A 58,488-nucleotide genomic window follows, 5' to 3' on the forward strand; every position below is an offset into this window, starting at 1 on the left:
CAGTTTTTGCTTGATGATATTATAGAACATAACCATAACCCTTGGTTTCCTGAAGAAGGTACATTAGATCTTCAATGTTGAGAAAGAGTGAGTCAAAACTTGAAATAGCTCAGCAGCAGGAGACATTTTAATTCAGCAATTAGCTGATGAAAATGACAATGCTGATTGTTAGAAATGCCTTACACCTCTGGGAAAAAATAGTACCATCACAAAAGTGATTCAAGCATGTCAGAATGTGGGGTCAGGCACTTTTCAAGCAAATTTACTCGCTGCCGCTGTAACAGTGCGGGATAAAGGGTGTTATAATTGTGGGAAAACAGGACATTTTAAAAAGAATGTTGGCAACCAAGAAGGACACACAGTGGCGGTCCGGGGAAAGGTGTGAGCATCCCGCCTCCCGAATCGATCATTGCACATTCAACCTGTTTTTTTAAAAATATATTTTATTGATTTTTTACAGAGAGGAAGGGAGAGGGAGAGAGAGTTAGAAACATCAATGGGAGCCCTGTTGAGAAACCAAGATGGCGGCATAAGCTAAACACCTAACTGTTGCCTACCACAACAATTTTGAAACTACAACTGGAAAACAGAGCGCACACCATCCAGAACCACCGGAAAGCTGGCAGAGTGGAAAACCTACAACTAGAGAAAAAAAGAGAGGGGGACGCTGAGCCTCAGGAGCTGTGGAGGTGCGGAGATCCGTGAGCGCGGAAAGGGCGGGCGGCTGAATACGCAGCAGGCTTGCTCCAGCGCACAGAGAGGGAGGGCAGCAGATGCTGCGTGGCTAGCTTTCTCGTTTGGGAGAAAAACAAAACCTCCCGACTGCACTGAAATCCAGCTGCGGTCGGGGTAAACTGGTCTGTTTGGCAGCAGGCGAGGCTCGAAAGCTGCCTTCTCTCAGAGGCGCGCAGCCATTGATTAGGGCATGGAGAAACCGGCCCTCTTAGGGCGGCGTGGATAGAAACCAAGTTTGTCCGCGCCATTCTGAGACTCTGCCCCATCCAAGCTGAGCACAGCCCTCCCAGTGACTGGATTTCTCCTTCGGGAGAAAAACAAAACCTCAGTCTGCACTGAAATCCAGCCCCAGCTGGGGAGAAACTCGTCTGTTAGGCAGCGGGAGAGGCTCGAAAGCTGCCTTCTCTCAGAGGCGTGCAGCCATTAATTCGGGCACGGAGAAACCGACGGACTTAGGGCGGCGCGGACGGAAACCAAGTTTGTCTGGGCCATTCTGAGACTCCGCCCCATCCAAGCTGAGCACAGCCCTCCCAGTGACTAGATTTCTCGTTCAGGAGAAAAACAAAACCTCCGGTCTGCACTGAAATCCAGCCCCAGCTGGGGAGAAACTGGTCTGTTAGGCAGCGGGAGAGGCTCGAAAGCTGCCTTCTCTCAGAGGCGCGCAGCCATTAATTCGGGCACGGAGAAACCGCCCCTCTTAGGGCGGAGCAGATGGGAAACAAAAGCTTGTCTGCGCCACCCTGAGACTCCGCCCCATCCAAGCTGAGCACAGAAGCTCTCCCAGCGGAGACACTGCTGATCCTCACAGCCAGCTGGCTTGGAGATCAATTCCCGCCAGTGATACCAACAATCCCAACCACTCTGAACTCCAGTTTCTGGGGACACGCGGGGGACCCAGACGCCTACGGGACTCTCGGCCATCGGTCGGAGAGTGAGAGTGACTTTTCTGTCGGTGTGGACGACACCAGATTTCAACCACTCTCATAAGGGACACATTCAAAAGGCAGACTCAGTGAGCACCAAAGCCCTACTGTGTCTCCAGCACAGCAATTCTTCCCTTATAGACACAGCAGGTCCTCACAACCAATTGGACCGGAGGTCAATTCCTCCCAGTGTACCAACAGCAATCAGGGCTTTTAACTACACCAAGACTTTCCACTCAGCCCACAAAGGGGAGTACCAAGAGCGACCACCTAGGGTGATTGGGGAAGCTGAGCTACCGGCCCCTGTAGGTCACCGACCACACAAAGCCACTCCATCAACACAGGAGGCAGCCAAAATGTGGAGACATCGAAGTATGTCACAAATAGGAGAGATAGATGAAAGCAAACTAATGGACGACACAGTGTTCAGAACCATATTTATAAGGTTACTCAAGAATCTTGTAAAAACCGCTAAGAAACTTGAAGAGACCTTCAAGGACCTTAATGAGAATACCAAAAAAATGGAAAAGGACCAGTCAGAAATTATGCATACACTGTCTGAAATAAAGAATATACAGAGTAGACCACCGCACCCAAAGAGTCAAACCAAAGATCTGGAATATGAGGAAGAAAAAAACACCCAACCAGAGAGGCGGAAAGAAAGAAGAATCCAAAAGTGTGAGGATAGCATAAGGAGCCTCCGAGATGGCTTTAAGCGTACCAATATCCGAATTTTTGGGGTGCCAGAAGACAGAGAGCAAGATACTGAAAACCTATTTGAAGAAATAATGACAGAAAATTTCCCCCACCTGGTGAAAGAAATAGACATACAAGTTCAGGAAGCGCACAGAATCCCAAACAAGAGGAATCCAAAGAGGACCACACCAAGACACATCATAATTAAAATGCCAAGGGCAAAAGACAAAGAGAGAATCTTACAAGCAGCAAGAGAAAAACAGTTAGTTACCTACAAGGGAGCACCCATACGACTGTCAGCTGATTTCTCAACAGAAACTATGCAGGCCAGACGGGAATGGCAAGAAATATTCAAAGTGATGAATAGCAAGAACCTACAACCAAGACTACTCTACCCAGCAAAGTTATCATTCAGAATTGAAGGGCAAATAAAGAGCTTCACAGATAAGAAAAAGCTAAAGGAGTTCATCACCACCAAACCAGTATTATATGAAATGCTGAAAGGTATTCTTTAAAAAGAGGAAAAAGAAGAAAAAAGTAAAGATAAAAATTATGAACAACAAATATCTATCAACAAGTGATTCTAAAAATCAAGTGAATTCAAAATCTGAGGAACAGAAAAAACTGGTGAACATAATAGAATCAGAGGCATAGAATGGGAGTGGATTGATAATTCTCAGGGGGAAAGGGGTGTCTGTGTGGGGGTTATGGGAAGAGACTGGACAAAAATCATACACCTATGGATAAGGACAACGGGGGGGAGGGAACCGGGTGATGGGGAGATATGGGGGGGGGGAGGAGAAACAATTGTAATAATCTGAACAATAAAGATTTATTAATAAAAATAAATAAAATAAAAAATAGCCCTGTTGCCCGGCCAGCATGGGGCATGCACGAGGTAGCCAATAAAAAAAATATATATATATAGAAACATCGATGGGAGAGAAACATCTATCAGCTGCCTCCTGCACACCTCCCACGGGGGATTGCCCGCATCCAAGGTACAGGCCCTTGACCGGAATCGAACCTGAGACCCTTCATTCCGCATGCCAAGCTCTACCCACTGAGCCAAACCAGTCAGAGCTCAAACTGTTTAAAAAGGAAATTATTGGGTATTTACTATTGATTATTATTTTTCTTTGTTTATTGTTAGTTTATGAAGCATCATTTTATTTTTTAAAATATATTTTTATTTATTTCAGAGAGGAATGGAGAGGGAGAGAGAGATAGAAACATCAATGATAAGAGAATCATTGATAGTGTGGGGGGGGTAATGGTAAGATATGTACACATATAATACCTCAATAAAAAAAATGAGAAAAAAAAAAGAGAATCATTGATAGGCTGCCTCCTGCATGCCCCCCAACGGAGATCGAGCCCATAACCCGGGCATGTGCCCTTCACCAGAATCGTACCTGGGACCTTGCAGTCCACAGGACAATGCTCTGTCCTCTGAGTGAAACAGGCCAGGGCTCAACCTGTTTAAAAAGGAAATTATAGGGTGCTTACCTATTGATTATTATTTTTCTTTGTTGTTTATTGTTAGTTTATGAAGCATGATTTTAATTTAATAAAAAATAAATGATAGACGGCCAGGCCATTGCTGAGTTTCCCCAGAACAAACAGTATGCGGGAATGGGGGGAGAAAGAATATGAGCGGTACACGTGGCCAATAATACAGGTTATAGAAAATTCCCTAGACAAAGGGAAATAATTTTAAAAATTACTAGGTCTTTTGGCGATCCTGTAAAATAGGCGCCCACTCTCAAGAGTGTTATTAACTCTCGTTTTTGCCACATTTTTATGTTGCGGTCCGTCATTTAAAATTTAGAGAAATGAAACATTTCCCAGAATTTAGGGATGCATCTGGGATGTCTGTAACCATGAATAGAAAAGCAAGCTTAAGAAAATGCACACGCTCCGCCCAAATTTGGGTGACTTTTTGAGCCCCAATCTTTTCACGGATGCTACAGAAGAAATCAGGCTGTTTTTTCTTTAACCTCGCAGATAAAAAAAAGCTAAAGGAGTTCATCACCACCAAACCAGTATTATATGAAATGCTGAAAGGTATTCTTTAAGAAGAGGAAGAAGAAAAAAGTAAAGATAAAAATTATGAACAACAAATACATATCTATCAACAAGTGAACCTAAAAATCAAGTGAATTAAAAATATGAGGAACAGAATAAACTGGTGAATATAATAGATCAAGGGCAAAGAAAGGAAGTGGATTGATAATTGTCAGGGGGAAAGTGGTGTGGGGGGTACAGGAAGAGACTGGACTAAAATTGTACACCTATGGATGAGGACAGTAGCGGGGAGGTAAGGGCAGAGGGTGGGGTGGGAACCGGGTGGAGGGGAGCTATGGGGCGCGGGGAAGGAGAAACAATTGTAATAATCTGAACAATAAAGATTTATTAAATTAAAAAAGAATAGTTTATTAATTTTTAGAGAGAAGGGAGAGGGAGAGAAATAATGATGGAAGATTGCCATATAGGCCAGCCGCCGCCTGCACACCCACTTCTGTGGATCTATCCCACAAACCAGACACATATCCCCACAAGCAATGAAATCCACAACCTTTCCTATATGAGATGATGCCCAAGCACTGAGCCATACTGGCCCTGGTGGTATATGCCATTTAGATCACAATTTGCTAATCTCAGTAAATTGAAACTTTAATCTACTCAAAAACCCAGACTATGCACTGAATTTTTGACAAAGGTAAATAACACTTATATACATACAAGGAATTATACAGAAATGTTTGTACCAGCTTTGTTAGAAATAACCAAATATTTATTAATATGGACATATTGACGGTGATATATCAATGGTAAGAATAACTATGAGAGCCAAAACCGGTTTGGAGAGCTCTAACTGGTTTGGCTCAGTGGATACAGAGATGGTCTGAGGACTGAAGAGGCCCAGGTTCAATTCTGGTCAAGGGCATGTACCTTGCTTGTGCAAGAGGCAGCTGATCGATGTTTCTAACTCTCTAGACCTCTCCCTTCCTCTCTGTAAAATCATTAAAATATATATTAAAAAAATATCAGAAAAAAAGATGAGCTACTAATGAAACTTTAATAAATCTCCAAGTATTTATGAAACATAAATTAAAACAGAAAAATACTACGAAAAGTAAGATTCTCTATGAAAATGGAATGTCAATCTATGGAAACTAGGAAAGCTGTGAAGAACAGGGACAGATTAAAAGAGGTCATGATGCCGAAACCGCTTTGGCTCAGTGGATAGAGCGTCGGCCTGCAGACTGAAAGGTCCCAGGTTCAATTCCGGTCAAGGGCACATCCCCATTAGGGGATGTGCAGGAGGCAGCTTATCGATGTTTCTAACTCTATCCCTCTCTCTTCCTCTCTGTAAAAAATCAATAAAATATATTTTTTAAAAAAGAGGTCATGAAGCAATTACAGAGACAGATATGGTCAGCATTATTATGACTGTAATGATGGTTTCACTTTCATGCACATGTCAAGATTTATGAAACACTATAGTTAACACATGTAATTTACTAAATATAGCTGTTAACAACGGTTCAAGATAAAACAAATGTATGTTCACCTATTCTGGAAAATAGGTTTGGCAACTCTATACTCAATCCCCATACTTACGCCTTCTGGGTGAGAGTCTCATCTCAGTGAGAGAAAATGTGACAAACAATGAAGAACTTTCGACCAAACACACAAGAGCCACATCCCTGGACTACAGACAGCCTTTGTCTCCATCTTTGTTTTGCTGCCAGCACACCAATGGCTCTGATGGGAACATCTGAGAAGCTACAGGAGCCACAAAACATCCTGATTATAATTAATTACTGTTCCACAGTAGATAAACATCCCTAGAGTCCCTCAGATATTGTGTACACACAGCTCCTATAGTCTTTTCCTCAAAATAATTCCTGGATGCATAGTTAGATGAGGCCCATTACATCTAATGGGATGCAGTCTGGTCCAACAATGCCGGAGGTACTAATCCAGCATCTAGATGGGTTCAGGAATCTGGAGAAGGCGCTGTGTGTAAATTATTAAAGATTACAGAGACAAAAAATAATTTTGGAAGACATTTGAGGGCCAGAGGAGCTTGGCCAAAGAAATCAAGTTCTCTCTTGCCTCAGGACCCCTTGCTTTTTATTAACACAGACTGTCCTAAGGCAAAGGAGATATACATCAAAGGCCAGGGTTTGGTATACAGAATCCATTGTCAGATTGGGGGAATTGCATTTGGCTGTTCAGGTGTTTGGCCAGTAGGAGGCAATAACATGTAGACTGAAATGCCCTCAGTTGTCTGGCAGCAAGCAATCATTTTATGCATCCTTTTCAGGTTTTGGGAAATGCCCTCAGCCATTTCCAGATGACTCAGCCCTGCTGACCTGCTGGAATTGACTTCCGACAAAATTAGGTCAGTGTTTCTGCATTGAAATGGTTTCCCCTCACTGCTCTGTCCTCAAACCAGTGACCATCACCAGTGAAATTATAGGTATTAGGGCTCATGGCCCACTGAAAGACCTGGGCAAGAGATTCCCTTCACATGTATTGGCATCCCTTGCAAACAAGAAAAAAGTCATGCTCCCAGATATGATTTTTTTATTAATTTTTTCATTTTTTATTATTATTTAAAGTATTACATATAGATTACATATAGTATTACATATATGTCCTTTTTTCCCCCCATTGACCTTCCCCCAGTGTCCCCTAACCCCTGTCACATGCCCTCATCCCCCACCCCACCCAGTGTCTTGTGTTCATTTGTTGTGCCTATATGCATGCATACAAGTCCTTTGGTTGATCTCTTTAACGCCCTCCCCAACACTCCCCTGCCTTCCCGCTGTAACTTGACAGTCTGTTCGGCTCTTTACACTCCCAGACATAATTGAGGTTGTCACAGATACCCCCTCTTTTGAGTCTCAAAGCATCCATCTTCACATGAGAACTAGAGAGTCCACAGTGCTTCCTAAAAAAGTATGGGCAGCAATGTAAATTTGGCAAAAACTGCTGAGCTCATTTCTGCACCATAGTCTACCCCCAAGGGTAAAAATGTGTGAGACCACATACAAGTTTTTTGCATTACTATGCTTGGAGAGCCCAGATTTCTTTATAAACTAACCCACACAGTAAAGCGAACACCCAAGATTAAAGAAGTCTCAGGAAAAAAACATTATTTTGTAAAGAAAGAAACCTGAGTCTGGCAGTTCTCCCATTGATGACTTAGGCACTCTATAAACTCATCATTAGCATCTTGGGATAGCATGTCCCCTGAAAATGGCAGTTTCTCTGCAACATTATGTTTACTGGGGCCAACACTAAGCAGTCCTATGTGGCAACTCATGAGAGGGAAACAAGTAAGAACTAAGGGCTCTGGTACTCCTAATTTTCTTCAACAAATCAGACAACAGATAGCTTCCCTGGGTACATGAGGATGGTGATTGATGCCATATGTAGAGACCTTATAGGTGGTTCAGGTGAAATACCTTCAGCAACAGAAATATGCAGTGACATAGATCTGGCAGGACATCTCTGTAAGTTAGAAAGTGCAACATAGATACATAGTGTTCCAATATAAAAACAACACAACAGCAAAAACACTTAAGACATCTTTACATAACATAACTGATTAAATGACATAGAATTCAGAAAAATGAGGATTCACAAATATTCTTGTACTATTGTTAAGTCCTAACTTAGAAACTACATTACCTACACATCTAAGATATTTCTCACATTTAGACTCTTAGGTGGAGAGTGAATTTAGAAATATGCCTGAGAGATACCTCACATTAATTGCACTCATAATGGCTTTTTACAGTGTGAACTCTGATGATAATGGAGACTACTGCTACTTGTAAAAGATTTTCTACAGTCACTGCATTGATAAGGCCTTTCTCCTGTATGAATTCTCTGATGACAATGAAGTTCAGAACTCTGGGTAAAAGATTTTCCACATTCACTGCATTTATAAGGCTTTACTCCTGTATGAATTCTCTTGTGATAATAAAGCGCAGAACTTTGGGCAAAAGATTTCCCACATTCACTGCATTGATAAGGCTTTTCTCCTGTATGAACTCTCTGATGTTGATGAAGTTGGGTCTTAGTGGTGAAAGCTTTTCCACATTCACTGCATTGATAAGGCTTTTCTCCAGTGTGAACTCTTTGATGATATTGGAGACCAGTGCTACTTTTAAAAGGTTTCCCACATTCACTGCATTTATAAGGCTTTTCTCCTGTGTGAAGTCTCTGATGATAACGAAGGACAGTGCTCTGTGTAAAAGATTTTCCACATTCACTGCAGTGATAAGGCCTTTCTCCAGTGTGCACTCTCTGATGACGATAAAGATGACTGCTAGTGATGAAAGCTTTCCCACATTCACTACATTTGTAAGGCTTTTCTCCAGTGTAAACTCTCTGATGATATTGGAGTCCACTGCTACGTGTAAAAGATTTTCCACATTCAAAGCATTTATAAGGCTTTTCTCCAGTGTGAACTCTCTGATGACAATGACAAATACTATTACTGGTCAAAGATTTCCCACACTCATTGTACTCATAAGGCCTTTCTCCTGTGTGAACACTCTGCTCATAGTGGAGGCCACTGCCACTGGTAAAAGTTTTTCCGCATTCACTGCATGCAAAAGGCCTTTCTCCAGTGTGCCAAGCTTGGTGATTACCTAGGCTGTTACTACTGCTAAAAGCTTTCCCATATTCACTGCACTGAGAAGGCCTTTCTCCAGTGTGACCTCTCTGTTCATAATGAAAGCTAGAATATTTGGTAAAATGTTTTCCACATTCAGAGCTCACAAAACACTGACTTTCAACATGGACACCCTTCCGCTGAATAAACATGTGAGTACAACTAATGTCTTCCTTATATTCTTTTCTGGTGTAATAATTTTGACTCCTTTGAAACATCATTCCACACGTCGGAATACCATTTGGAATGTTTCTGGTGAGAGTAGCCTTTCGGTGGAGATGTCCTGACCCGGTAAAGACATCCTGCCCAACCTCCCCGCATGTGAAATGATTCTGGGACACTTTGAAATCGCAGCTGTTTGCAAGTGAGATTCTTTCCACACCTATATTGAAAGTCTCTCTCACATGCTGTTGGTGAAATTTTACACAGCAGTAAAACCGTTTTGCACATGCACCACATCTCAACAGTATCTGTCCGTGTTGTGTTCCCTGAAGCTCAGTCAAGTGGAAAATGTTTCTCAAGACCAGCCCACAACTCTCACAGGGGTGGCTCTTCTGGGAAGACAAGACTAACTTGGGATTCCTTGCCTGTGACACTCTTACTGAAACCTTCTGTTCATTGGGGACCTCAACAGTCTCTGCTCCACAGCAACAACCTGAACAAAAGGAAAATCTGGTGAAGTACATGTTGATGTTAAACACAGAAATAAACCCAGGCCCATAGGTTTAGGTAATCTTTGCCAAAACCACAAGAAATGTTGAGAAAAAACAGTTTCTTCAATGAGGGTTATTGAAAAAACAGGTATTCACATGGAAAACAAAACCACCGATAAACATTTACTCAGATCTACTCAGACTGCATGAAAGAATTAAACGTCCATGTTAACACTTTAAAGTTCTTGAAGATGACCCAGGGAAACTGCTTGGAGACTTGTTTTGGACATGATTTCTGGGATGTGGCACCAACCACTGGGCAAAAAAAGAGAAAATCAACAGTCAGGGCTAAAACAAATCGAAGTGCTTTTTTCCAACACAAAAGCAATAACAAAATGAAATGAAAAGGAAATCAACTGGAGGATGGGAGACCATACTTGCAAATCATATGAATATATTGAAAATATGTTCATTCGGATCAGATCAACCAAATAAAGCAAATATTGTGATACAGAGAGAAAGTCATGTTATGTTAATACGATAATAAAGGCCATGAAGAAGACAATACTGTTGCTGAAAACATTCTACATCAGCGGTCAGCAAACTCATTAGTCAACAGAGCCAAATATCAACAGTACAAGGATTGAAATTTCTTTTGAGAGCCAAAATTTTTAAACATAAACTATACAGATAGGTACATTGTTATTAACTTAATTAGGGTACTCCTAAGCTGGCCTTTGCTAAAAACTCAAGGGGCCAATGAGCAGCATGTGGCTCGCAAGACGCAGTTTGCCAACCACTGTTCTGCATCAATTCATTAAAAACACTTCATAGGTAAACCACGGTAGCATTTGAGCCTGATGGAAAAATAGCCACACTAGACTTCCTGAATGCAGAGTTGCCAAAAACATGGAGTCTTCTGTATATATAAAAGAATAAGTGACCGACGGTAAGTACATCCGACCAACTGGCCCATACATAGGACGTGCATTGGCAATTTAAAAATAAACCTTGATGCCCTGGCTGGTTTGGCTCAGTGGATAGAGCATCAGCCTGAGGATGGATAGGTCCTGCCATCAATTCCAGTCAAGGGCACGTACCTCAGTTGCAGCCTTGATCAGCCCTAGTTGGGGCACATGCAGGAGGCAACCAATTGATGTGTCTCTCTTACCATTGATATTTCTCTTTCTCTCTCTTCCCCTCCCTTTCTCTCTGAAACCAATAAAAAATATTTTAAAAAATAAACGTTGACTTTCACAATGCAAATACATATAAAGTGCTTGCTGGTGCCAATCGCACACATGTGATTCAATCTGTCATTGTGGATCATGAATTTGGTTGTTTTTGTTGACATTCTGAAGCTGAAAGAAAGCAGTGTCAATGACAGAATGTACCCTGTTAATAAATGACAAGGACAAACTCCAGACAGAGTAGGAATATTCCTACCTAAACTCCTTTTCAGACATCATCAGTTATACTTTGCTTTCTCTCAAGTTCCAAGAGCCTCTGATATTAAAGTTGTAAATATTTTATCACCAAGGAAATTAGTCAAGCACTCTGTAAAGTGTTTTTACTCTTAATGTGGTATACAGAGAGATATTAGAATAAGTTTAATCAATTATCAGTCATTGTTTTCATCAATGTCATATTTATATCATGTTTTTGTATGTCTTTGTTGTTAAATCATGTTGTAATCTTTTATTTATTGATCAATTTATATATTCTTTTCATATACATTTTACTAATTTTCTTTCCTCTCTGACACTTCAATTATAGAGAAGGGGCAAATAGTGATATTAAAATATTTCTTCTACTTAATTTCCTTTCAATGTGCAGGAATCCAAGCACAGGGCCACTACTTTGTAAATAAAACAAGAATTCAATATTTGGAAAACATGATTAAACATATGCAAAAAGAGATGTATTTTACTATATAACTAGAAAAATATTCAAAACACACAATAGCAAATAAATATGGTTAGAAAATTGGAAGAAAGCCCTGGCTGGTTTGGCTCAGGGGTTGAGCATCCATCCATGAACCCAGTAGGTCATGGTTAGGTTCATGGTCAGGGTACATGCCCGGGTTGAGGGCTGGATCCCCAGCAGGAGGCATGCAGGAGATCCCCAATGGATAATTCTCTCTCATCACTGATCTCTCTCTCTCTCTCTCTCTATCTTCCACTTTTTCTCTGAAAAAAATTTAAAGATATTTACAAATAAAATAGGATTAAGGATGTAGACACTACTTAAAAAAAAACAGACAAGCCGAAACCGGTTTGGCTCAGTGGATAGAGCATCGGTCTGCGGACTGAAGGGTCCCAAGTTCGATTCCAGTCAAGGGCATGTACATTGATGTGGGCACATCCCTGGTAGTGGGTGTGCAGGAGGCAGCTGGTTGATGTTTCTCTCTCATCGATGTTTCTAGCTCTCTATCCTTCTCCCTTCCTCTCTGTAAAAAAATCAATAAAATATATTTTTAAAAAAATACAGACAAATGACCAACAGGAATAAAGAATATGCTTTTACTCACCACTCAACTGGAATCCATTAGGCTCCCTGCCACACAACCAACCACAAACCCTCCCTACCAGTTCGGTGCAGCAGGTGTTGTGATTAAAAGATAGAAGGGAGCAGTGCAATCAAACCCACCCTGCCAAACACAGCAAAAACCCATAAAACTGGAAAAATCAAGTAATGTGTACAGTCCACAGGTGAGGACAGAGCACCCCTAGAAATGAGGGGCATAATAAATGCAATGCCAACTCCCAGGAACCAGACAGAGTGAGGGTCTTACCCAGGGAAGAGATAAGTTCAAAGTTCTCCAGCATCACATTCAGGTACAGCTGTCTCTGACCCTCATCAAGGAGGCTCCATTCCTCCCTGGAGAAGTACAGGGCAATGTCCTCAAAGGTCACGCCAACCTGTCAGAATGGAGACAATTGAAACCATAGCTGAAATTTTGGGAACTAGCAATCCTGCTCCTTACACATCTTCCTCACCCTCAACCGCCTCCAGGGCTCCCCAGTTTAGTGTGGACACCAGGCCCTAATGCCAGTGCTGGCTGCTCTCTTACCACAGACCCATTAGTCACTGTGATTGCCCTCAGCGCAACACAGGGGTTGGGAAGAGGGACAGCAGAGAAACACCATCTAAGCTCTGGGCCATGCCTGCAGGGCCCCAGCCTTCCTGCCAAGCAAGACCACTGCAGTTTCCCAGATCATGCCTCCAAGACAAAGCCAAGGGTTTATGCTTCAACCTATAGTCCTCATAGCAGCCCTGGCTGGTTTGTCTCAGTGGACAGAGTTTTGGACTGTGGACTGAAGGGTCCCGGGTTGGATTCTAATCAAGGACACATGCCCGGGCTGCAGACTCCATACCCAGTACCGGCTTCCAGAGGCAGCCTATAGATGATTCTCTCTCATCAATGATGTTTCTCTCTCTCTACCCTTCTCCCTTTCTTTCTGAAATCAACTAAAAAAAATTTTTTTTTAATATTTTTTTATTGATTTTTAACAGAGGAAGGGAGAAGGGATAGAGAGCTAGAAACATCGATGAGAGAGAAACATCGACCAGCTGCCTCCTGCACACCCCCCACCGGGGATGTGCCCACAACCAATGTACATGCCCTTGACCGGAATCGAACCTGGGACCCTTCAGTCCGCAGACCGACGCTCTATCCACTGAGCCAAACCGGTCCCGGCTAAAAAAAAATTTTTTTTAAGTCCCAATACTAGTTTTCCAGTACCATCCGCTCACACTTCCTCCAGATGTGCACACCACTGTGTAATGTCTGACCTCATCACAACTTCAGACCCCCGGTTCACTGCCTCAAGCTGACACCTTCCTGCTCCACAGCAGAGAACCTCTGAGGACTCACCCATGACCTTGGCATATGGCATCCAGAGAGTGCTTGAGAGGTTTCAGAAGGATCTGGCACAACCCGATGCCGGGTGGACCCCACAGCCTGGGGAGAGCAGGGCATGCGGCTCTGAAATCCTCCCTGCCCGTCGCTGACCTTGGATTCAATACTCACCACCCACATCCGCAGGGGAATTTCAGATACAGGTCACCCCTGTCCACTCTGCCCTGCACTTCCTGTGTCCTCAGATCTCACAACACTCCTCTCTCCCCTCCACCTTCCTCGGGGTCCTTGACGGGGACCTGAGCTGCAGGACGTCACGGGCGCCCTGACCCCAGGCTGCTGGGTGGAGTGTGAGGAGGCGGGGAGGGCCGGTGTGGCGGGGAGGGGGACGCGAACTCACCTCAGCTGAGCCCCTGAGCAAGGCCATTGCCATTGCACGCTGTGCGCGGGTCTAGGCCGGAGAGGCCGGCGCGGCCGGTAAGAAGCAGGGGCGGTGGGAGGGGCAGGAAAGGGTCTCTGTTCCGTCACGGACGTGGGGAACCCGGTGGCCTCAGCGAATTTCACTCCCACGTGCGAGCTGAGCGGGCAAGGACTCGGCCTTCTCCCTCCGAGCACCTGCCTCTGCCGCCGCCCGCTAAAGGCCTTCCACCCGGTGCTGGAGTAAATTCTGGGTGAAGACCAATAGCCGCCCAGAGTGCACCGGAAGTCCCGCCCCTGCACGCGGGTGACGCAAGAGAAAGGCCTTTTCTGACATTTCATTGGCTAAGCTGGCGGTATTCCTCACAAGGCCTTCTGGGTAATGTGGGTTCCAGAGTCCAAGATGGTGATGGAAGGTTTCTCCATATCACTCCAAGGAAAACAGCGACATCTGCTGGTAGGGGCACTGGGACCGGACCTTCCTCATGAAAGAGACATCTTCAAATGGATAAAAAAAAGAGCTATTTTCCTGGTAAAGGGACTGGAGTCCTTTTTATGAAAACACATTATCTGTGAGACCAATGCAGCTCGTCATAATATATAGGTAGCATTTGGGGCATATATTTGAAATAAAGAACTAACATGTATAATATAAACTTTAAATCGAATTCTGTTGTTTAATTTTTACTTGAACATCAATAAAGATAAATACGCCTTTGAAACAGTGGGAGACTTCAATTCTGGCAAAGTAACTGGCATTTTTTTTGCTTTTTTAAAAAATATATTTTATTGTTTTTTACAGAGAGGGATAGAGAGTTAGAAACATCGATGAAAGAGAAACATTGATCAACTGCCTCCTGCACATGCCCCACTGGGGACTTGTCAGCAACCAAGGTACATGCCCTTGACCAGAATTGAACCTGGGACCCCTCAGTCCGCAGGTCGACGCTCTATCCACTGAGCCAAACCGGTTAGGGTGTAACTGGTGTTTTTGTTAATGTTCAGATGCCACTGTAATTATCATAATGAAAGATAATTTGTCCTTTATGGACATATTAAAGATGTCAGCAGTGTTGATGTTTCCGGCATTCTCAATGAGATAAGATTATACAAATATTCACAAATTATACTTAGAGTAAATGAAATACATATTCACTTGTTTAATTTCTTTAAGGTATTACATATGTGTCTTTATTCCCCCATTACGCCCATGAAATACATATTCATACTGAAAGATGACCTATGTATATATAGCTCCAAAACGTTAAAACCACATGAAGTATTTTAAATAACAAGTAATGATGGGTATGCATATGTGCAATGAATCTTTAAAATTCATAATTCTGTAAGAACCTTATACTACTTAAAATTTAGGACCAAGTCGGCCTGGTGTGGCTTACTGTACAAGCGTCAACCTATGAAAGAGGAGATCAGGGTTTGAATTCTGTTTTGGGTAGAGAAGCCTGAGGTGTGGGTTTGATCCCCAGTGGGGTGTGTGCAGGAGGCCACTGATCAATGATTCTGTCTCATCATAGATGTTTCTATCACTCTCTCCCACTCTGAAATCAATAAAAATCTACTTTTTAAAATTCAGAGCAAAAACACACAGTGAAGTATACACCCAATTGGAACATGTCATAAAGCATTAAAACTAAGCAATGTAGCAGAGGAGTTGAAAAACATCTAAAACTGGCTAGGGCTGGAAATAATTTCTATATGAAACCAACCTCCAGGACACTGAAACTGGCAGAATGATCGCAGGAGTGGTCTGACACTCCCGGCAAAGTTCTGACACCGGGCCCTCCCTGGTCTGGCTCAGTGTATAGAGCATCTGCCTGGGGACTGAAGGATCCTGGGTCTGATTTGATCCAAGGGCACATGCCTGAATTTTGGGCTGCATTCCCAGTAGGGGGAGTGCAGGACACAGCCCATGCATGATTCTTTCTCATCATTCATGTGTATATCTCTCACGTCCTGTCTGAAATCAATTAAAAACAAATAATACATTAAAAATTTAAAAATCACTGGAAATAATACCCTCAGGTGAGGATTTACAGAAGAACAATAACAAAACTTCTGACTTGGGAACCCTGTACAGCACTCTCTTGTCCATAAAACATCTTCATGATAAAATCAAATCTCCTTCTCATCTCCTTTCAATGTGGGCTTTTAATATTCTTACATCCAATGCTAGTCATTCCTGAGTGCTGCTCATCTCATATCTCCACAGCCCCATCACCCAATGATTCACTATCACAGATTATTTTCTTTTTCAATGAATTGCTCCTCCTTCCATAAAGCCTTTGAACAAGGCTTGTTGGGAACACATGTCTGTATGCACTGCTGTGTAACACGGGCCAGTTCAGCCTCAGGAGCAGATGGGATCCTCAGTAAATGATGGCTGAAGCCATTAAACATCATGCTGTGGCTTTGCTTCCACAATTCTACCTTTTTCTGCTCACACCTTATTATATTTTCTCAGCTCACTATTTTTCCTCAAGTTGTCATGAATGAGGAGGCCTCACATTTGTAGGAAAAAGATTTCATGGTAGCCCATGTTTCAGCGTAGCCATATCTAAAGTTAATTCTCTCACTTCATGGGAATCAGTGTCTTTAATTTACCACCTATTGAGACCTACCTGTTGTCAGCTCCATAGAGCTGTTTGTCTTCTAGGTATATAAATGCTGTTCATTGTATAACTCTAATATGCCTTTCTATAGTTTGCTCTAGCAATATTCTCTTCCATTAATAATGTTCATTCCACATGCAGACACTGGAACTGCATTAACAGGTGAAATAATTATTTCCAAGCAATGTTGTGAGACCCTAGGATCCGAAATCTTTATCTCAGGTGCAGATGCCCACTTTCCAAACCTTGAATGGTGCCAGCAGGGTAGGCATCTATACAACAAATAGTTCGGCTCAAAGGATGGAGCCTTGGCCTGTGGACTGAGGGGTTAAGGCTTTCATTCTGGGCAAGGGCCTGTACCTTGTTGGGGGCTCAGTACCCAGCCAGGTCAGGGCATGTGTTAGAGGCCAGCAAATCATTTGTCTCTCACACACAGATGTTTCTCCCTCTCTCTGTGTGTCTCTCCACCTCCCTTTCACCCTGTAAAAATCAATGGAAAAATCACTGAGGTTGAGGTTTAATGAAAAAATAAAGAAAGAAAATTTATTATGTAAACTTATTTTCCAGATACATGTCATATTCTTGGGAAAAATATACAATATCCCAGAAAATACAATAAATGTCATGTAAAGTATGTAGGGGAGCCAGAACAAAAATGCAAGAGCGTGATCTGATAAATTCTGGTGAACAACAAAACATGGTTTCACACCATCTATTTGCTTTAGAAGTGTCTAATATATCAACTTCCTGTTTCATCTGGACCGGTCTGTAGGATCAGATGTTTTAACAAAGATACAGACAGCAAATGCACATCTGTGATAAAATTCACTTTAATTTCCTAGAAAAAACATACAATAGAAAAAGCAAGGAAGGAAGCGCGACAAAAAGAAAAAGTAAGTAAATTGACAAACTGAAGGGTTTGTGTAAGTAGCCGAGGATCTGTAAAGAATTAGAGTTGAGGAAATAAAAATAGAAGGGATGTAAAGAATGGATTATAATAGAAAGATATGGGAGCAGGAACACTTGACAGTAATTGTAAAAGTTATAAGAATGTTTGTGAAAGTGATAAAAGTGTTATGAAGATAAATCTTAAAAGAAAATTATAAGTATACTGAAGAATAAATTTTATAGAGCACCTGAATTAATCTAAAAAGTAATCATATTATTTTAAATCTTAGAACACATATACTTATGTGAATAAAGGGCTAAATTTCTGATATGTGAAGAGTAATCAATCATTCATCCATCACAAGGAGTCTGCTGTTCGGCCCTGGCGTTATTTGTAAAGTAAACTTGGAAAATATTCCTCATTTCTGTATTCGAGGATGTTCCCACCAGTTCAATATCAGTTTAGACTTCCCAGGTTATTATGAGAATTAAAAGAGAAAATGCTCAAAAAGTGATCTCTGGCCCAAACCGGTTTGGCTCAGTGGATGGAGCATAGGCCTGGGGACAGGGAGGTCCCAGGTTCGGTTCTGGTCAAGGGCTTGTGCATTGGTTGCTGTCGCATCCCCGGTGCGGGGTGTGCAGGAAGCCGCTCATTGATGTTTCTCTCTCATCGATGTTTCTAACTCTATCTCCCTCCCTTCCTTTCTGTAAACAATCAATAAAATACATTTTAAAGAAAAAAAAAAAGTGATCTCTGGAACCCGGGCCCAGGCAAGTACCAAGTTTGTAACTTTTATTGATCCTCACAGTCCTAGCTAAGTCCCATTATCAGCGTCATGTCACATTTAGCCAACTGAGGTGCAGGGAGCTGTAGTAAGTCTCCTGGAGACTCCAGGTTGGAGGCCCATCACTGAGACCTTAGTGCCCACAGCACTGCCTCCCTGCAGGTGGGTCAGCGGGTTCAGAAAGGCCCCAGTTCTTTCTCAAAAGCCCTTAAAAACAAAGGTGCTGGTTGGCACTGGGGAAGTGAGGGGTTCTTGTCCTGAGAATGTTTCTTAAGGTTGCTCTTCTGCAGGTGGTGGAGAATGTTAGTAGTGCAGGTTAAAATTAAAAGTGTTCACTGCATTATGCATAGCATTTAAAAACTAAATAATTTCTAGTTGGTGTGGCTCAGTGGTTAAGCATTGGTGCATGCACAAAGATGTCCCCCATTTGATTTCTCATCAGGGTACATGCCTGGGTTGCGGGGTCCATTCCCAACAGCAGAGTGCAAGAGGTAGCCCATCAATGATTCTCTCTCATTATTGATGATTCTATCTCTCCCTCTCCTTGCCTCTCTGAAATTAATAAAATATATTTTTAAAATCTCTAAAAATGTATTTTTAAAGGTAAAAATTATTAAAACATGTTATACCAATACAAATATTTCCTAAATCAAAAAGGAACAAAATGAGTGAAACTCTAACATCCATATTTGTTATTCCATTGTCTTTTTGCTCAACAAATTTGCCAAAACTCATAAAACAATAGGCAGAACATATGATCAGATTTTTTTAAAAATATATTTTATTGATGTTTTACAGAGAGGAAACGAGAGGGATAGAGAGTTAGAAACATCAATCAGCTGCCTCCTGCACACCTCCTACTGGGGATGTGCCCACAACCAAGGTACATGCCCTTGACCGGAATTGAACCTGGGACCTTTCAGTCCGCAGGCCAACACTCTATCCACTGAGCCAAACCAGTTAGGGATGATAACATGTTTTAACAAAGATGCAGACACAATGAATATACATCTGAGAAAAGACTCACCATACATTTCTAGAAAAAGTACAACCAACCGGTGAGGTAGCATGACAAACTTACAAAATAAAATGTTTAAATAAAGAATGAATGACCAAACAAAATATTCCCTAGGATGTGAAGAATGTGAATCCCTCACACACTACTGGAAAAATGCAAAAAAAGTACAATCAGTTAAGGTTTATTTTATTTATTTTTTAAAACAATCTTAATACTTATTAGCATACCATAGAGCTCGGCTACTTGTTGAGTCCCTTAATTCTTAGTGAGACATGCTCATAGACACTGATGTTTTTCATTTTTAAACTTATTTCCTTATTCATTTCAGAGAGGGAGAGGGAGAGTCAATCATTGATGGCACCTCCTGCACGCCCACTACTGGGGATCAGCCCCTAAACCAGACATGTGCCCTTGGCCGGAATTGAATCTGGGGCCCTTTAGTTTGCAGACTGATGCTCAATCGACTGATGCAAACTGGCTAGGGCAAGGTTTATTTTTCATTTTCAAAGAACAGTTTATTTTTAGAGAGAGAATGGAGAGGGAAACATTGATGGAAGAGTGCCATATCCGCCAGCCGCCTCCTGCACACCCACTTCTGTGGCTCTAGCCCACAACTCAGCCCATATCCCCCCACCAGCAATCAAATCCACAACCCTGTGCTACATGAGATGATGGCCAAGCACTGAGCCACACCGGCCATGGTGGTATATTCCATTTAGATCACAAATTGCTAATCTCAGTAAATTTAAACTTTCACCTACCCAAAAACTCAGATTATGCACTGAATTTTTCACAAAGATAAATATCACTTATATACATACAAGGAATTATACAGAAATGTTTGTACACAATTTATTAGAAATAACCAAATATTTATGAAAATGGACAAATTGAAGGTGATATATCAATGATAAGAATATCTATCAGAAAAAAAGATGAATTACCAGTGTAACTTTAATACATCTCCAAGTATTTATGAAACATAAATTAAAGCAGAAAAAAACTTAGAAAAATCAAGTTCTCTATGAAAATGGAATGTAAATCCGTTGTTACTAGGAAAGCTGTGAAGAACAGGGACAGATTACAAGAGGTCAAGTAGCAATTACACAGAGACAGATATGGTCAGCATTATGACTATAATGATGGTTTCAGTTTCATGCACATGTCAAGATTTATGAAACACTATACTTAATACATGCAATTTACTCATTATAGCTCTTAAAAATGATTCAGGATAAAACAAATGTATATTGAGCAATTCTGGAAGAACAGGTTTGACAATATTATATTCAATCCACACACTTATGCCTTCTGGGTGACAGTCTCATCTCAGTGACAGAAAATGTGACAAACAATGAAGAACTTTCACCCAAACCCAAAAAAGCCACATCCCTGGACTACAGACAGCCTTTGTCTCCATCTTTGTTTTGCTGCCAGCACACCAATGGCTCTGATGGTAACTTCTGAGAAGCTACAGGAGCCACAAAAGATCTTGATTATAATCAATGACAATGACTGCCTCACAGAAGATAAACATGCCTAGAGACCCTCAGACCTGTGTACACACAGCTCTTGTAGTCTTTTCCTCAAAATAATTCCTGGATGCATATTTAGATGAGGACCCTTCCATCTAATGGGCTGCAGTATCGTCCAACCAAAATTGGGTCAGTGTTACTACAGTGAAAGGGTTTCCCCTCACTGCTATGGTGCTCAAATCACAGACCATTACCCGTGAAATTGTAGGCATGAGGGCACATGGCCCTCTGCAACACCTGGACAAGAGATTCCCTTCAAATATATTGGCATCTTTTGCAAACGAGAAATTCATGCTCCCAGCCCTTATCGATTTGACTCAGTGGGTAGAGCGTTGGCCTGCGGACTGAAGGGTCCCAGGTTCGATTCCGGTCAAGGGCATGTACCTGGGTTGCGGGCACATCCCCAATAGGTGGTGTGCAAAAGGCAGCTGACTGATATTTCTCTCTCATCAATGTTTCTAACTCTCTATTCCTCTCTGTAAAAAAAAAAATCAATAAAATATTTTTTAAAAAAATTAAAAAAAAGAAATTCATGCTCCCAGACATAATTGACGTTGTCAAAGCTACTCCCTCTTGGGAGTGATTGCTGTGTCTCAAAGCATCCAGAAAACACAAGAGGATTAGAGAGTTCACAGTGCTTCCAAGGAAAATATGGGCACAGTGTAAATTTGCCAAAACTGCTGAGCTAATTTGTGTACCATACTGTTTTCCCATGGGCAAAAATGTTTGAGACCCCACAAAATTTTTCACCTCATCATGCTTGGAGAGTCCAGACCTTCCTATAAACTAACCCACACAGTAAATAGAACCCCCAAGATGAAAGAAGTCTTAGGGAAAAGCCTTCATTATTTTACAAACCAAAGAGACATGAGACCGGCTCTCTTCCACTGATGACGGAGGCACTCAATAAATTCATCACCAGCATTCAGGCAAAGCATGTCCCTGAAAATGGCAGTCCCTCTGCAACATTATGTTTGCTGGCACCAACGGTAATCAGTCCTAAGGGAAAACTCATGACAGGGAAACAAGTAAGAATCAAGGGCTCAGGTATTCCTAATTTTCTTCAACAAATGACACAACAGAGTTAGCTTCCCTGGGCACATGAGGATGGTGATTGATGCCATCAGTAGGGACCTTATAGGTGCTTCTGGTGAAATACCTTCAGCAACAGAAATATGCAGTGACATAGATCTGGCAAGACGTCTCTGTATGTCAGAAAGTGCAACATAATTACATAGTGTTCCAACATAAAAACAAACACAACAGCAAAAACACTTATGGGAACTTTACATAATATAAGTGATTAAATGTATGCAATACAATTCAGAAAAATGATTCACAAATTTTTTAAAATATATTTTTTTAAAAATATTTAAAAAAATAATTAAAAAAATATTTTATTGATTTTTTACAGAGAGGAAGGGAGAGGGATAGAGAGCTAGAAACATCGATCAGCTGCCTCCTGCACACCCCCTCCTGGGGATGTGCCTGCAACCAAGGTACATGCCCTTGACCGGAATCGAACCCCAGACCCTTCAGTCCGCAGGCCGACACTCTATCCACTGAGCCAAACCGGTTTCAGCTTTCTAAATATATTTTTATTGACTTTTTACAGAGAGGAAGGGAGAGGGATAGAGAGTTAGAAACATTGATGAGAGAGAAACATTGATTAGCTGCCTCCTGCACACCCGCCACTGGGGATGTGCCCACACCAAGACACATGCCCTTGACCAGAATTGAACCTGGGATCCCTCAGTCCGAAGGCTGACGCTCTATCCACTGAGCCAAACCGGTCTTGGTCACAAATTTTCTTTTATTATTAAGTACTAACTAAGAAACTACATTTCCTACACATCTAAGGAATTTCTCACATTTGGAATCCTAGGTGCAGAGTGAATTTAGAAACTTGGCTGAGAGATACCTCACATTAATTGCACTCATAATGGCTTTCTCCAGAGTGAACTCTCTGATGATATTGGAGACCACTGACACTTCTAAAAGATTCTCCACATTCATTGCATTTATAAGGCTTTTCTCCGGTATGAACACTCTGATGGCGACGAAGGTCATTGCTAACAAGAAAAGATTTCCCACATTCACTGCCTTGATAAGGCTTTTCTCTAGTGTTAACTCTCTGATGATATTGGAGACCACTGCTATATGTAAAAGATTTCCCACATTCACTGCATTTATAAGGCTTCTCTCCTGTATGACGTCTTTGATGACAACGAAGGTTAGTACTCTGGGTAAAAGATTTCCCACATTCACTGCATTGATAAGGCTTTTCTCCTGTGTGAACTCTCTGATGTTGATGAAGGATGCTCTTAGAGGTAAAAGATTTTCCACATTCACTGCACTGATAAGGCTTTTCTCCAGTGTGAACTCTCTGATGATATAGGAGACCATTGCTATATGTAAAAGATTTTCCACATTCACTGCAATTATAAGGCTTTTCTCCTGTATGAATTGTCTGATGATGATGAAGGGCAGTGCCATGGGTAAAAGATTTCCCACATTCATTGCATTTATAAGGCTTTTCTCCTGTATGAACTCTCCGATGATGATGATGAAGTATTCTCTTAGTGGTAAAAGATTTCTCACATTCACTGCATTGATAAGGCTTTTCTCCAGTGTGAACTCTCTGGTGATATTGGAGACCATTGCTACTTTTGAAAGATTTCCCACATTCACCGCATTTATAAGGCTTTTCTCCAGTGTGAACTCTCTGATGATATTGGAGAGCATTGCTACTTGTAAAAGATTTTCTACATTCACCGCATTTATAAGGCTTTTCTCCAGTGTGAACTCTCTGATGACATTGGAGACCTTTGCTTCGTTTAAAAGATTTCCCACATTCACTGCATTTATAAGGCTTTTCTCCTGTATGAACTCTCTGATGACAGTGAAGATCACTGATCCTGGTAAAATATTCTCCACATTCACTGCAGTGATAAGGCCTTTCTCCAGTGTGCACTCTCTGATGACGACAAAGTTCAATGCTACTGGTGTAAGCTTTCCCACATTCACTGCATTGATAAGGCTTTTCTCTAGTATGACCTATCTGTTGATAATGAAAGCTAGATAATTTGGTAAAATATTTTCCAAATTCAGAGGACACAAAACATTGACTTCCAAGCTGGACTCCTTTTTCATGAATAAACATGTGGGTGAAAGTAATGTCTTTCTTACATTCTTTTCTACTGTAATAATTGTTTCTCCTTTGTAACGTCATCGCACAAGTCGAAATTGCAGTGGGACTGTCCCTGGTGAGAGTAGCCATTAGGTGCAGATGTCCTGACCCAGTAAGGACATCCTGCCCAACCTCCCCGCATGAGAAATGATTCTGAGACACATTGAAATTGCAGCTGTTTGCATGTGAATTCCTTTCCACACCTCTCATCAAAGTATTCTCTCTCACATGCTGCTGGTGAAAATCTGCACTGAAATAAAATCCTTTTGCGCATGCCCCACATCTCAAGAGTATCTGTCTGTGTTGTGTTCCCTGCCCCTCCATCACGTGGAAAATGTTTTCCAAGACCAGCTCACAAGTCTCACAGGGATGGCTCTTCTGGGACGACAAGGCTACCGTGGGATTCCTTGCCTGTGACACTCTTACAGAAACCTTCTGTTTAGTGGGGGCCTCCACACTCTCTTCTCCACAGCAGCAACCTGAACAAAAATAAACGTAGGTGAAGTGGATGTTGACCTGATAAAAAGAGAATGTGTTCACCACAAATGTTTATCTATCATGACGGGACATGATTCCACACAATGATTTTCAAGACAAGTAAGTCAGACTCTCAGGAAATGGCTATTCTATATAACATGGCCCAAAAGATCACTGGATGATGAAAATGTCACCAAGGGAGGACAGAAGCATAGGCTGGGACAAAAAGAAGAGAGGCAGGGTCTACTAGTTACTACTCCACAAATGGCTTCCTTTTAGGACCTTTCATGCTGGTGATGTGATTCTGTGTAGAATAATTCCAATGTTTTCAAACTCATCAACTATCAATCATATTAGAACACGTGATGCTCAGCGTCAATATAACACGTGTGCACTCTAAGGCTCTGCAGGCATGGCACAACATTGGAGTGCAGTAAAGCGAGATGTGTGAAAGAGGTAGAGGTGCGAAATTTATAGAAGTTAAGGTTATCCATGGTCTGGGAATCCGAGTAAAATGATCACTATTAAAACTGAGTCGTATGCAAATTGTTAACACGAAGCAAGAAGAAGTAGAATTGGGCAATGATAACACAATGTTGTTGAAAAAAATGGGTTCCTAGTTATGAATGAAACAAAGCCCAGGCGACAAAACCACCCCACAGCCCTTCATCAAGACAAGACTGCCTCTGGGTCTATCCTGTCATTGATAAAGTCATGTTTCTTCTGTGATGCAGATAGGATTCTGCCTCTTAAATCCCAGTTGAGCCACTGCATGGGATAAATTATGCCAATCTTAAAAAAACACACCAAAAAGATGGATGGTAACACTGTGGTAGAACAACAAAGCACAAATGAGATTACGGACAAAAGACCTATGAGAGTGACATCAGCAAGATGGCAGAATCAGAGATAATCTTCCCCCATCCTAGAGTAAGTAGATGGCTATCCATGAAAAAAACATCCCACAGGAAATGGGAATAAGAGTACCATGAAGATAAGAAGTAATACAGAATACCAAAAAAGGTCAACTACCTAGAAAGGATGACAGGAAACTGGGTGAGCAAACACATTTGAAGATACCTAAGGTCAAAAACAAGAGTTAATAATAACTAACTAACTAACTAACTAACTAAAAAAGTAAATAAATAAAGCACCCTGATTTGGCTCAGTGGATAGAGCTTCGGGCTGCGGACTCAAGGGTTCCAGGTTCAATTCCAGGGCATGTACCTTGGTTGCAGGCACATCCCCAGTAGGGATTGTGCAGAAGGCAGCTGATTTATGTTTCTCTCTCATCAATGATTCTAAGTCTCTCTTCCTCTCCAAAAAAAAAATAAATAGAATATATTTTAAAAAATAAATTAAATAAGCAAGGGTCAGCCCTAGGTGGTTTGCTCAGTGGTTAGAGTGTCAGCCTGCGGACTGAAAGGTCCTAGGTTCCATTTCAGTCAAGGGCACATGCCCAGTTTTTTGTGGATTCTGTCCCCAGTAGGGGCATGCAGGAGGCAGCTCATTAGTGATACTCTCTCATCATTAATGTCTCTCTCTCTGTCTCTCTCTCTGTCTCTCTCTCTACCCCTTCCTCCCATAAATCAATAAAAATGTATTTTAAAAAATGGTCAGAGCTAGCTGGTTTGGCTCAGTAGATAGAGAATCGGCTTGTTAACTGAAGGGTCCAAGGTACGATTCTGGTCAGTGAGACACAGACCGAGTTGCGGGATCGGTCCCTGCTAGGAGGCAGCCAATCAATTATTCTCTCTCATCATTGATGTTTCTATCTCTCTCTCCCTCTTCCTTGCTCTCTGAAATCAATAAAAATATATTTTAAGTAAAAAATAAAATAAAAATAAAGGGTCAGCATTGCCACTATCAGCCACTGTGCTTCTGTTCTCATTGATCGTAGTGGCCTGTTCTCAAAAAAAACGAAGATTTTTGTATTTAAAAATCACACAATGCCCTGGCAAGTGTGGCTCAGTTGGTTAGAGCATCATCCTGTATATCTAAGGGTCAAGGGTTCAATTCCTGGTTAGGGCACATATCACAATGTGAGTTCCATATATGGTTTGCGTGTGTGCAGATGGCAGCAGATTGATGTTTCTCCCTCATCTCTCTCTCTCGTCCCTCGCCCCCAGCCCCTGATTTCCCTTCCTCTCTATGTAAAAGGAATAATAAATAAAAACCTAAGAATGTCAGGGTAGCCCTGACCGCCTTGGCTCACTGAATAGAGCGTCGGCCTGCGGACTGAAAGGTCATAGGCTCGATTCAGATCAAGGGCATGTGCCTTGCTTGTGGGCACATCCCCAGTAGGGGGTGTGAAGGAGGCGGCTGATTGATGTCTCTCTCTCATCGATGTTTCTAACTCTCTATCCCTCTCTCTTCCTCTCTGTAAAAAATCAATAGAATATATATTTTTAAAAAATCAATAAAATATATTTTTAAAAAAAGAATGTCAGGGTAGCCAAAAACAAAAGAGATCTCAAAAAACTCTAGAGGCAAAGTAAATAACAAGACACCTTACCAAAGCTTATGTATAACATTCAGAAAATGTAATTCTAAGGGGAAATTTTATAGACATAAATGCCTACATTGTCACAAAAGATCACAAAGAACCGAACATGGCACCTCAGGAAACTGGAAACACAACAGGAAAGTAAACCTAAAGGTTTCAAAGGACAGAAACCATCAATATTAGAACAAACATAAATAAAAAGGGGATAAGACAAAAGAAAGAAATACCTAAGAGGTATATTTAAAAAAAGATATAAAATTGTGCAAGCCTTCAGCTAAACTAAAGCAAAAATAAACAAACAAAAACCAAACCTCAAGTAAGTTAAAAAAGAAATGAAAGATAAGACATGACACCTGTCACTAGGAACCACAATGCATCATAAGAGATGTTGATGTTACCAGATGACATGACCCTCCATAGAGAAATTTGTCAAGATCCCACTATGAGCTCCGCTCCTGAAATTAATAAACAAATTCAGAGCCCTGTCCAGGTGGCTCACTTGTTGAGCGTGTGGTTCCGATGCACCAAGGTTATGGGTTTAATCCCCCAACAGTGTACATGTAGGGGACAGCCAACAAATGCACAGATGGGTAGAACAGCACATCAATGCTTCACTCTCTTTCTTTCTCTGTCTCACTTCCTATCTCCAAAATCAATAAAGAAAAGCTGCCTGGTATGTCTCACTGACTGAGCATTGACTCATGTACTAGGAGGTCACAATGGGATTCTTTGTTAGGACACCTGCACTGGTTGCGAGCTCAATCACCAGTGAGGGTCGTGCAGGAGGCAGCTGATGAGTGATTCTCTCTCATCATTGATGTTTTTATCTCTCTCTCCTCTTCCTCTAGGAAATAAAAAATACATATATTTAAATAAATAAATAATTTACAGAATAAATAAATATCCTTAGCCACTGTGCTTCACTGATGAGAGTGCAGGCTTGTGCATTGGAGGGGTACGGTTCTATTCTCAGTCAAGGGTAGGTACTTGGTTACAGGTCTGATCCCCACTCTCAGTAGAGGCACATATGGGAGGCAGCCAATCAATGTTTCTCTCTCTCTCTGTCTCCCACTCTCTCTCTAAAAGAACAATCAAAAAAAAAAAAAAAAGAACAATCAATGGAAAACATATCCTCATTATTCGGGTGAAGATTAAAGAAGAATAAAGAATTAAATTCAGAAAAGTTACAAGATGCAAAATAAACATACAAACAGTTCCATTTCTACACACTAATAATACATTCTTTGATGGAAAAATGAAAAATGTAATCAAATTTACAATAGCATCCAAAAAAATAAATACCGCAGGAATAAATTCAACCAAAATGTGAAACATCAGTACAGTGAATAAGTACTATAAGACAGTGATGAAAGGAATGGAAGAAAACACAAATCAATTGAAAGATAACCTGTGTTCATGCATCTGAAAATGAAATATGGTGGAGATAGCTATAATACACAAGGCAAACTACAGATTAAATGCAATCCGAATAACTCCAATGGCATTTTACAAAGAAATGAATAGAAAATCTGGAAATGGAACCAAAAGACTTCCATTAACAGAAGCAATCTTGAGCGAAAACAAAGCTGGTGGCATCAAACTTCCTGACTTCAATTTATTACAAAGAGAAAGCAAGCAAACAGTGTGTTGCTGGAGAAACACAGATACATATATAAAGAGAACAGAACAGAAAAACAGAAATAAACCCAGGCACATACTTTTAACCCAGGCATATACTTTTAAGTAATCTTTGACAAAGGTGAAAGTCACAGAAGAGAGGAAAGAAGGTTTATTCAAGAATTGACATTCACATGTCAAACAACGAACCTGGACACCACTGATAAAATGTAACTCAACCGCCCTAACTGGTTTGGCTCAGTGGATGGAGCATTGGCCTGCGGACTCAAGGGTCCCAGGTTCGATTCCGGTGAAGGGCATGTACCTTGGTTGCGGGCACACAACCGATGGGGAGTGTGCAGGAGGCAGCTGATCGATGTTTCTAACTCTCTATCCCTCTCCCTTCCTCACTGTAAAAAATCAATAAAAATATATTTAAGCCGAAACCGGTTTGGCTCAGTGGATAGAGCGTTGGCCTGCAGAATGAAAGGTCCCAGGTTCGATTCTGGACAAGGGCACGTACCTTGGTTGCGGGCACATCCCCTGTGGGAGGTGTGCAGGAGGCAGCTGATGGATATTTCTCTCTCATTGATGTTTCTAACTCTCTATCTCTTCCCCTTCCTCTCTGAAAAAAAACAATGAAATATATTTTTAAGATATATATATATATATATATATATATATATATTAAAATAAAATAAAATAAAATAAAATGTAACTCGGCCGAAACCGGTTTGGCTCAGTGGATAGAGCATCGGCCTGCGGACTCAAGGGTCCCAGGTTCGATTCCGGACAAGGGCATGTACCTTGGTTGCGGGCACATCCCCAGTAGGTGGTGTGCAGGAGGCAGCTGATCAATGTTTCTCTCTCATCGATGTTTCTAACTCTCTATCCCTCTCTCTTCCTCTCTGTAAAAAATCAATAAAATATATATTATAAATAAATAAATAAATAAATAAATAAATAAATAAAAAATGTAACTCAACCGCTCTGACTAGTTTGGCTCAGTGGATATAGTGTCACCCTGTGGACTGAGGGGTCCCTTGGTCAAATCCGCTCAAGGGCATAAGACTTGGTTGCGGGTACATCCCCAGTGGGAGGTGTGCAGGACGCAGCTAATAGAAATTTCTTTTTCATCAATGTCTCTAACTATCTCTCTCCTTTCCTCTTTGTAAAAAAAATCAATAAAATATTTTTTTTAAATGTAACTCAACCTGGAGGACAGAAATAAATATGACTGCTAAAACTTAAAACTCCTCAGGACAACTGAGAGAAAAAGTTGTGGAGATTTGTTTAGAACAGGAGTTTCTGAATGTGACACCAACCACCACACAAAACAGAAAAAATACACAGTCCACACTGCAACAAATAAAGAAAAATAGTGTCTTCACAGCACAAGAGCAATAAGCAAAATGAAATGAAAGGCAATCTAGAGAACAGAAGAAAATACTTGCAAACCATATGAAGGAGTCCCTTGGAGATATTGTGGATTTGGTTATGGTCACCACAATAAAGCGAATATTGTGCTATAGACAGAAATTCACACAAATAGTTGCAGTTCCCTGGCAATAATGAAGGTATGTTAATACTATACTGCAGATAATAACAATGCAATGACTCTGCCTCAAAAGCAGAGTCTATATAACTTCATTCACAATATTTACTTGCTAAGCATAGTAACAAGCATCTGAGCTTGCTAGAAACATGGTGGCACTAGACCTGCTGAAGGCTGGGTTGCCAAAACATGGACTTTGTAGAAAAGTGGGTGTGGGGGAGTAATATCTACAAAGCACTATTAAATACATGCAAAAATATGTGTTCCTGTAGGTCGTAAGCAATTAATATATAAAATATACAAGGTATTCAAAAGACTATTTAACCAAAAATACATATAGTTAATAAACTATAGAGAATTTTTTTCAAAAATATATACACATGACCAATAGGAATATAGAAAATGCTTTCATCACTGATCAAGGTGGAATCCCTCAGGCTTCCTGCAACACTACCAACCACAAGTCCTTCCCTGTGAACGTAGCACAGCGGGGAGAACTGGGACTTCAGGAATAGAAGGGAGCAGCGGAAACAGACCCACCCTCCCCAGGACAGCAACTACCCAGGAAACTGGAAAATCAAGCAGAACCACAGTCTACATGGGAGGACACAGCACTCCCTGGGGGATGGGGCCTGGGAAATCCCAAAGCCAAGTCCAGGTCACTGGTGACAGTGAGGGTCTTACCCAGCGAGGATACAAGCTCAAAGTTCTCCAGCATCACATTCAGGTACAGCTGTCTCTGACCCTCATCAAGGAGGCTCCATTCCTCCCTGGAGAAGTACAGGGCAATGTCCTCAAAGGTCACGCCAACCTGTTAGAATGGAGACAACTGAAAACAGAGCTGTCTCTCTGAGAACCCCCACTCCTACTCCTTACACACCTGCCCCCCCTCAACCTCCTCCAGGGCACCCGGTTAGTGTGGACACCAGGCCCTAATGCCAGTGCAGGCTGCTCTCTCAACACAGTCCCATTACTCACTGGGATTGCCCTCAGCAGAGCAGCTGGGTTGGGTGGGAAGGATTGGTGGAGGGGAGGGGAGAGGGCAATGCCATTTAAGGTCTGGGCGATGCCTGCAGGGCCCTAGCCTTCCTGCCAAGCAATTCCACTGCAGTCCCCTAGATCATGCCTCCAAGACACAGCCAAGCCTGGGTTTATGCTTCTCTTTTTATGTCCCCACACCAGGTCCCGGGGACCATCAGCTCACACTTCCTCCAGATGTGCACACCACTGGGTAACCTTTAACCTCTTCCCATCTTCAGTCCCAGGTTCACTCCCTCATCTCTGCCCCCTTCCTGCTCCAATGCCACTGGATCTCGCTGGACTCACCCATGAACTTGGCACTTGGCATGTAGAGAAGCTTGTCTTCCAGCCGGGTCCAGGACCACCCCCGGGCCCAGATGGACCCCACAGCCGGGAAAGCCCCAATGAGGCTGTGACGTCCTCCCTGCAGCCTCTGATCTGTCCGCCAATCCTCATAGCCCACACCCTCAGGGAACCTCAGATGCCAGTCAGCCCTGTCCTCTCCGCCCTGCACTGGCTGTGCCTCAGAAGCCACAACGCTCATCTCTCCCCTCCGCCTTCCTCACGGTCCTCCACGGGGACTGAGCTGCAGGACGGGACAGGCACCCCTCAGGCTGTGGTGTCTGTGAAGGAGGAGGTGAGGGGCTGGGGGACATGAACTCACCTCAGCGAAGCTTCTCAGCGCGGGCGCCGCCATTGCACTCTGTGGGCCGAGCGGGGCGGGAGCGGCGGGAGTAGAAGCCGCTGCAGGAATGGCGGTGCCTGTCCCGGCTCTGGCGTGGGTCCCGGCGGTGACTCCAAGTTTCAATCCCAAGTGTGAGCGGGGAACACCACTCTCCAGCCTTCTCCACCAGGCCGTGCAACTAGAAAATCCTGATTGCCACATCAGAAGGCAAAACACCGCGAGGACTATGGGTCCCGCCCTACAGAAGCGGCCACACGTAAACGCCTTCTCTGAGCCCCCATTGGCTCAGCCTGGTGGCATTCCATGCCTAGCATTCTGGGTAATGTAGTTTCTCCGCTCGAAGGCCAGGATCCTGCATTTCCCTGTTGACTCCAGGACTGGATTACAGGCAAATAGCACAAGAACACACCAAGTATACTCAGGGTCCTCTAGCGCCTTCAGGGGAGGTGATGTCTGGGGCAAGTTTGTTTCTCCTGCACCTGCGTGGCTGGTTTTGTATATCTTTCTTCAGGACCTGCTCTTTCTGAAGGGCAGGCATTGTTTCTGCATTCCAGACTTTTAGCATGAGTCTCCTTCAGGCCAATTGTAGCTTGAAGAGGTTGCTCAAGTCTCTAACTCAATGTAACCTGCCTCCATTGAATTCATTATGCAAAGTTAATGAGATGCAAATTAAAGCAACAATTGGGTATCACCCTGTTATGCCCAGAGTTCAGGGTCCCCAATAATCAACCACCAGGGAGCCTTTTCTCCGATGCAAAAGCAAAGAGTCTTTATTCAAACCCGGGTTTGGCTCCCAGCCTCCTCCTGACGCAGCAGTGGGGCCAGAGAGAGAACCCCGGGAGAGCGGTAGTTTATAAAGGGTTGGTCATTTGGGTGGGCTTAGGGAAGTGACGTGGGTTACAGAGATTGCCTAATTTGGACTGAGTCTACTTCTCTACATTCCTATTGGCAGGTATATGCAACTGTTACATTCTCGCGGTTTTCTAAGAAAAAGGAGTCATATACATAGTTACACAGGATGGAGGGTACAGTACATTTTGTGCTGTCCTGCTCTGCCCTTTCATTCCCCCCTTGTCTTGGGACACCCAGCTCAATCATGAGACGGTTTGCATTTCTATTTTGTCTCTTATTTCTAGCTAAGGCCTCTAGTACTACATTCCTCAACAGTACTGTGTACAGTGAATTCCAGTTCTTCTCCTGCAGGTGTCGAGTTTCCTCCTGGCCTTCGTGGAGCCCAGGCTAGGGATCTCACGGGTGGTTGCCAGGATCCAGGCTGTTTCCTGGTGCAGGAGCTGGGAGTGGTGTAGCCAGGTCTGGACGCCATCTACTTTAATAGCTGTGGGTGTGCTCAGGATAACAGTGTAGTGTCCCTTTTAGGTTGGGGTGAGTCCTTGGGCAGTGAACTTCTTTACCCACACCGAGTCCCTGGGCTGGAAGGGATGTACAGGGTCCGCAGTGGGCACTGGCAGAGTATCACGAACAAGCTTATGGGTGGCTCTCTGGGTATACTGCAGAGCCTGTAAGGACTTGAGTAAGGGAATGGTTATGAATTCCAGCTTTCAGTTTTTCCCTGACCCTGGAAAGGAAGCGGCGGGGGGAGGTCTATCATATATGATCTCTAAAAGGGGGAAACCCCTACCGGTAGGGGTTACACCTGGCCCATAAGAGGGTGAAGGGCAGGAGGTTGGTCCAGTTTTCACCGGTTTCTAGGATAAATTTAGTTAAATTCTTTTTTTGAGTCTTGCTCATGCCTGTCCTAAGGCTTGAGCTATATTTTGAGATATCTTGGCTACAAAGGCGGGGCTGTTATCTGATCCTATGACTACTGGCAGCCTGAATCTAGGTATAATCTCCTAGCAACTATAGAGGTAGTTTCTGTCCTAGTGGGGTATGCTTTTAATTATTTTATCTAAGAGTACCTGCCTCGCAGAAGTTCAGAAGTCTTGGTGACGCCAAGTGGGTAGCCTGGTGTAACTGGGTAACTAACGTCCGACCTAGAGCCTCTGGAACCAACAGTCTGTCACCTGGTAGGGTACACCAACCATCTGGTCCTTTGATGGCTTGCTTCTGTTCTGCCAATTCCTCCTCTTGTTTGGTGTAAGAAGGGGTCTGTGTAGGTCCAGGTCCGGCAGGGTTACTAAAACTTGTAAAGGCCCCACTGGTTTTTGGGCGGCTTCCTTGGCAGTTTGGTCTGCGGCTCCATTTCCTCTGGCTTCAATTGTCTCTCCTTTCTGATGTCCTTTGCAGTGCACTATTGCAACTGCCCTTGGGAGCCAGATGACCTTTAATAAGGCTAAAATTTCTTCCTTATTTTTAATGTCCTTTCCGGCTGAAGTTGGTAACCCTCTTTCCCGGTGGATGGCACTGTGTCCCTATCGGAAGGCCTGGATTAAGACCAAAAGCTCGACTTTTTGTGCTGTGGTTCCCCTATTTAGGGACTTCGCCCAAATGGTGCGGTCCAGGGTGACTACCGCTGCTCTGCATATCGGATGCCATCCTGAACACAACTGCTCCCAACCGTGAACAGTACCTTGTCTGGTGATGATAGCGGGACATCTGTCAGGTCTGGGCGAGCCATTTGTACTGCGTCTGTTACCTCTGTGCAGTCATGAATGGGTTCCTCTGGGTCATCATCTGGAAGCAGGCTGGCAGGGTTGATGGCCAGTGTCTTATGGAACCGGACGCAGGGCTGGTCTAGGAGAAGAGCTTGGCACCGGGTGATCCTGGTGTTTGACATCCATCTCTCCAGAGCACCTCGAAGGAGGGCCTCCACACCATGGGGTGTTGTCAGGGCTAGTTCCTGGCCCAGAGTCTGCTTCTCTGCCTCCTTTACCAGCAATGCTGTGGTGGCCACTGCCCGGAGGCACGCTGGCCACCCTGCTACCACGGGGTCTAGCCTCTTAGACAGATAGGCAACAGGTCTCTTCCAGGGACCTAGAGTCTGAATGAGAACCCCTTTGGTAATGTCTCTTACCTCACTCACGTGTAGGTGGAAGGGCTTCGTGACGTCTGGTAAGGCTAGGGCAGGTGCTGAGATGAGAGCCTTCTTTAGCTCCTCAAAGGCCCATTGTTCTACTTCGGTCTAGTTCAGCAGCTGCATTCCCCCAGTACTTGAGTCTAGAGGTTTAGCAATCTCTATGAGCCCCGGTATCCACAGGTTGTAGTATCCAACTGCCTCTAAGAATTCCCGCTCCGTCCCCCTCAAAGGATATGGTGGCAGTCCAAATAGTTTCTGTAGGAGGTCACATCTATACAGGGGGTACGGGCATTCTGGCATGACCAGAAATGAGTGCGTTACCGTGTTCTCTCCGAGGTCTATAGTCCTTTTTGATGTCTAAGGAAAACAGGCAATTTGTCTGGTGGCTTCCTGGACTGATGTCTTCTTAGAGGTTACGGGTCCCATCGGCTCTGTCAAGACTGAATAGGCTGCTCCAGTGTCCACCAGGAAACTAATAGGTCTGCCCGCCCCCTCCCACTTGTGAGGTTACCCTGGGGGCTTAATGGAAAGGAACCCCGGTCCTGTCAGTCCTTTTCCTCTAAGTTAAAGACCCTTGGAGTCTGAGTCTCCCCTTTCTGCTTCTCTAGCTAACCTGCCAGGACATTTTCTCTTCTAGTGCCTCTGCTTCTTACAATAGGCATATTAATTCCTTCCTATTTGCTGCTGGCTTTTTCTTCCTTCTAATATTTCTCTGTTCTCTTTCTTACTATATATATAAACCTTTACAAATTTTACAATTTTAAATTAGCCTTCAAACCTTCTTCTATGTCCTTTAAAAATGTATAACCATGCCTCAAATCTTCTATTATTTAAAAATATTTAGAGGGGTGGGGAGCAAAAAAAAAAAAAAAAAGTAAAAAAAAAAAAATATTTAGAAAAGGTAGAGGGAGAAGGGAGCAGGCCCAGCCTCTTGAATTTCAAACTGTCATATTTTCCCTATAGATAAGAATCTCAGATTCTGATAAGCCTGGAAAGGGGAATTTCTAGCTGCCGCTTTTAAGCCCCCTAACAGAACACGGTGAAAAGTGTCCAAGGAGTCGCCGAGGGTTCTTGGGTCTCATTGGGGTGGAGGGGGTCACAAGGGAATTTCCCTCCTCGTTGCTGCCTCTAGTCACTTAAAACAACCCCTGGAGAGGATGGACACCGGGTGGGCGGAGGCAGGGAGCGCGGCGCGGGTCCCACCGAGGCGTTTTCATCTGGCAGTCCACTCTCTGTTCCCGCTGGGAAAAGCGCTTGCCTCCTGCTAACGAAGGTGGCATGGGGGAACCGGTGACCTCTACACTGTAATCAGACTCCCTGACCTTTCTGAAAAGCCACTCTGCTTGAGTGTGTTTCTATTAAAAATTATTGATTTCAAAATTATAATTTAAGAGTTGCTACATACACACAAGGACTAAGCGGCCTATAAAATATTTTTCTTTTCTTTTAAAGGTTTTACAATGTACATTAATTATATTAAACTTAATGGCTAATTGAGACAAACACTTCTGAGACCGTTCCTCCACCACTGATTAAGACTGGGTGGTGGCAGGTGTCAGAAATAAGATTCATTTAGGTTTTGAGCTTGCTGGGCAGACTTGGTGACTTTGCCAGCTCTAGCTTCCTTTTTATAGTTAATTTTAGAATGTGGTCCCTGCTTTAAATCTCTTTGGACTGCAATTGTTATAATTTTATATCTTTAAATTAATAAATATAGACAGAAATGTTGTTAGGCAGGCCGATTCCCCCTCTGACAGGGAGAAAACACCCCTGGGAAAAAAGAATCCCAGTGGCCACTGGGGGGGCGGGGGGGGGGGGTTTGCTACCCGTCAGAGCACTCAGCCTTAAACAAATTAAATGTTTCTTTTTTTTTTATAGACTTCTATATATGAACAAATAATTATAACCAGGCAGACAACAAAATATTAAACAAACATCTGTCCTTATATTATTTCAGTAAATAAGTATTCTTACATTCTTGGGATCTAAGCAGATAACAGGAACACTGCCTCTAAGTCCCCTGATGGGGGCCTCCCTTTCCTATCGTCGCTTTTTCTGGCTTCTGCCATAGGCCAGTTGGCGGGACCAGTGTGTTGAAGGAAAAGTCATCCTGCAGTCCGGCTCGGGGAGGGACAGGTTACACATAGAGCGTTATTTCAGGAGAGGCAAAACCTTGATAAAAGCTCAGTAATCCAATCACACAGTCAAAGGTTAAACAGGAAGGGAAGAACCACTCAATTTCCTCTAAGAGGATTTTAATAAACTGATAATAAACTGACAAAACCCTGACAAATCAAAATTCAATAAATAATATATACATATAGGGCCCAATTATGACAGAAAATATAAGACAAAAAGACAAAACAAACAGTCCTGATACCAACATGACAAAACACAAAACAAACACCTGTTGAGAGGGAGAGCCTCCAGCCCCTTCTGGGGGGTCCCTCTCTCCTCTCGCAGGAGGAGATTTCTTGTGAGCTGAAAGCCTGGATGGCCTCCTGAAAGAAAAGATTTTTAATCCAGTTACAGATGCTATTAGAATCAGAATGAGAGAGGAAGGGAAAGATCAGGTTGTGTCCTCTATGAGGATCCTAATAACTGAAAACAGTTAAACAAACAGTTAACAGGGTCTATAAAAAGTTAATCATAACTTCAGCCTTAGTTTCACGTTGGACTATGATGTCACAGGCAGGGACAGGGCCTGTAAATCTCTCCGCCCTGTGAAGCTGTTAGCTGGGAGTCTCCCAGTACCAAAAGAGTTAAGGAAGCTGTAAATAAAAGTTCGTTTGTTCTTTGAAATGTTATAAATGGATACTTTTAAATTAACCTTAGGACTTTAAAATTTAATTTAATAGAGTAAATTTACAAATCAGAGCAAACTGAAACCTTCATTTATACAAACAGAGGAATTTTTATCATCTAAGTGGGCTGATTCCCTCTCTGACGGAGAACAAAGGACTCTGAGAAAAAGGTGTCTCAGCAGCTGCTAAAGACCTTTGTATTCCGCCACAGCAGGTCTACCCTATCTTTAAATAAATTAAACAGCAGAAAGAGATAACAAATACTTTCACATTTATATTTATATACCAAACAGTCTGAGTTTTTGACTCCTACTATATATTTACCAGAGTTTAAACAGTCACCTGATTAATTTGCCTGAGGAAGCTCTATGGCTTCCGGGGGGGCGGGGGGGGGGAGATTAAGCTCCCCTTTCCACTCACTTGGAGTGGACTGAGTCTATCCCATCATGTCCGTCCAGTAAGTCCACAGAAGTCCATAGAAAGACACAGAAACCAAACAGACAAAGATACCCAGGAACAGCTGGACGATGGCCCTGCGCCAACCAGCGGGAGCGACCCGCTTCGTCCCAGAGGTTTGAGGGGAAGCCACTCCCCTCCAGAAGGGGGTTTTTTACGCCCCTCCAGATGGAGAATCAGAGCGTCCTCTGACCCTCCTACCCAAGGCCCACCTGTGCGTGCACTTAGACCGTTTTTGGGCACTTCAGACTTGGCTTCAGAAGCGAGCTCGCACAGAACAGACAATACAGATACTTACCGCGGTCAGTCAGCAGTCAGACTCTTCGGATCGGGTCCCTCGTGGGTATTGGGGAACCCCGGGCGAACCCCCCAATGTTATGCCCAGAGTTCAGGGTCCCCAATAATCAACCACCAGGGAGCCTTTTCTCCGATGCAAAAGCAAAGAGTCTTTATTCAAACCCGGGTTTGGCTCCCAGCCTCCTCCTGACGCAGCAGTGGGGCCAGAGAGAGAACCCCGGGAGAGCGGTAGTTTATAAAGGGTTGGTCATTTGGGTGGGCTTAGGGAAGTGACGTGGGTTACAGAGATTGCCTAATTTGGACTGAGTCTACTTCTCTACACTCCTATTGGCAGGTTTATGCAACTGTTACATTCTCGCGGTTTTCTAAGAAAAAGGAGTCATATACATAGTTACACAGGATGGAGGGTACAGTACATTTTGTGCTGTCCTGCTCTGCCCTTTCAACCCCACCACTGTCAGAATGTCTGCCATCAACAAACCAACAAAGGACAAGTGCTGCGGAGGATGTGGGAAAAAGGGAACCCAGTTCACTGCTGGTGGGAATGAAAACTGGTGCAGCCATGATGGAAATCAGTTTGGAGTTTTTGTAAAAAATTTAGTATGGGATTGCCTTTGGTCCAGTGATTCCACTTCTAGGAATATACCTTAGAAACCTGAAACAGTCAGATGGAAAGTATGCACCCCTTGTTCGTAGAAGAACAATTTACAATAGCAAAGGTCTGGAAACTGCCCAGGTGCCCATCAACAGATGAGTGGATAAAACACTGTGGTACATTTACACCATGGAGTAATAGGCAGCAGTAAAAAAGAAGAATCTCTTATCCTTTCACACAGCATGGATAGACCTGGAGAGCATCATGCTAAGTGAAATAAGTCAGTCAGAGAAAGACAGTATCACTTGATCGCACTCACATTTGGAATCTAATTAACAAAAAACTGATGGAGTGGATTCAGAGTCATGGAAGCATGGAAATTACTGCAGATTCTTAGAGGGAAAGTGGGGGAGGGTAAAAAGAAACATTCAGATAAGGGTTAAAAACACGCATGCACACAAGAAAAACACATTCACCTGAGCCTTGAGCATTTCCTTCTCTTCTCCGAAAGCAACGGGAAAGCTCTAGCTTGCTGGGTTCTGGGTCTGCTCTAAATTTGTGTTTATAAATCTGTCTTCGGTCAGTTGAGTCCCTGGAAATGCTGATTCCCCTCCATGTAAGGTTCTCCTGCTTCACATGAGACAATAGTTTTGGTGATGTAAGAAATGTCCAAACCCGTGGAGAATTTTTCTAAATTTATTTGACCCAATTTAGTGACATTTGCCAGGAAGGAAAATAACAGCAGGTTGAGTAATGCTCAGGAGAAATGCAGTTTTGCTCATTTTTTATACGTTAGACTCAAAGGAGAAGACCTCAGGGGGTTATATAACATTCACTGGTGATAAATTAGGTGGGAGAGCTAAGGAAGAAAATCTCTGGGGTTGGATAAACAGTAAAAAAAAAAAAAAACACCAGACACAAACTTATTTTTACAAGTTTATCGATTAGGTAACAGTTAATATGTAACCCATGAACAATAATTGGGGCTCTGTGGTCTTCTGTGTTGGGAGATTGTGCTCTTAGGAGTCTGTGAAACAGAAATGTTCCTGAAAATCCAAAGGTCTGTTTTCACAGATGCAAAAAGACGACAGGCTCAATAAGGCAAAATTTGTCCTTTGCAAAAACAAACAAACAAAATAACAGGCTAGTACATAAATACCCAGGTGACTAGTTTTTACTTGGAAAGTTTTAACTTCAAAGCATCCTATATGGTTACTTTTAGCCTCTGAATTTGCAAGATTGGCTATGCCATGCCAGGCCCCCTGAGATTGCTTGGTTTACTGTGTGCCATCATTTTGTCCACACTGGAGAGTTAGAGCCTGTGGGTTGAGGAGGAAATTCAATGAGTGGTTTGTTATCTCCGGGACCCATTGCTGACGTCCTCCTGAACACAATGGCCCCAGTATTGCTCGTGCCCCTTTATTGGGTCTCCTGGAAGTATTCACTCTTCGGGTCAATAAAGCCTTAGGTCCTTAATGAGGTTGAGGTATTTGTAAGGACAAGAAATAGGTATTTTTCTTTGTTATGGCCTTCCACTATTTATGAGAAGCGCCTGGTAATTAAACCCCAAGATGGTTGGCTCCGCTAATTCAAACAGACCCTCTGTTCAAACTGATGAAAAAGACAAGCTACTCTCAATGCTCCAGTCTTACATACCCCTCCTTCCTGCTGTGGTCACACCTCCAGGATATTTTAGACCAAGGGGTCTCTAGTTAGTAGAAAGTTTCCTTCCCTCCGCTCCTTCTAACAAGCCTCTTTTGACCTCTTCGTAGCTTTTGCTCTAGTCATATTTTATAGGCTTGGGAAAAATACTGATAAGACACCTCCTTAGCACATCTGGAATACTGTCTCCTGGAAAGCAAACAAATTATACCTTTTAAAGATGGCCCCTCATAGCTACACAACTTCAGCTCAGCCCAAGGCCCCTCCATTCCTGGTCCCTGAACAACAGCCACTGCTGAAAAGCAGAAGCCACACTTCCTTCCCTGCCCTGTAGTGACTAGCAGTACTTGGCCCTTTCCTCTCTTGGAAAGGGAAATAAACTTCCTCTCTGCATGGCTTCTTGTAGGTGTGAAATCTTCCACAGTCAGCATCACAGGACAAACCCTGAGGGTATTCCTTCTAAGGAATTAAGGGGAGTGACTGTGAAAGATGAAGGCAACCACATTGTCAAGGAAATGTCTAGGTTCTTTGGTTGGCCTAATAATTAAGGTGATACAATATAGGTTAACAGGGGGAAACCACAAAAATGTTATTAAAATGTATACCTGCTGTATATATGGAAATGACTCCTAAAAACAGAGTAACTGGCCAAAATGGCAAACACCATCATCTGAAAGGCCACCTTCACCTACAGACAGAAAATGTGGTGTGTGGAGAGTAAGTTAGGGTAGATGGTCAGGAAAAGCACAGTAAGGACCTCAGTTGTGGCCCACTGTGCTGTGCACTGCAGCGACGGCTTGAACTAAAAAGGACTCTGTTCCAACCTAAAGACCCAGGGTGCAGACACAGGAGGCTGGGGGTCCAGAACATGATCCGGGCTGCAGGGAAAACATGGTGAGAGCCATTGTCTCATTCAGCCATTCTGTAGGGATGTACAGCACAGAATCACATGGGCAGTGGGTACTATGCATGAATAAGTGGGTACTATGCATGATCCCAATGAACCAGGACCATGTAGGACTCTAGCATCACTTCCAATTAATAGGTCCCCAAATTCATGTCCAATTATATCCACTCCTGCAGGGTGAGTGTCACTGCCACATAGGAACATCATGTGAAGGGTCAAACTGAGGCAAGAAATTCATCACAGTGAATTGGATCACAGCATGACACCGAACATGTGGGTGAAGGTGCAGAGAAAAAGCCATAATTACCGAGGTCTCCTGAGGGTCAAACTCTGTGCTGGGATCAAAGGGGAGGCAGACAAACAGCAGCTCACTCTGAAAGCAGATTCCCCTGGAGAACTCACTGCAGCTGAAAAATGATGGCGTTCCCCTGAACATGGGGAGGCCCAGGGTAAGGGCTCTGAGATGTAAAGGGAATGGGAGGAAACACATAACTGCAACCATGGAAACAGGAGCTGCAGCTGAGCCACCCTGGTCCTCATGCTGCACCTGCTCCAGTGAGGGCTGCACATCAGTGGTAGAGACTGTGTCTGACGCTGAGAAAATAATGGTTAAAATCCAGCCCCGTGAATCTGACACTTGTCTGTGGTGTAAACTTGGGGAGCGGACTTCATTTCTTAGACACTGAATTTTTGCAGCAATTTGATAAGAGTTTCCACTTGTCCAGGTTGTTGTGAGAATCTATATATATAAAAGCCCAGCGACCAGAACAGCGGGACCACCAGAACGATCTGTGGCTATGACACGCACTGCGGCAGCCAACCAGCCTGTTCTGGGCCCAGATTGGGGATGGGGCCGGCCAACCGCCCGCAGCTCCTCCCCCCCCACCCCCCACCCCCCCACCCCCCAGGCTGGCTGGCCCCATAGGCCCCCATTGGGTCGGGCAGGCCAGACGCAACCTATGCACGAATTCGTGCACCGGGCCTCTAGTTAAAAGAGAAAATGCTCATAAACTAACCCTGGAATCCTGGCAACAAGTACTGAGCTTGTTACTTTTATTGATCTTGGGAGGCCAGAATAAGCGCCATCAATCTTCTGCATGTCACCTTCAGCCAACTGAGATTCAGGGAGTTCCAGTGATTCTGCTGGAGATTCCCAGGTGGAGCACACCACAATGAGACCTGAGTGCCCACAGTACCTGCCTCAGTGCAGCAGTCAGTGGCTTCTTATAAGTCCCATTTCTTACTAAAATACTCCCAAAGACAAAGATTTCAGTTTCATTCACATGTCAAGATTTATGAAACACTATAGTTAATACATGTAATTTACTCATTACAGCTGTTTGTGGACATCTGGGAGTGAGAAGTGCCTGTCCTGGGAATGTCTCTGCAGAGAGAGGCTGGGGTTCAAAGGGGAGAGAGAGAGAGAGAGAGAAATCAGTGCTGAGAGAGATTCACTGATCAGCTGCCTCCTGCATGCCCCACACTGCGGATCTAGCCAAGGCGCAGGCATCCTCCCTGACTGTGGCACCGTGACCTCCTGGTTCATAGGTCCACATGGAACCACTGAACCATGCCGGCTGTGCTCTCAAAATTCATGTTCTGTGATCTTTTGTGTTGGGAGATTGTGCTCTTGCTCCATCTCCCTTGCTCTATGAAATCAATGAGAATGTTTTTTTAAAAATCAATTAAAATATTTATTATAAAGGAAAAAATATTAACACATATTATTCTGATACAAAAATAGCATTTAAGATTTCTCAGAAAATGCTCACCATAAATTCTTACAAAAAATACAATTAAATAAAATTGTATGACACTCTCACCCAGAGGGCATAAATATATAAGTACAGGTATTGAATATAGACTTGAATGACAAAATTACCATTATCTTTAAACTAGAGGTCCGGTGCACGAAATTCATGCACTCGGGGTGGGGGGGGGGCTCTCAGCCCGGCCTGTGCCCTCTCACACTCTGGGAGCCCTCGGGGGATGTACAACTGACAAAGGTAAATAACACTTATCAAATATTTATTAAAATGGACATGATAGTGATATATTCAAAGATAATAATATCTACCAGAGCCATAGCTGGTTTATCTCTGGATATAGCATAGGCCTGCAGATCAAAAGGTTCCAGGTTCGATTCCGGTAAAAGGCACATAGCTTGGATGAAGTCTCCTTCCCAGCCAGGGCTCTGGTCACGGCTGATGCAGGAGGCAACGAATCGATGTGTTTCTCTCACATCAATGTTTCTCTCTGTCTTTCACTGTCTTTTCCAATCGCCCTAAAAATCAATAAACAAATATCCTCAGGTGAGGATTAACAACAACATCAAAAAGAATATCTATGAAAAAAAGAAATGAGTTACTAATATATCTTCAATAAATCTACAAGAATTTATAAATATAAAATAAAGCAGAAAAATACTTAGAAAAAGCAAAGTTCTCTAGTAAAATGGAATGTAAATCCATGGTTAAGAAAGTTGTGCCGAAACCAGTTTGGCTCAGTGGGTAGAGCGTCAGCCTGCAGATTGAAAGGTTCTAGATTCGATTCCGGTCAAGGGCATATACCTTGACTGTGGGCACATCCCAGTAGGGGGTGTGCAGGAGGCAGCTGATTGATGGTTCTAACTCTGTATCCCTATCCTTTCCTCTCTGTAAAAATATTGATAAAATTAATTAAAAAAAAAAAAGGAAAGTTGTGAAGAACAGTGACAGATTCAATGAGGTAAGGAAGCAACTATGACAGATATGGTCAGTATTATGAGTGTAATGAGGGATTTCAGTTTCATTCACATGTGAAGATTTAAGAAACACTATAGTTAACACATGTAATTTACTCATTACACCTGTTAAAAAGTGGTTCAATATAAAAGAAATGTACATTCACCTATTTTGGAACAACAGGTTTGGCAACTATATATTCAATTCAGGTACTTAATGCCCTCTTGGAAAGAGTCTCATCTCAGTGACAGAAAAGGTAACAAACAATGAAAAACTTTCACCCAAAACCACAAAACCACATCCCTGGACTCAAGACAGCCTTTGTCTCCATCTTTGTTTTGCTGCCAGCACACCAATGGCTTTGATGAGGATTTCTGAGAAGCTACAGGAGCCATAAAACATCCTGATTATATGATTATAATCAATGACAATGAACGCTCCCCAGAAGATAAACATGCCTGGAGTCCCTCAGATCTGTGTCCACACAGCTCTTGCAGTCTTTCCCTCAAATTAATTCTTGGATGCACAGTTAGATGATGACTATTCCCATTAATGGGCTACAGTCTGGTCCAACAATACCGGTGATCATAATCCAGCATCTAGAAGGGTTCAAGAATCTGGAGAAGACGCTGTGTGTAAATTATTTAATATTCCAGAGACAAAACATAATTTTGGAAGACATTTGGGGGCCAGAGGAGCTTGGCTAAAGAAACCAAGTTCTCTCTTGTCTCAGGACCCCTGGCTTTTTGTTAACACAAATTCTCTTAGACAAAGTAGATATACATCAAAGACCAGGGTTTGGTATACAGAATCCATTGTCAGATTGGAGGAATTGCCTTCGGCTGTTCAGGTGTTTGGCAATAACATGTAGACTCAAATGCCCTCAGCTGTCTGGGAGCAAGCAATCATTCCATGCATCCTTTTCAGGTTTGGGGAAATGCCCTGAGACATTTCCAGATGAATCAGCCCTGCTGACATGCTGAAATTGGCCTCTGACACAATAACAATTAGGTCAGTGTATCTGCAATGAAAGGGTTTCCTCTCACTGCTCTGGTCCTCAATCCAGTGACCATCACCTGTGAAATGGTAGGCATTAGGGTACACGGCCTTCTGTAAGACCTGGACAAGAACTTCCGCTCAAATGTATTGGCATCCCTTACAAACAAGAAAAAAAAATTCATGCTCCCAGACATAATTGAGGTTGTCACAGCAACTTCGTCTTTGTAGTGATCTCTGTGTCTCAAAGCTTCCAGACATCACATGAGGATTAGGGCAAAAATGTTTGAGACCCCATAAAAGGTTTCACAGAACTATGCTTGGAGAGCCCAGATTTCCTTATAACCTAACCTAGTGGTCAGCAAACTCATTAGTCAACAGAGCCAAATATCAACAGTACGATTGAAATTTCTTTTGAGAGCCAAATTTTTAAAACTTCAACTATATATGTAGGTACATTGTTATTAACTTAATTAGGGTACTCTTAAGCTGGCCTTTGCTAAAAACTCAAGGGGCCAAAGAGCTACATGTGGCTCATCAGCCGTGGTTTGCCGACCACTGACCTAATCTACAGAGTAAATAGAATATCTAAGATTAAAGAAGTCTTGGAAAAACCAAGATGGCGCCGTAGGTAAACACCTAAACTGCTGCCTTGCACAACAATTTCAAAACTACAACTAAAAGACAGAAGGGACATCATCCAAAACCACAGGAAAGCTGGCTGACCGGAAATTCTACAACTAGAAGGAAAGACAAAACCACAAGGAGAATCAGATGAGCTGCAAAAGCCTTAGGTATGGAGACACACACACGGGGAGAGAACAGGGCCGGAGAGGACGGGGCAGCTGAGTACCTGGCTGGCGTTCTCTAGCGGGAAGGAGATAAAAGCTCCGGACTGCGCTGAACCCAGTTCTGACAGCACTGAACTCCAGTTCCAGGCGAGACCCTGGGACCCAAGCTCATACGAGAGGAATCTGGATTGTAAGGCGGAAACTCAGGGGAGAGGCAAAAGGCAGAGGTCCGGAGGCGCATGCACAAATATGCACAGAGAGGACGGACTCTTGAGTGTGCCTTGGGATTGCTCTAGCGCAGGCGTCCTCAAACTACGGCCCGCGGGCCACATGTGGGTGTTTTTGCCGTTTTGTTTTTTTACTTCAAAATAAGATATGTGCAGTGTGCATAGGAATTTGTTCATAGATTTTTTTAAACTATAGTCTGGCCCTCCAACTGTCTGAGGGACAGTGAACTGACCACCTGTTTAAAAAGTTTGAGGACCCCTGCTCTAGCGGGAAGGAGACAAAAGCTCAGGACTGCACTGAACACCAGTTCTGACTGCAATGAACCCCAGTTCTGGGCGAGAAGCTGGGAATCCAGATTCATTGGGGGAGAAACTGGATTGTCTGCAGCGGGCAAAACTTGAGGGTGCCTTTCTCTCAGAGGTGCTTGCAGCGATTAACACGGGACACTGAGACCCAGGAACCTCATAGGGTGGGGCTGACGGGAAGCCAAGGCTGTCAGCTCCACCCTGAAACTCTGCCCCATCCAAGTTGAGCACAGAGGCTTTTGCAATTTTGCAAGTCATGTGGAATAAGGCTGTCTAACGGCATAGACATAGCTGATCCTCACAGCCAATTGGCCTGGAGGTCAATTCGTCCCAGTGATATAAACAACAATCAAGACTTAACTACAGCCCTAACCGGTTTGGCTCAGTGGATAGAGTGTCGGCCTGCGGACTGGAGGAACCCCGGTTCGATTCCGGTCAGGGGCGTGTGCCTTGGTTGCGGGCGTGTCAACGGTAGGGGGCGTGCAGGGGGCAGCTGATGGATGTTTCTAACTCTCTAAATCCCTCTCCCTTCTTCTCTGTAAAAAATCAATAAAATATATTTTAAAAAAAAAAGACTTAACTACAACAAGGCTGTACACACAGTCCACAAAGGGGTGCACCAAGAGTGTCCACCTCAGGTAACGGGGGAGGCCGTGACACCTAGCACACAAAGCTACCCTACCAACTCATAAAAGCAGCGAAAATGCGGAGACAAAAAACAGGCTACAAACAAAAGAAATGGAGGAAAACAAATGACTGGATATAGAGTTCAAAACCACGGTTATAAGGTTTTTCAAGAATTTCCTAGAAAAGGCCAATAAATTTAGTGAGGCCCTCTCGAGGATAGGAAGAAGGACCAACTAGAAATTTAACATACATTGACTGAAATAAAAAATATTATACAGAGACCCAACAGCAGACTGGAGGAATGCAAGAATCAAGTCAAACATTTGAAATACAAAGAGGCAAAAAACACTCAAACGGAAAAGCAAAAAGAAAAATTAATCCAAAAATTGAGGATAGTGTAAGAAGCCTCTGGGACAACTTCAAGCATACCAACTACAGATTTGTGGGGGTGCCAGAAGAAGAGAGAGAGCAAGATACTGAAAACCTATTTGAAGAAATAATAACTGAAAACTTCCCCCACCTGGTGAACAAGTCCAGGAAGCGCACAGAACCCCAAACAAAAGGAATCCAAAGAGGACCACACCAAGACACATCATAATTAAAATGCCAAGAGCAAAAGACAACGAGAGAATATTAAAAGCAGTAAGAGAAAAAAATTTAATTACCTACAAGAGAGCACCCGCACAATTGTCAGCTGATTTCTCAACAGAAACTATGCAGGCCAGACGGGAGTGGCAAGAAATGTTCAAAGTGATGAATAGCAAGAACCTACAACCAAGATTACTCTAACCAGCAAAGCTATCATTCAGAATTGAAGGGCAGATAAAGAGCTTCACAGATAAAAAGCAAAAAGAGTTCATCAACACCAAACCAGAATTATATGAAATGCTGAGAGGTATTCGTTAAGAAGAGGAAAAAGAAGAAAAAGGTAAATATAAAAATTATGAACAACAAATACATATCTATCAACAAGTAAATCTAAAAATCAAGTGAATTAAAAATCTGATGAACAGAATAAACTGGTAAATATAATAAAATCAAGGGGCATAGAAAGGGAGTCGACTGAGAATTCTCAGGGGGAAAGGGTGTGGGGGTTGCTGGAAGAGACTGGACAAAAATGGTACACCTATAGATGAGGAAAGTGGGGGGGCGGTGAGGGCAGAGGGTAGGTGGGAACCAGGTAGAGGGAAGCTATGGGGGGGAAAAGAGGAACAACTGTAATAATCTGAACAATAAAGATTTTTTAAAAAGATTAAAGAAGTCTTAGGACAAAAAGCCTTCATTATTTTGCACAAAAAGAAATCGGAGACTGACAGTACTCCCATTGATGACTTAGACACTCAATAAATTCATCATTAGCATCGAGAGAGAGTGTGTCTATGAAAATAGCAATTCTTATGCAACATTATGTTTGATGGGGTCAACACTAATCAGTCCTATGTGGCAACTCATGACAAGGAAACAAGTAAGAATTAAGGCCTCAGGTATTTCTAATTTTCTTCAACAAATTAGACAAAAGAGTTAGCTTCCCTGGGTACATGAGGATGGTGATTGAGGCCATCTATAGGGACCTTATAGGTGGTTCAGGTGAAATACCTTCAGCAACAGAAATATGCACTGACATAGATCTGGCAGGACATCTCTGTATGTCAGAAAGTGCAACATAATTACATAGTGTTCCAACATAAAAACAAACACAATAGCAAAAACACTATTGGGAACTTTACATAATATAGGTGATTAAATGTATGAGATATAATTCAGAAGAATGAGGATTTACAAATTATCTTGTACTATTGTAAAGTGCTAAGAAACTACATTTCCTACACATCTAAGAAATTTCTCACACTTTTACCATTATGGGGAGACCAAATTTAAAAATTCGGCAGAGAGATACCTCACATTAATTGAACTCATAATGCCTTTCTCCAATGTGAACTCTCTGATGATATTGGAGACCACTGCTACTTTTATAAGATTTTCCACATTCACTGCATTTGTAAGGCTTTTCTCCTGCATGAACTCTCTGATGTCGATGAAGGATGTTCTTAGCGGTAAAAGATTTCCCACATTCATAGCATTGATAAGGCTTTTCTCCTGTATGAAGTCTGTGATGATAATAAAGATCACTGCGCTGGATAAAAGACTTCCCACATTCACTGCATTGATAAGGCTTTTCTCCAGTGTGAACTCTATGATGATATTGGAGACCACTGCTACTTCTAAAAGATTTCCCACATTCACTGCATTTATAAGGCTTTTCTCCAGTGTGAACTCTCTGATGATATAGGAGACCTTTGCTCAGGGTAAAGGATTTTCCACATTCACTGCATTTATATGGCTTTTCTCCCATATGAACTCTCTTATGATAACCAAGGGCAGAGCTCTGGATAAAAGATTTTCCACATTCACTGCACTTATAAGGCCTTTCTCCAGTGTGAACTCTCTGATGATATTGGAGACCAGTGCTACGTGTAAAAGATTTTCCACAGTCACTGCATTTATAAGGCTTTTCTCCAGTGTGAACTCTCTGATGATATAGGAGACCTTTGCTCTGGGTAAAAGATTTTCCACATTCACTGCATTTATATGGCTTTTCTCCCATATGAACTCTCTTATGATAACAAAGGGCAGAGCTCTGGGAAAAAGATTTTCCACATTCACTGCATTTATAAGGCTTTTCTCCAGTGTGAACCATCTGATGATATTGGAGACCATGGCTCCCTGCAAAAGATTTTCCACATTCACTGCATTTATAAGGCTTTTGTCCTGTATGAATTCTCTGATGTTGATGAAGAATGTTCTTAGAGTTAAAAGATTTCCCACATTCATTGCATTGATAAGGCTTTTCTCCACTGTGAACTCTCTGATGAAATTGGAGACCAGTGCTCCCTGTAAAAGATTTCCCACATTCACTGCATTGATAAGGCTTTTCTCCAGTGTGAACCCTATGATGATATTGGAGAACATTCCTCCCTGCAAAACATTTTCCACATTCACTGCATTGATAAGGCTTTTCTCCAGTGTGAACTCTATGATGATATTGGAGACCACTGCTACTTGTAAAAGATTTCCCACAGTCACTGCATTTATAAGGCTTTTCTCCAGTGTGAACTCTCTGATGATATAGGAGACGTCTGCTCAGGGTAAAGGATTTTCCACATTCACTGCATTTATATGGCTTTTCTCCCATATGAACTCTCTTATGATAACCAAGGGCAGAGCTCTGGATAAAAGATTTTCCACAGTCACTGCACTTATAAGGCCTTTCTCCAGTGTGAACTCTCTGATGATATTGGAGACCAGTGCTACGTGTAAAAGATTTTCCACAGTCACTGCATTTATAAGGCTTTTCTCCAGTGTGAACTCTCTGATGATATTGGAGACCATTGCTCCCTGTAAAAGATTTTCCACATTCATAGCATTTATAAGGCTTTTCTCCAGTGTGAACCCTCAGATGATATCGAAGACCATTGCTCCCTGAAAAAGATTTTCCACATTCAATGCATTTATAAGGCTTGTCTCCAGTGTGACCTCTCTGTTGATAATGTAAGCTAGATAATTTAGTAAAATATTTTCCACATTCACAAGACACAAAACACTGTCTTCCAAGATGAACACCTTTTTCCTGAAGAAGCATGTGGGTGCAACTAAGGTTTTTCTTACATTCTTTTCTACTGAAATAATTTTTTCTCCTTTGAAACGTCATCCCATACGTCGGCAATGCAGTTGGCCTGTCCCTGGTCTGAGTAGCCTTTGGGTGGAGAGGTCCTGACCCAGTAAGGAAACCCTGCCCAACCTCCCCGCATGTGAAACGATTCTGGGACACATTGAAATTGCAGTTGTTTGTAAGTGAGATCCTTTCCACACCTCTAATAAAAGCCTTCTCTCTCACATGCTGCTGGTGAAATTTTACTCTGAAAAAGAATTGTTTTTCACATGCACCACATCTCAACAGTATCTGTCCGTGTTGTGTTCCCTGCAGCTCCATCACGTGGAAAATGTTTCCCAAGACGACCCCACAGCTCTCGCAGGGGTGGCTCTTTTGAGAAGACAAGACTAGCTTGGGATTCCTTGACTGTGACACTCTTACTGAAACCTCCTGTTCAGTCAGGGCCTCCACATTCTCTGCTCCACAGCAGCAACCTGAACAAAAATAAATGTAGGTGAAGTGCATGTTGATATGATAAAAATAGAATATGTTCACAACATATGTTGACCTGCCACGACTGGACATGATTCCATACACTGATTTTCAAGACAAGTAAGTCAGACTCTCAGGAAATGGCTGTTATATATAACATGGCCCAAAAGGTCCCTGGATGATGAAAATCTCACCAAGGGAAGACAGAAGCATAGGCTGGGACAAAAAGAAGACAGGCAGGGTCTGCTCATTATTACTCCATAAATGGCTTCCTTTTAGGATCTTTCATGCTGGCGATGTGATTCTGTGCAGAATAATTTCAATGTGTTCAAACCCATAAACTATCAATCATATTAGAGCATGTGATGTTCAGAGTCAATATAGCACATGTGCACTCTAAGGCTCTGGAACAACACTGGAGTGCAGTAAATAGAGATGTGTGAAAGAGATAGAGGTGCAAAGTTTAGAGAGGTTAAGGTTATCCGTGTGCTGGGAGTCAGAGTAGAATGAGCACTATTAAAACTGAGTCGTACGCAATGTGTCAACATTAAGCAAGAAGAAATAGAATTGGGTGAGGAGTGGGCAATGGTAACAAAACATTGTTGAACAAAATGGGTTCCCAGTTATGAAAGTAACAAAGCCCAGGCATGAAAACCGCCCCCAGAGTCCTTCACCAAGGCAAGATTCCCTATGGGTCTACCCCGACATTGATAAAGTCATGTTTCTCCTGTGATGCACAAAGGATTCTGCCTCTTACATTCCAGTTGAGCCACTGCATGTGATAAATGATGCCAATCTTAAAAGAAAAACTAAAAAGATGGATGGTCAGCACTGTGGTGGAACATCAAAGCGCAAATGAGATCACAGGCAAAAGACCTATGAGAGTTACATCAGCGAGATGGCAGAATCAGAGATAGAGAATCGTTCCCCATCCCAGAGTAAGTTGACAGTTATCAATGAGAAAAACATCCCATAGGAAATGGGAATAAGAGTACCATGAAGATAAAAAGTCATACAGAATACCGAATACGGACAACTGCATAGAAAGGATGACAGGAAACTGGGTGAGCAAACACATTAGAAGATACCTAAGGTCAAAAACAAGGGTTAATAAAAATAAATAAATAAATCAAGGGTCCGCCCTAGCTGGTTTGCTCTGTGGATAGAGGGTCAGTAGGTGGACTGAAAAGTCCTAGGCTCCATTCCAGTCAAGGGCACATGCCGTTTGTGGTGGGTTCATTCCCAACAGAGGGCATAAAGGTGGCAGTTCATCAGTGATACGCTCTCGTCCTTAATGTCTGTCTCTGTCTCTCTCTCTCTTTCTCTTTCTCCACCTTCCTCTCATAAATCACTAAAAAGGTATTTAAAAAATTTTTTCAGCCCTAGCTGGTTTTACTTAGTGAATAGAGCATTGGCTTGTGGATGGAAGGGTCCCAGGTTCGATTTCTATCAAGGACACATGAAGAGGTTGTGGGCTCAGTCCCGTGGGGGGGGAGGGGGGAGGTAGGAGGCAGCCAATCAATGATTCTCTCTCATTATGGATGTTTCTATCTCTCTCACTCTCTCTTCCCCTCTGAAATCAATAAAAATAAATTTTATAAAAAGTAAAATAAAAATAAAGGGTTAGCATAGCCACTATCAGCCACTGTGCTTCTGTTCTCATTGATCCTAGTGGCCTGTTCTCCAAAAAACTGAAAAAGTTTTTTAATATATATTTTATTGATTTTATTACAGAGAGGAAGAGAGAACAATAGAGAGTTAGAAACATTGATGAGAGAGAAACATCAATCAGCTGCCAGGTCCTGCACACCTCCTACTGGGGATGTGCCTGCAACCAAGGTACATGCCCTTGACAGGAATCAAACCTGGGACCTTTCAGGCCGCAGGCCTACGCTCCATCCACTGAGCCAAACTGGTTACGGAAAAACTGCAAATTTTTGTTTTTAAAAACCACACAATGCCCTGGCCAGTGTGGCTCAGTTGGTTGGAGCATTGTCCTGTGTATCGAAGTTTCAAGTGTTTGATTCCCAGTTAGGGCACATATTAGAATGTGGGTTACTGCCCTAACCGGTTTGGCTAAGTTGATAGAGCGTCGGCCTGCGGACTGAGAGGTTTCAGGTTCGATTCCTGTCAAGGGCATGTACCTTGGTTGCAGGCACATCCCCAGTAGGAGGTGTGCAGGAGGCAGCTGGTCTACGTTTCTCTCTCAACGATGTTACTAACTCTATATCCCTCTCCCTTCCTCTCTGTAAAAAATCAATAAAATATATTTAAAAAAAAAAAAAAAAAAAGAATGTGGGTTCCTGCCCTAACCGGTTTGGCTCAGTGGATAGAGTGTTGGCCTGCGGACTCAAGGGTCCCAGATTGGATTCTAGTCAAGGGCATGTACCTTGGTTGCGGGCACATGCCTACTAGGAAGTGTGTAGAAGGCAGCTGTTCAATGTTTCTAACTCTCGATCCCTCTCCCTTCCTTTCTGTAAAAAATCAATAAAATATATTTAAAAAAAAAAAAAGAATGTGGGTTCCATATCCGGTTTGCGTGTGTGCAGAAGGCAACCAATTGATGTTTCTCCCCAGCCTGCCTTCCTGCCTGCCTGCCTTCCTTCCTTCCTTCCTCTCTCTCTCTTTCTCTCAATTTCTCTAACTCTCTATGTAAAAGGAATAATAAATAAATACATAAGAAAGTAAAAATAGGTGAGCCTGGGTCCCGGGTCCGGGTGAGGCCGTGGGCCCCTGGGTCGGGTGAGCCTGGGTCCCGGGTCTGGGTGAGGCCGTGGGCCCCTGGATCCGGGTGAGGCCACGCGACCCTGGGTCTGGGAGAGGCCACGCGCCCCTGGGTCTGGGTGAGGCCACGTGCCCCTGGGTCCGGGGGAAGCTAGAGCCCGGGTCCGGGCGAGGCCATGTGCCCCTGGATCCGGGTGAGGCTGGATCTCGGGCCCGGGAGAGGCCACACGCCCCTGGGTCCGGGTGAGGCCATGCACTCCTGGGTCCGGGTGAAGCTGAATCCTGGGTCTGGGCGAGGCCGTGTGCCCCTGGATCCGGGTGAGGCTGGGTCCCGGGTCCGGGTGAGGCCGTGGGCCCCTGGATCCGGGTGAGCCTGGCCCCGGGTCCGGGTGAGGCCGTGGGCCCCTGGATCCGGGTGAGCCTGGGTCCCGGGTCCGGGTGAGGCCGTGGGCCCCTGGATCCGGGTGAGCCTGGCCCCGGGTCCGGGTAAGGCCGTGGGCCCCTGGATCCGGGTGAGCCTGGGTCCCGGGTCTGGGTGAGGCCGTGGGCCCCTGGATCCGGGTGAGGCCATGGGCCCCTGGATCCGGGTGAGGCCATGCGCCCCTGGGTCTGGGAGAGGCCACGCGCCCCTGGGTCCGGGTGAGGCCACGTGCCCCTGGGTCCGGGGGAAGCTAGATCCCGGGTCCGGGCGAGGCCGTGTGCCCCTGGATCCGGGTGAGGCTGGGTCCCAGGCCCGGGAGAGGCCACGCACCCCTGGGTCCGGGTGAGGCCATGCGCCCCTGGGTCCAGGTGAAGCTGAATCCTGGGTCTGGGTGAGGCCGTGTGCCCCTGGATCCGGGTGAGGCTGGGTCCCGGGTCCGGGTGAGGCCGTGCCCCTGGGTCCGGCCGAGACCAAACCAGAGGGAGTCAGACTTGCATTACCACCATTTGTCCACCATCCAGAGCTGAGGGGTCAGTGCCGACATGTACTCATAAGGAACTGGTGGACATTGATATTGGGTCTCAAAAGAACTGTTGGTCCAGAAAGAAACTCACTACAGACTGATTCATTTGCCTGTCAGCATAACTATTATTGCTCGTCGCACATTCAATTCTTATAAGTATATCTCTAGTGACACATGATTTCGCTCATCTAGGGGAAATGATGAACAACATAGACTGATGAACAAGAACAGAACCAGAAACAAGGAGGCATCGATCGGACTATTGGGCCTCAGAGGGAGGATAGGGAAGGGTGGGGGGACGGGGGAGAGATCAACCAAAGGTCTTGTGTGCATGCATATGAGCCTAACCAATGCTTAAGTTCAACAGAGGGTTGGGGCATCCATGGGGAGGGGTGTGGGATGGGAATGGGGGGATGAGGACAAATATGTGACACCTTAATCAATAAAGAAATTAAAAAAAAAAAAAAAGAAAGTAAAAATAGTTTCTTCAATGAATGATGGTGCTGAAAATCAATACTTCCATGTAAACCCAACAATACTGGACACCACTGATAAAATTTAACTCAAACTACATGACAGAATTAAAAGTCAGCGCTAAAACTTAAAACTCCTCAGGACAACCTAGAGAAAAAGTTTTGGAGATTTCTTTTGGACATGAGTTTCTTTCTTTCTTTTTTTTAAATATATTTTATTGATTTTTTTACAGAGAGGAAGGGAGAAGGATAGAGAGGTAGAAACATCGATGAGAGAGAAACATTGATCAGCTGCCTCCTGCACACCCTTTACTGGGGATGTGCCCGCAACCAATGTACATGCCCCTGACCAGAATCGAACCTGGGACCTTTCAGTCCACAGACCGAAGCTCGATCCACTGAGCCAAACCGGTTTCGGCTGGACAGGAGTTTCTCAATGTGACACCAACTATCACACAAAATAGAAAAAATAAACAGTCCACAATGCAACAAATAAAGAAAAAATAGAATCTTTCCAGCACAACAGCAATAAACAAAATGAAATGAAAGGGCAATCTAGACAACAAAAGAGAATACTTGCAAATTATATGAAGGAATACCTTGGAGATATTGTGGATTCGGTTCTGATCAGCACAATAAAGCGAATATTGCAAAATAGACAGAAATTCACACAAATAGTTGCAGTTTTCAGGGAATAATAAAGGTATGTTAATACCATAGTGCAGGCTAATAACAATGCAATACCTCTACCTCAAAAGCAAAGTCTATATAACTTCATTAACAATATTTACTTGCTAAGCACTGGTAACAAGCATCTGAGCCTTCTAGAAACATGGTGGCACTAGACCTGCTGAATGCTGGGTTGCCAAAAACATGGACTTTGTAGAAAAGCGGGTGTGGGGGAGTAATATCTGCAAAGCACTATTAAGCACATGCAAAAATATGTGTTCCTGTATGTCGTAAGCAATTAATATATAAAATATACAAGGTGCCCTGACCGGTTTGGCTCAGTGGATAGAGAGTTGGCCTGTGGACTGAAGGGTCCCGGGTTCGATTCCGGTCAAGGGCATGTACCTTGGTTGCGGGCACATCCCCAGTAGGGGGTGTGCAGGAGGCAGCTGATCAATGTTTCTAACTCTCTATCCCTTCCTTTCCTCTCTGTAAAAAACCAATAAAATATATTAAAAATATATATATATCCAAGGTATTCAAAGGCTATTTAAACAATATATATATATACATACACACACACACACACACACACACACACACACACACATAGTTAATAAACAGGCTTAAGGATGTAGAGGAAATTTTTCAAAAATATATACACATGAACAACAGGAATATAGAAAATGCTTTCCCCACTGATCAAGGTGGAATCCCTCAGGCTTCCTGCAACACTACCAACCACAAGTCCTTCCCTGTGAACGTAGTACAGCGGGGAGAACTGGGACTTCAGGAATAGAAGGGAGCAGCGGATACAGACCCACCCTCCCCAGGACAGCAACTACCCAGGAAACTGGAAAAATCAAGCAGAACCACAGTCTACATGGGAGGACACAGCACACCCTGGGGGATGGGGCCTGGAAAATCGCAAAGCCAAGCCCAGGTCCCTGGTGACAGTGAGGGTCTTACCCAGCGAGGATACAAGTTCAAAGTTCTCCAGCATCACATTCAGGTACAGCTGTCTCTGACCCTCATCAAGGAGCCTCCATTCCTTCCTGGAGAAGTACAGGGCAATGTCCTCAAAGGTCACGCCAACCTGTCAGAATGGAGACAACTGAACCCAGAGCTGTCTCTCTGAGAACCCCCACTCCTACTCCTGACACACCTTCCCCCCCTCAACCTCCTCCAGGGCACCCGGTTAGTGTGGACACCAGGCCCTAATGCCAGTGCAGGCTGCTCTCTCATCACAGTCCCATTACTCACTGGGATTGCCCTCAGCAGAGCAGCTGGGTTGGGTGGGAAGGATTGGGGGAGGGGAGGGGAGAGGGCAATGCCATTTAAGCTCTGGGGATGCCTGCAGGGCCCCAGCCTTCCCGCCAAGCAATTCCACTGCAGTCTCCTAGATCATGCCTCCGAGACACGGCCAAGCCTGGGTTTATGCTTCGCCTTTAAGTCCCCACACCAGGTCCCGGGGACCATTAGCTCACACTTCCTCCAGATGTGCACACCACTGGGTAACCTTTAACCCCTTCCCATCTTCAGACCCAGGTTCACTCCCTCAGCTCTGCCCCCTTCCTGCTCCAATGCCACTGGATCTCGCTGGACTCACCCATGAACTTGGCACATGGCATGTAGAGAGGCTTGTCTCCCAGCCGCATCCAGGACCACCCCCCGGCGTCTGATGGACCCCACAGCCGGGAAAGCCCCAATGAGGCTGTGACGTCCTCCCTGCAGCCTCTGATCTGTCCGCCAATCCTCACAGCCCACACCCTCAGGGAACCTCAGATGCCAGTCAGCCCTGTCCTCTCCGCCCTGCACTGGCTGTGCCTCAGAAGCCACAACGCTCCTCTCCCCTCCGCCTTCCTCACGGTCCTCCACGCGGACTGAGCTGCAGGACGTGACCGATGCCCCTCAGGCTGTGGTGTCTGTGATGGAGGAAGTGAGGCCTGGGGGACTGGAACTCACCTCAGCACGTTTCCTCAGCGCGGGCGCCGCCATCGCACTCTGTGGGCCGAGCGGGGCGGGAGCGGCGGGAGTAGAAGCCGCTGCAGGAATGGCGGTGCCTGTCCCGGCCCTGGCGTGGGTCCGGGCGGTGACTCCGAGCTTCACTCCCCAGTGTGAGCTGTGAGCACCACGGGAGGCTCCGTCCATTGGCTGTTTGGCTGGGAACACCACTCTCCACCTTCTCCACCGGACCACGCGACTAGAACTTCTGACCGCCTGAGACAATAACCGGAGAAGACAAAATCCCGCCACAAGGACTACCGGTCCCGC

At 43.7% G+C, this 58,488-nt stretch overlaps 2 protein-coding genes across 4 annotated transcripts; both read right to left on the reverse strand.

Annotated features, from left to right (window-relative positions):
• Positions 1-7,195: 7,195 nt before the first annotated feature.
• Positions 7,196-14,133, reverse strand: LOC307092322 (zinc finger protein 773-like). 3 transcript variants are annotated; one of them, XM_079759564.1, is made up of 3 exons: positions 13,970-14,133; positions 12,502-12,628; positions 7,196-10,022 (listed from the first exon to the last, which is right to left on the reverse strand). In XM_079759564.1, the coding sequence occupies exon 3, from the start codon at positions 9,738-9,740 to the stop codon at positions 8,154-8,156; it is 1,587 nt and encodes a 528-aa protein (XP_079615690.1). In that variant the 5' UTR covers positions 9,741-10,022; positions 12,502-12,628; positions 13,970-14,133; the 3' UTR covers positions 7,196-8,153. The 3 variants fall into 2 exon arrangements, with proteins under 3 accessions (XP_079615689.1, XP_079615690.1, XP_079615691.1); XM_079759563.1 differs by having other exon boundaries at positions 7,196-9,709.
• Positions 14,134-19,096: 4,963 nt separating this feature from the next.
• LOC307115852 (uncharacterized protein) lies at positions 19,097-32,111 on the reverse strand. The gene is made up of 3 exons (XM_079799342.1): positions 31,872-32,111; positions 30,872-30,998; positions 19,097-24,511 (listed from the first exon to the last, which is right to left on the reverse strand). Exons 1-3 carry the CDS (start codon positions 32,091-32,093, stop codon positions 22,770-22,772), a joined length of 2,091 nt encoding a protein of 696 aa, XP_079655468.1. The 5' UTR covers positions 32,094-32,111; the 3' UTR covers positions 19,097-22,769.
• Between the last annotated feature and the right edge of the window lie 26,377 nt (positions 32,112-58,488).

Source organism: Cnephaeus nilssonii, assembly GCF_951640355.1.
Source record: "Cnephaeus nilssonii genome assembly, chromosome: 20".
Lineage (NCBI taxonomy): Eukaryota > Metazoa > Chordata > Mammalia > Chiroptera > Vespertilionidae > Cnephaeus > Cnephaeus nilssonii.

Bases quoted from the DNA above. Each gene is read 5' to 3' on its own strand.
- LOC307092322 (XM_079759563.1), bottom strand. From the start codon at position 14,002: ATGGCAATGGCCTTGCTCAGGGGCTCAGCTGAG. The intron at 12,629-13,969 runs GTGAGTTCGCGT...CCATTCTGACAG, and splicing joins TGCTCAGGGGCTCAGCTGAG to GTTGGCGTGACCTTTGAGGA. The intron at 9,710-12,501 runs GTAAGACCCTCA...CCTTTTGTTCAG, and splicing joins TGAACTTATCTCTTCCCTGG to GTTGTTGCTGTGGAGCAGAG.
- LOC307115852 (XM_079799342.1), bottom strand. From the start codon at position 32,093: ATGTGGCAATCAGGATTTTCTAGTTGCACGGCCTGGTGGAGAAGGCTG. The intron at 30,999-31,871 runs GTGAGTTCATGT...CCATTCTAACAG, and splicing joins CGCTGAGAAGCTTCGCTGAG to GTTGGCGTGACCTTTGAGGA. The intron at 24,512-30,871 runs GTAAGACCCTCA...ATTTTTGTTCAG, and splicing joins TGAGCTTGTATCCTCGCTGG to GTTGCTGCTGTGGAGAAGAG.